Source organism: Pipra filicauda, unplaced genomic scaffold, assembly GCF_003945595.2.
Source record: "Pipra filicauda isolate LSUMZ 115617 unplaced genomic scaffold, ASM394559v2 scaffold1_size10287979_pilon, whole genome shotgun sequence".
Lineage (NCBI taxonomy): Eukaryota > Metazoa > Chordata > Aves > Passeriformes > Pipridae > Pipra > Pipra filicauda.
Window position 1 is genome coordinate 507494 of NW_024104310.1, and position 72089 is coordinate 579582.

Genomic DNA, 72089 nt, shown 5'->3' on the forward strand with positions numbered 1-72089 from the left:
TAAGATTATTTTCCTCCTTATAAACATGGTACATAAGACTGACTACTCTGATTTACTGAAATCACTGAAAATGTCTTCAGTTTCTTCATGTTGCAGATGAAAGCTGGGCAGCAGGAAAAGCCCTCCCCCTGTTTTTATCTGTAGATATCAGGGCTTCCTGGAAGATGCCAGACCGAAATGGTTTGGATGTGAAAAGTGACATTTGGTTATAATCCAGACGTAGCGAGTCATTATCTAAATTGTTCTTTTTTGGGGGTAGAATGAATGCTGGAATCTTAGTAATTTCCTTTCAAAGCCCATTGAAGTGGACTAAGATTTGGACTAAATACTGTTGTGAGCAGATTGGAGACCCAGATAAAAGGAATTAAGAAGAGAGGTTGCTCTGGCTGTTCATCTCTGTAATGTGTGTATTTGAAATTTGGAAGTCTGCTGCTCCAGATTGTCTGCTTGTTTCCCAGGCACAGTCATTCTTAAGTCCCCTTTTAAGTTGCTCCTCTCAGCAGGTTTTCTCCTGCTTGCTAATTGCCAACAGTGAATAATCTACAGAGGTAAATTGATAAGGAAGAAAAGGTTTCCAAATGGAAGTGGCTAAAAGAATTTCAGCTGCAGGGGGGCTGAAAAGAAAGGCCAAAAGCTTTTGGCATGTGGAAAAGATCTTTTCCTGCTAATTCTGTTGACAATGATCTGGCACCTTGAGAACTATTTCTGCAGAGTCTCATAGTGCCAGCTCCATAAATAGACGAGAGATCAATAGTTGAATAATAGTTGAAAATAAACATGGTGACTACAGCTTCTAGATTCATGTTAAAGATTATGCATTTGAATTTTTTTTCCCAGCTCTGAATAACAACCTAGCTTGTGTGGAATTGTACAGTCTCCATTGGTGTGGATCAGCAAGGACATCAGCTTCATTTCTTTTTCCCTCCTGACCATGCTAAATAAAAGATATCTGCAATATAGAGTGATAGATCTGAAAAGTAATTGTACATAGGAAATCATCTGCTAGGAGAATTTCTAACAGTTTCTACAGTTCTTGGCCCACTCATAGGCAATACCAATATATCTATTAACTGAAGTCACGGGCCAAATTGATGCTGCTCTAAATTAAAATAGCATTTGGTTGCACTGGCCTGACAGGATTACTCTGGGCCACAGCATTAAAACAAAGTATACTAAATTTTAAAGAATTTCACAGAGGTAAACTGATGAGACAGGTGTTTTTTAGAGAACAGTCTAGGTCATAACATTTTCTGCATTTCCAATGTGTTGTTACATGTATATGGATCAATATTTCTCTTGGAACAAGAATATTAACCACATTTACTGAGGAGACTTGGAGCAACATCAGTTTAAACCAGGCTCCTTGTTTAAAATTGTAAGATAGGAGTCCTGAAGGAACCCTAGGAAAATACGGAATAAAAGTAGATATGTACTATTCTACTGTAAGCAACACTCATGAATGCATTATCAATTGTTAAGTCAGGTTTCATTGTATTTTTAAAATGAATTCAAGAAAGAACTGAAGGAATGAATTGAAGTTCAAAATGTCTGTTTTTCAGCAGATAATAAGAAATAGTAGGAAGCACACTCTTCTAGTACCTACTAAAGAAGATTTTTGATCATTTTCCAGTTAGCATGTGAACTCACAAGAAATTCTAGGGACAGAACGTTGAATCCAGCTTCAGATGAAAAAAGTTATGTTTATAACATAAGATGTAATTAATTACTGAAACAACTATTGAGGATATATCAGTTGAGGTCTTGAAACTCTTCGAGGCACGTCTCGGCTACACCAGCCGTGGTCGATTCTTTGCAAGGTGAAGGTGAGCTGTTCTAACTTTTTCATTACAATGAGAATGAGGTCTAGATTTACTTATATTTTTTTCTTTTCTGGGTTCCTTTTAATTTTCCACACACATTTTGAACTGTTTGTATTATTCAAAACAAGACACAGATAGTAGGTGTTTATTACAAGTCTTATCAGCACTGTGTGTACGTTCTATGTTAAATTCTCCTTTTTTTTGTATATCCAAAGACTTCATTAGACCTCTAAGAATGGCAAGCTTATGTACTGATATGCTTATAGTTACTGATGTGCTTATAGCTGATGACTCTTAAATCCCCAGGAAACTCAGACTATCTAGAATAAGAAAAGAGAATGCTGGTAATTTCTCCAAGATCTCAGAGTGAGAATGCCACATTTAATTGCAAATGCAATATATGTTCTGTCATTCAAATGTACTAGATTGTTTTAATGCAAAATAAGTTTTGACTCTTGTTGATATAGGTTTCCAAAGTGAAGATGAAGAACAGCCATAGTAAGATGTGAGACACATTCTTTCTATATGCTCAGAAGTGAACTAGAAATAACACCTAAGTAAGGGAGTTTTTTATAGAAAGCAGAATTTGAAGAGAAATGCCAAGAACTGTCAAAACTGATTGAAATATGCAGTCTTGACAGTCCTAAAATTCATAGTCTGACTGCCTGACAGGCAGAATTTGTGCATGATGCCTTGTATTCTTCAACCCCTACCTTTGGCTATCAGAGTAGTATAAAGGGGTGAAGGTAAACAAGAATCTAAGAACCATTTGTTGCCTCTGCTTCCCTCCCTAAGTCTTGCACAACGTGTACTATTAACCACTTTGATGCAGTTGAAATGAAATAGCTCATTCTCTTCATTTAGGGAAAAAAAAGCAGTTTAAAATAGATTTCAAAAATATTAAATTAGACAATTGTCCTACTGGTTCTTGATTATAAGGCTGAATAATGATTGCATTCTCATTTTAACACTTCTCCCAACAAAGTCATACGGAGAAGGGTAAGAATGATATACGGTGAGCTCTGTTCTCCTGTCAGGGTACAGGAGTACTATGTGTTTGCACCGAAAGCTTTGAAGTTACACTATTATAAAAAAATGTATAAAAAAAGAATGAGTTGCAGTAGTCTTTTCATTATAGCCATAGATTAATCACAGTTCTGTAACAGTGGCCACACAACGTCAGAGTAACTGAGGCATATTATATAAGAAGCCTTGCAACACTGCTGAAAATATAAATATTATTATATTACATTATTAGTTTTTTATCTGCTGTATTATTCTCCGTTCACAAAAAGGCAAACTGATCTGTACAATGGTTAACTGACCTATTTAAAGTATCTTCAGACATACATCTAAAACCAGATCTCTGATCATCTTACCCTGATGTCTGCATAGAGACCAATAAAATGACTTTCTTTTCTACAAAAAGAAAAGTAAATAGGCTTTGCACAATGGCATCTTATGTAGCTCTATATAAAGGCTTTGTCAGATGTAACACTGTTGGGATTCTCTCTTATTCGGGACCCATTATAATCCAAATCATTTGGAGAGACTTATATGAAAGTAAGATACATGCCTTGTTCTTGTTGTCCCATAAACTTTGGAGGAAAACTATCTTAAATTAAAATGGAAATTATTCTTATTCTACAGTTTTAGTTTACATGTAACTCTCAGAGAGAGACAGAAAAATAAGCACAGAAATGTATTAGGAAGTATTAATCTGATTTCATTACATTTCAAATGGGTATTTTCAAAGAATATCAGTTATCTATTCAGAACCACTTCTTAAAGTGGAAAAGTACATTCTTATAATAAAAGCAAATTTAGGAGTAAATTTGTAAAAGAGGTTTTTGTACTGATTTGGTGCAAACAGAGGCAAAACACTTCAATATTTCAATAATAATCAGAAATACCTTTCCAGTTTCAAGACCTAAATATGTAATCAATTTTATCCTTAATTATGTTTCACAGCATAACCTTCTGCTGACAGACTACTCAAGGCTTATGTCAATCAGAATAATAGGTTGCACATGTTATTGATGTAGCCATCACTTCGAGGAACTGAGCTTATGGTTTTATTAGACTGTTTTCAACAGTTCCTTTCGTACAAGTTAATTCTGCAGATCTAAACAAGTATAGATCATGTTCTCTCAAGATGTGCAGTCCTTTCACCTTCCTTTTAGCCATCTATGATAATCAATTAAAATCATGGAACATTCAAGCAGATGTATTGTGTTGGATGCATTAAAGACAGAAGAACGTAAGTGAAGAAAGAGCATGTATATGAGACAGGATCACACTGAGTCATTTTAGCTGATGAGTGATCCCTAAAGTTTTCCTGTAGAATTTTTGACTCCAAATCACATGGATTTTTTTCCTCAGTTCAGTTTCAATACATGTCCACTCCTTCACGGTATGAACATCATCAGACTTTCTGTAAAATAACCTTGTTTTAAATTTGACTGAAACTGTCTTAGTTAATGTTTAAAAGTCCTTTCTTTAATATTCAAATACTAATTCAGTGCTCAGTAAATTAGAAATAGTGAGACTTTGCTTTCAGTGTATTTTCTCTCTCCCCTCTGCTTTTAACCTTTCCCAGCTGTGTGCTTCTGAATAGCCATTTCCATTTTTGCATTATGGATTCACGATCCTTACCTCTGGGCTCATGTGCACACATTTCCATCCTACAGCATTTGCTATTTGCCCACAGCATATTTCTGCTATACAGAGGTGGTCATTAATATCTAAGGGTTAGTACTCAGTAAATAAATTTTGCTCCACTGAGGTGGACAGGAGGCTGCTAAATTATGTGAGCTAAAGCTGTTGTTTGTGTTGAAAGCATGTACTGCAGTACTGCACTGCTCAGTAAACTAAGCCCCTGGAAAGTATCAGTAGTCCTTCAAGCTCAGTTATGCAAATGGTCAGATTTATACCTGTATTTAAAGCTAAAAGATACAAACACCTAACTGGCTCCGTTGGGAACCAAGGAGACCAAGAATCCAAAGCAATGACAATTCTCCTTCCCTGATTTTAGCAGTGTCTGACAGAAGTCTCAGCTCACATGTTTTTTCTCATTTGAAATTTCGGGGGGTTTTGACAGGTGAGAAAAAGGTGAATATTTTTCTTTTCATTTCCATGTTTCCTATGATTAATTTTCTTCATTGGCTCTTTTTTTTTTTCCTTAGTAGAGTGGAGTAACAATGGAGTTTCTGCCTCCTAACTTTGTAATACAAACTGGTGAATCATCACAGATCTTTCAGTGTTACCTTTAGGGAAACAAGGAACTACCTTCAAAAATCTCCTGTTATAGGTAAGTAATTTGGTTTCTCTTATCCATAAATCATTCTTTTTTAGAATATAAAATTAAAGAGTTTTCTTACCTACCCTTACCTAGAAAGAAAACAAAACTGAAAGACACTTCTTTTATGTTTGCTGTACTAAACTTTGCATGTCTTTTCAAAGTACAAGCTTTACCTTAGCTTAAAATAAAAATAAGATAAAGAAAATACAAAGCTTTCCTGTGAAGCACTCTGGAACTGAATTTCCTTCTTTGCACTTAGTCTAAAATGTTAATGAAAAGTCAAGTAGATGACATCTGTCTCATCTGTTGAATATAAAGCTCTTGACAATTGGAATCTTCTTGTGTGATAGTCTATAGGTTTAGTTTGAACCATACTTTCTGAAGATCTGAAATTATTTTACTTCTGGAACACAACAGGAATCATATGTAAATGTTTGAATTGCCTTCCAACTTGGTGTTATAGCATTTTGGTGAAGTCAGTCCCACCAAAATTATTGTTTTTACTTTACTTACTGTTACTCCTGTTTTACAGAAGTATAGGTATTATAGGAAAGAGGTTGGCAACAGTCAGAGAATGAGAAACTGTCTTGCTCTTCTACCTTGTTAGCTTCAGCAGAATAACTACAAATGCAGTGGGAATAGATGCATATTGCTCACAGATTTGCTTAATATGCTTCCATCCTGTAACTCGTTCTGTTGTATTTCTGCATAACATTATTCAAATCCACCAAGGTTATTCCATAGGCATCTAATAGTAAAGTTTGCATTCAACCTGCTGCAACATGCCCTATCTCTTATAAACACCTTATAGTTCAAAAGAGTATCTTAAGGTTTGATCCTTGTAAAAGGTTTTGTTTGAGGAATAGTAATTGGTTCAGAAGAATGAAAATGTACTCTGGTTACCAGACCTACTGGGCACATTTCATCTGAAGTTACATTTCTAAAAATTTATTCAATCTCAGTTTCTCAATCAAAATTCACTTGCTTTTCCTTATAGTCAAATACAGGCAGCCTTTCTGATGTTTTAGCTCCTCTATTTAAAAAAGCAAGGTTTTTGAAAATGCCTTTCTATATGGTATTGCAAGCTTTCTAAATAGGTCAATTTTCTTAGCTATTTTGTTGAAAATAAATCAAAACTAGTACTGAATTCAGAGAACAAAAATAGGTCTGTGTACTTGACAACTGAGAGGATAGCAAAGATCTGTGAAATGTATCAGGGGTAGTAATTGCTATTTAAGTTATTTTGCTTCTTACTAGTTAGTGGGGTTGTTTCCTACAACTGTAAAAATATTATGATAACCAGGCAAGGTAAGATTTGTGCTAAGGATGTGCTCTTTTCTTTTTCTCTAGTCATTTGATAGGTGTAATACGTTCTAAAGAACAGGCAGAACATTTTGTTTATACAGTTATGCCTTTTTTAATAACTTGCACTGCTATTTTAGGCCTGTTCAGTACAAAATCAGACTTGTAAAATACAAATTATTTTTTTTAAAGCTCAATAAAGACAAGTTGCAGACTGCAGGATCAATGCCTTGCTATAAAGAAAACTAAGAGGGATGAAAAATTGGAGAGCAAGATGGATGAAAGCAAAAATGAGATTGTCAGGTAGGAACATGCTCTTGGAATATTTTAATTACTAAGTGTATGTTAGTTCATAGAGTATCAACACAGTGTAAAAATAAAGTGGTTGTTCATACTTATTTCTGTCATGCTGCTTTTTATATTGAACAGAATTTTTAATTAGTTTTGTAGGTTTTGTATGATTTGTATTGGATCTACAATGTCCATACAATGCTGATTTCAGGATATCCTGGTCATTATTTTATACTTTTGTCTGTCTTTTGGCAACATTCATGATAAAGTTTCTCAGAACATCTTCTCCAGAAATGCTAGCTTCTAAATTTGAGAGTTTTATGGATCCCAAGCACAGCTGGAACATAAGGAGAACCACAAATCTGAAATTCTGCAAGTCACAGTGCACTTTATCAAGAATAAAATTGATTTTATGTAGCAATCTTTAGGAATTTTCAGCATAAGCTATTTTATTCTGCTTCAGAGATTTGTAAGGAAACTGTACTTTTCCTACATTTTGTTAAGAACACTGTAAGCACAAGTAATACTAAAAGTGAATATGGAGTTGGAGTTAAGAATAAATGAGGTCTGCACAAATTGAGACTGGTGTTTGAAACTGAGGTCTGGGGTCAGATGGAGTGGCAAGTTAGTGCCTTCCTGCTTGCTTCTGTTCTTTGTAGGTAGTCATTAAGCCAAAGATGAACCACACTAGGTATAGAGTGAACAAAATTTATTTGATTTTTACTTCAGTAAAGCATGTGTTTTATTTTTACATAGCATGTTTTGGATTATGTTCTTGATGAATTCTAGAAAAATATACAAAATAAAGAAATGTGCTGCTAAAGAAATAACTGGATATTCATAGTTTTAGAAAATGATACTGCACTAAAAAACATGTTGAAGACAGTAAGAACTGACTGTGTTCTAAGCACATGTAGCTATGTGGGGTGTAGTTACAATTCACTACTTAGAGCTGCATCTTTGACTCACAGCAAGAAGGCAGTGTAGCTATGTGTTTATCCACAGCTTTAAACTACCTTCTCTGGAGTCAAAAAACTTACACTATTGAGAAACCTTGCAGTTTTCCTAAGGCACTTTCTGTGAGGTTTGGATCTTAAGTTCCTAAATACACTATATGTGATCAATACTTTTATTATATTCCTTTGAGAGGTAAATAATTGTATTTTACTGAGTCTCATTGCCTTTCTATGTTACCTTCTGCCCTTCTGCACCTTCTGTGCAGTATTGCTACTGGGTGGATTCTGAATTTTCTGTATCTTTCAGATACTGATAAATCTGGCAAATTCTTCTTCCCTTTTTAAATAACTTGTAATTGCAGTAGTCTATGTCTTCTCCTGTATGTGAACCCAGAGAATTGGGTTGAAACTGCCTTCAGTCTTGCCTGAAAGAAGAACCTCTGAAGCACCCTGCTGCACCCTGCTGCAGAAACCTGAAGAAAAGGTACATGGATGGTGAATTTCCATTACTTTTACTCTGTATCCTGGATTGGTCCTTTGGTACACATGGAAGCATCACACTTTGAACTAGGTGTCACGATGCTGAGCAGTGCTCAGGTTAAATATGAGACTAGAAAACCCAAATGGGATCTGTGGCCAGGTCTCCCCTTGCAGGACTCAGTGAAGGTCTTATTCAGCACAGCTGCAAATACGGGGTTTGCTTGCTTGGTGTCTTCCACTGTTCCTGGCTGTGCCTCAGGCATTGCTGCTCCCAAGGGTGCATCTGAGCCCTGGTGAGTCCTCATTCCTCCAGCTTGGCATTGCCATGGCATAGTGTGACATGTCTGTCTGGGGAGGGGGTGGGAACAGTGTTGGTCTCACTGGGTGGAACTCTGAGCATTTCACCTTTATTTGTCTTGCCTGAAAATTTTAGGTCATTGCAACCCATCCTGTGCTTTCCTGACTAACAGTTCTCCTGATTTCAAATGAACTAGTGATCAAACAAAAGTGGGTCCTAATTACCTAGATCCCATTTTTTATCTCTGATAGAGTTTAATGGGTATGAAGTGTTACTATTGATTTCCATGGGAACAGGAAAGGGCTCGTGTTATCCAATGCATACTGAAATCCTATGACAGCTACTGGAAGGCAAAAAGACACACTAACTCTCCTTTAAATTGCAGGATGAAAATTGTGTATTAGAACAATTATGCCTCAGGGTGAATGTGTAAGTATAATGATACTGAAACTTGGCTTCTTTTCAAAATATACAAGTCTCTGACAGGTCGGTATTGAAAAGCGAGTGATTCACATACACAAAAAATAGAAGCAGAGCAAAAATGTCAAGGTGTGACAGAGGGCAAACCTAAATTACTTCCAATAAGAAAAAAAAATATTCGTTTTAAAAGAATAATTGCTGAGTCTCTTTCCAGGAATATATTTACATCATTAAAATATCATTTATGTATTAGACATAATTATAAGTTAGACAGAATAATTTTTTAAAAGGTGTAAGTATATAAAGAAGCCTCCCACTCTGCACATTTGCCACGCACAGCAACAGCTTATAGAATGGAGAGCTGGAGTTAATGGTCAGTTTTCGTACTTGAAGAAAATCGCCATGGAGTCCCGTGGGGCCGTATTCATCAGTGATCTGAAAAAGAATGAGCAGTGAAGTGACACAGTTTGCTAAGTTATTCAGGATAATGAAGGCAAGGGTAACGACAAAAAAGATGCAGAAGGTGCTCACAGGGACTGAGTGGTAAAATAGCAGACTGAGATTGGTGTTGATATATGTAGCAGGATAAACGTAGGAAGAAAAATAATTGCAATTTAACATACACTTTAGGTAGTGAATTTACTGTTACACTGAAAATCTTATTCTTGAGTGTTTTATGAAATTCAGCTTAATTTTCTTCTGTGCTCAAAACCCCCAAATATTTTTAGAAAAAAGAATAAAGCAGAGAGCATTGTGAGCGATTACACACAGAGCTGCTGTGTCACCTCGGTTGGCACACTGGGGGCAGACCCACTCCACCCTCTCAGAACACCACAGTAAAATGTGATACTCTAGTAAAAGAGTGAAACATGGCAAGATACACAGAGAGGTGACCAGGATAAGAAGGAGTTGGGACAGATTTTGGGCAAGCAATTGGGAAAATTCAACCATGAAAAATGGGGCAAAAGGAGTGGGAATTAAGTATATAAAGAATAAAGTAGCTGCACTCCTATGCGCCTCCAAGGACATCTTATAACTGACCAGACAAAACTACACTGGTTCACAGACCATACCACAGTGCTTGCTTTTTGTTCATATCAGTATGAAAATGGTTCAGAAATGAACAGTATTTTGATTTTCATTGCACTTGGTTTAGGGAAACTCTGAAGTAAGTGTGGTATAAACTAGTCTAGAAGGGTACACTTAGCTTGTTTTGGCAATGAATGCTTTTGAAATGTCTCTTTAGCATTATGCTTAAAAGATTATTCTGGGAAGCATTGAAAAACACTTGGAGGACAACGCAGTCATTGGTCACAGCCAACATGGTTTCACGAGGGCGAAGTCCTGATTTCCTTCTGTGACAGGGTAACCCACCTAGTTGATCCAGAAAAGCCAGCTGATGCAATCTTTTTGGACTTCAGTAAAGCTTTAGATGCTGTCTCTCACAGTATCCTTCTAGACAAAATGTCCAGCATAACCATGTTATGCGGTGGGTGAGCAACTGGCTCATAGGTCGGGCACAAAGAGTTATAGGGAATGGGGTAACATCAGGATGGAGTCCAGCCACTAGTGGTGTTCCACAGGGCTCCATCCCTGGCTCAGTTCTTTTCAACATCTTCATTAACGACCTAGATGCAGGACTCGAAGGAATACTGAGTGAGTTTGACGATGACACTGAATTGGGAGAAGCTGTTGACTCCCTTAAGGGCAGAGAAACCCCACAAGAGAGACCTCAACAAATTAGAGAGATGGGCAATCACCGTGTGAATTTTAACAAGGGGAAGTGCCGGATTCTGCACCTGGGATGGGGCAACCCTGGATGTACAGATGGACTGGGGAATGAGATGGTGGAAAGCAGTGCCGTGGAAGGTGCCCTGGGGGTCCTGGTCGATGGCAAGTTGAACATGAGTCAGCAGTGCCCTGGCAGCCAGGAGGGCCAACCATGTCCTAGGGGACATCAGGTAAAACATCACCAGCCAGTTGATGGAGGGGATTGTCCTGCTCTGCTCTGCACTGTGGCAGCTTCACCTGCAATATTGAGGCAGTTTTGGGCACCACAATATAAGAAAGATGTTTAAATATGAGAAAGAATCCAAAGGAGGGCCACGAGCTGTATGAAGACTGGCTGAGGTCACTTTGTCTGTTCCGCCTGGAGGAGATTGAAAGGAGACTCATTGTGGTCTACAACTCCCTCGTGAAGGGAAGTGGAGAGGCAGGCACTGATCCATTCACTCTCATGATAAGGGACAGGATCCAAAGGAACAACATGATGTTATTTCAGGGAGGTTTATGTTATATGTTAGAGTGGTTAGAGTGCCTGACTCTCAACCTGGGTTCGATTGGGCCCTCGTCAGCCTTGGTAGGCAATCCACCTAAGGAAGGTTCACTCTAAACAAACCTACATCCTGGGGACCTCACTGCCACTGTCCAAGCTTTGCTCGGCCCCGGCAGATGAACCTCAGGACTACAGTCAGCGCACGCTGTGTCTCACCTAGCGGCAGGCTGGAAGGGTTAATGCCCTTTCCCAAAAATATTCGCTCGCGAAGACTGGCCATTAAGGCTCACTGAAAAAATGTTATATGTTAGAAAAAGGTTCTTCCCTCAGAGGGTAGTTGGGCACTGGAACAGTCTCCCCAGGGCAGTGGTCACAGCACCAAGCTTGTCTGAGTTCAAGAACTGTTTGGACAATGCTCTCAGGCACATGGTGTGACTCTTGGGGTGTCCTGTGCAGGGCCGGGAGTTGGACTCAGTGATTCTGATGGGTTCTTTCCTACTCAGCATATTCTATGATACTTAACCATTGTACCTGTCTATAGCAAAGAGGGACTGTTAACATTACTATCATACTCTGTGAATGGATGGTTATGCTTTGTACACCAGTGAGCTGGCCAGAAATCCTATTCTGCTCCAGCAGAAAATCAGATCTGGAGGAGTTCAGTGTTCTCTGATCTTTTCCACATATGAAAGGAGTATTTAAAAGTATAATGTCTTCCATTTCATCAATTTGAGGCGAAAATAATAACATCATTAAATGAATTCCTATGTAGAAAATTGCCGAAGGACTCAGGTCCCAAATGATTTGAATTTCAATATAAAATGAGAAATAGCTGCTTTTCGCCTATCGCAGCAATTTTTCCCTTCAGCTTTTCAATTCTTCCTCTGCATGTTGTATAGCTTCAAATGTACTGATATCCTGAGCATGAAAACAACCTCTTCTGGATATTTTTAATCCAAATTTTCATGAATACTCTTTTGAAGTTAGCTATTGACACACCAGTTTTTTTCCAGCTTTGTGTTCCAGTCAGCCACTCTGAAATGAACAAATGGGGAAATCAGTGTTTATTCAGATTACATTGTTATTATATTATTATTTATTCATATTATGACTATTAGTATTACTTTCATTCAGCTATGTTGCCTGCTTAAACATACATTTATTAGCATGAAATCTTACATTGAATAAGATATTAATCAGCTGAGCAGTAGGGGACAATTTTGTAGATTTAGCTCATAAGTTACACATTTATGAAACTTAAAAAGTAGCAGTATGTAAAAACTACAGATGCTTGAGTCACTATCAATTAACAAACCCAGTTAACCCAGTCTATTTATTTTAAAAAAATCAATTAATCTGAATAAAGCCTGTGACACAGATTCAGCACAGTCACCTTTAATTTGGTGTTGAATTCACAAGCGGACTCTGCAATATCCTGAAATCAGCTTGGGGATGCTAGAGACATTTTCCACCCTCAATTGAAAACTTCAGAACCAGCCACATTAGATGTTCTAGTAAGACTGTTTGAGCTGCAGATCCTCAACAGTTTTGGTTTTCCTTGAAGAAGTTTAAAAAGTCCAAATAGGGAGAAATGAATCTACTTAGTTCTGATAAACCACTGCATTGTGAACCTTTGCTCTATTTATGAGGATTTGCTACTCCTTTAGCTCACATTTAATTCTCCAGCTTTCATTTTTATAATTTGTAGTTTGAAATAGTATGAAATAATTGTATGTTACAATTATTATTATATGTAAATCAGTATGAAATAATTGCGTGTTAGACCAAAAAATCACTTCGAAGCTCTCCCAATCATGGAAAATTTCCCATATGTTTTTTTTTAAAGCTTCTGCATATTCAAACCAGCTGTTTACAACTGAATATGATATTTAGCAACACAGAGTTTATTAAATATTCCAATTAATTCCATACTAGCTGCTAGAAGGATCCTGGATTTATTTTCCTTTTAAGTCTTCCTTCAGAAGCAGACTTCACGCTCTTCTCCTTTACAGATAAGAACAGGCCAGGATATTCAGATCTGGTAGCAAATGTTCAAGACCAAGGACACTCATAAAACACAATACAACAGTCCCCTGTAAGCACATGGTCAGAAGAACCACTACAGCTTGGAGAGGTTCCAAGGATCATGTATTACTTAAAATAAACAGCTGCCCTTATGCAGCTAAACTGACATACCAATAACCTCTGAAGAGTTCCAGAACTTGAACTACAGGAGCATCACACATGAGATGAAATGGTGCTGTGGTGTTCTCCTTTAAATAAGGTACAAATTATTTAGTCACAATAGCAGAAAAAAAACATTTGTACTTTCAAAAGGCCCCCTGTGCTTCCCAGGCTGCCTAAAGGGAAATGAAGGTCACTGCTTATGTAAGGTGTGGGCTCTCAGAGACAATACCAGTAGTTTATTATGAGTGAAAAGCATTCTAATTTGGCCGAGGTCAGGCAGAACAGTTCATTCTTTTCTGGAAAAAAAAAAAGAAGATTTTATTTATTATGCCACCTATCACACAATTTAAATCCTTTCAGCCTTGTGCCAAGTATATTTCTCTGACCGTATTTTCTATTGTAATACTTATTTGCAGAAATTTCTGTAAGAAAAAATGCCCTTGTCTTTTTCACAGAAAGATAATCTTCACTGAAAAAAAGAAAAAAAGCCCTTCCGTGTATTAAAGAATATTTTTTCCCCTTCAGAAATTGTAAGACTAAGGCAAATATTTCCTACTATTTTACATTATTAATAATAATCGATTGGGGGGGGAAATGAAGAACTTTATTTTGTGATTCTGTAGCTCATAGATGATACTTTGTGGAATCCCAAATGCCTATTGACCTCTTCGTTTTTGTCAACAGACTGAGCGTGCATACGTTGTATTGGTTCATGAGCTTACATAAATTGCACTGCATTGTGGAATGACGTGAGAGTGTGCTTTTTTAGGAACTCTAAAATAACAGAAGCAACTGTGGACCTTTAACACTTGAACAAAGAAACTATGCAGTCTTCAGTTTACTTAGTCAGCACTATGCGAATTCTAGTTTCTTGTTTTCTATACAAGTCTTTAATTTAAGAGTTATGGTGGATCTCATGAAACTAAATTATACTAAGATGAGGTTAAAAATAATTTGCTCATCCCTACACACAGATTTGCTACGTCTGAGGACCAAGGACCACCAAATCAGTGTTTTGGATGTGGCAAGTGGTAACAGGAACTGGATGTGAAATCATGTCATTTGCTGGTTGTACACCTGAGGCTGCCATCTGACTTTCCAGACACTGCTTTGAGGTAGGTGCGAAGGCTCCCCTCTATGAGCAACTTCAGACCTTCTCCCCAGAGATTACTGTACATCTCTTGCTTCTCTGCACGGAGGCAGCACCAGCTCTGTGGCAGAGGTTGTGTGGTGGGAGAATGGCCACGGGGGGTCTCGTCGTTCCCTCCTGTGCTTCAATCCAGCTTCCCAGATGACTGAAATCACTAATTTTGGGGGTCTGAGGACAGGTCTTGCTGATGATAACTGTAACCCTTGCAATGCAACATCTTCTTTGGGATCTCAATCAAGACTCTGTAAACTAGGAGTTAGCTCAAAATAAGATCCCTAGCAAATTATCTCTGGGGGAAATCATCTTATTTTCCTTGAGTTTTTCCTGTGCTGGAATGCTTTCCATATTGTAAGTGAAGCTTTGTCATAGATTCCTTTTACAAGACATTTAACAATAACATAAGCTTCAGCTGAGCCCTTTAATGGCAGATATAAGGTGCTATGCATAATCTTCTTAGGAGCTTTGCATGCACTGCCTCATACAAGCAGAATAAAAATAAAAAATAATAATGTAATAAATATATTGACTTACTTGCCAAGAAAATAAAAAGTTACTACAAACAAAAAAAGTTTACTACAGCAAATTAAATATTCTCCTAAAAACCCCATTTAATTAACAAAACAAGATGCAGTAGTTATTATTGGTCAATTAGAGATCTAATAATTACTCCCGATTAGTTGATGAGAACAGGATAAGTAGGCAATTACCATAAAAAGCTAAAGTACAAGTAAAATCAGCTAAAGCATATATTATGTTGAAACAAGTATGTGGTAGCTGAAATACACCATCAAGTCTCTGTTCATCTTTTCAAGTGCATGTCAAATTAAAAAAAAGTCATTGTAGAATGATACTATAGAGCTCTTATTATAATACATAGATAAATATGTCTATAATACATAAATACTATATTCTTAGTACAGAATAATATAGACCCTCTTTCCCCCCACTCTTTACTTTCAGTTGTCTGGAAAAACAAAATAAAAAATGGGCTTCTAGATTGTGTCATATTTTTCTCTGTGAGAAATTCAAGCTGAAATGGGGATATATATTCTAAAAATTTTCAGATTTAACATTTATTGGAGCTGGAGAAACAACTTTTAGAAAAATTAACATATTCAAGTATATCTGTCCTAATTCTGTTCATAAATTATTTCCAAACAGACTGATACTATGAAATTAATTCTTATTCAAAATTGCTCAAAAATAGGTTGTGCAAAGATAGACTAAATGTTCACTAACTCTTTTTATAATACTTAACTAAATCATATTACATTGTTGCTTTACTTTGATTAGATCACTAAAACATTTATAAATCTGTAAAAGGATAATCAAAGGTTTTCTAGTGCTGAGTTCTTCAGGCTATCACTGAGATTCAGGGACTAACAAATTCACCCATTAATGAAAAATAAGTTACCAAATATATGATCAGATGTCATTGACAATAAATTAACCTTTCCCTTTGGACAGGAAAGGGTGCCTCGATTAGATAAAGTAATTTTTATAATATTTCAAATTATTTGAAGGGAAACACTGACTCTGGACTGCATTGCAGCATATTTTCTGTCACTCAGCTGCTGTAAAAAGATTACAAAATAAACTCCATCTGCTCCAAGGGATAGCTTTAAAGCATGTTCAGAAGTGAGTAAGTACTTTATACATCTTCTAAGGCTTGGTTTTCAGGGATCAGATTAGGGGTGAGAGTGGTCACAGCCAGAGTGCTTTCCCAGGCGTTGGGGTCACGGTGCAGCCCACGCACGGCAGGATTTTAGCAGCTGCCTCATTTAGATGAGGAGCACGGACTCTTCCCAGGGACTGAATTCTCCCCTGGAGAAGGGTGCCACATGAATTTCTTTGAAGGCAATACTGGCTTAAATGTCCTTATCTCCAGCCGGTTCTCCCTGGCCTTCCTGCTGCTGTGGCGGTACCACTGTTCCCACTGCTCAGAAGTGAACTGGACAGGGAAACTGAGTCCTTAAAAAATAAAAAAAAGTATTTTTCTTCCTTTTTTCTTTTTTTTGGTCAGGGTGATCACTTGCTACTTTTTAACTATTTTTGTATTCTCTGATATAACATCTAAAAATAATGGATCTGAATATTAATTCCTATTGTTTTATTTAATCATATTTCCATTGTCATACAAATTTAAGGTATACGTGCAAGAATATTTTCAAACCGTAGTCAAGTCTTCTTTTGAAATGAGGTTCAGCTCATTTTTTTATTTAATTATTCTCAGTTTAATTCAAATTTTAAGTATAATTATGGAGATCAAATAATGACTGTGAACCTGTGAAGTGATGGATCCTGAATTCTAATATCAGACACACCTATTGTTTTATTATTTTTCATTCATCATGTGCAACTTATGAAAGGAGCCACTGATTATGCAGCTCTTTCAGTTCTCCAAGATGCTCATCCCTTTTTTTTCTGAAGAAGCTGCAATTTAGACCCAATATTCAATTTATTCAGTCATTACATTCCACCATGGGAATACAGAGCACTGCAGTCAAGTCCTTTATAATGATTATTGTTTTGTTGGTATAGAAGATGATGCGCTACAGATATCATTGTATTTGATACTATCATTATTTATCACCTCATTAAATAATTATATCAAAGGGTTCTGGGGAAGTTAAACTAGTGAAAGGTCACTATTGGTTGGAACTAATTTTGTCTTCTTACCAGGAAATGAAAGGCTCTTGGGTTTTTTTCTGATGATGCTAGGGCAAAAAATCACTCCATGATGCATTCATTGCATGCAAATCAATCACATTGTGTAAGTATGCACAAACTAACTTTGTTATTATTATTATTTTATTTTTTATTTTATTTTTTTAACTGAAGCATCTTTAGTTTCTAAATTTGTAGAGGTCCGAAGCGCAAACTCAAACATCTGACTCTCTTTGACTGTTTTTTTGTAGTATTTGGTTTCCTGTTGTCAATGAATTTTACAATATCAGGCTATTTTCTGTTGGTTTTGTAGCTTTATTTCTTAATCATGTCTAAAGCACAAATTTGATGAAGGTAGAAATGTTTAATGGATGACTATGAATTGAGAGTTTAGGCCTATGTTCTGTTGCATTGCAGGAATTCCTTCAGTGATTGCTTAAGTTACAGGCAGTAGAATCTAGCCCTGGGAATTTGGAAGCTCGAGAGAATAATGTGATCTGAGTGTATGTTCTTTAGCATGGTTTACAAGCTGAAACCTTTTATCTTTGTTCTCTAGATTTTTATCTTACTTTACTGTAGCCAGTTTCCCCCATAAACTGTGGTTTGAACACAAGAACCAGAAGACTGCTGAACTTTCTGATATTTCTATTTCTTTACTGCATCTTTTTAAATCATTTTCAGAAATACTAGTGGTACAGTTTTTGTTAATTCACCTTAGAGATATGGATTATCTTGCCTATAGATCATCCAGTTTTCATTCCAAATAAACAAAAAGTACATGTTCAAACATTTGTTAGAAGGGTGGTTAGTTCAGTAGGCTTAGAGGTAACTTTTCAAAGCAAGGAACACACTTTTAGTGAAGAAGTCAGTGGATACAGTAGTGGATTACACCAGCACTTGCTTAATTCCCCTCTCAACAAAGGCATTTCCAGCACAATAGCTCTGCAGCAAAAGTCTTTCTGGAGGAAGTTTGAGGGCATAGAACTTTCATAATAACTCTTGAAAAGGAAAATCCTTTCTCCATCAAGCTGATAGGTCTACCTGGACAGTCTCAATCTACTTTTGGCAACTAAAATTAATAGGAATAACTTTTGTATTCCTCTGGTCTTCAACTGTTGGATCAGCTGGCATCCAGCATCACCACGATCCAAGGTCACCTTCTCACTCTGCTTTTATTCTGAGAAAACTTGGCTACAATGGGTGAGAGCCTGGACCAATATACACTGATATGAAAAATCAACCCTTAATTCATCAATAGTACCTAATTAAACACTAGTAATTTAAATAGATAGTAATAAGGAACATTTTCCTAATTAATGTACTGGCAAGAAAAGCCTCTCAAGGAATGCCAGGTTTATGTATTTTGAAAGCACATTACACATGTCTTTGTTAATGTGACTCTGGAGAAACTTCACATCAGAAACTACAGAAAAGCAGTCTGCATTTTAAAATCTTTAGCCTAATGGAAGTTGGAGCACTTAGAGAAAACCAGATGGAGAAAACTGCAGGGAAGCCATGAAGAAAAGTACATTAAATTTCTCTGGTTCCAGCAATTTAGAAATATTAGAACACATTTAAAACTTCATAGTCTGAAAATCATATCCAACAATCCCAACATAACTGCTTTTCTAACCCCAAAGTTTTGTTGTTTAACCTTATATTTACTAAAAGACAAAAACCCAAAGAAAACCAACCCCAACATTTATTTATTGCCATGGTTGTAGAAGGGTTAATACATCAGAAGAGAGATATTAAGTCTAATGATCTTCCAAGCATTATAAAAAGTACAGTAATTTTGCATTTTTTGATTAAGTCAATAAGTGTATTACTATGTAAGCAGTTTTCTTGACACAAATTCAATATTTCCTTGTGTAACCTGGATTTTCCATAGTGAAGATGTCCAAGTCATAGAGCATATCTAGTGCGATGTTAGATAGAACAGTATTGATCATCATCATCAATATTATTACTATTACTAGTAGATTAAAAATCCCATATGCTCAATTGATGCCATTATCAGTACCAATTAAGTAACTAACTTAGAAGTAATGTTCTGCTGTGTTTTAGTTTTTTAAACAGTGTCTGATCTTTACCAGTGTTTTCCCCCAAAAAATGTATGGATGTATCTATGTATGTATTCTAGTGGTTGCAGTGGTCTGGTCATTCATATAAAATTGGGAACAGCATTCTTTCCAAATTCAGAATCCTGACACAAAAGTAAATTCTACTTGTGTGCTCTTCCACAAAAAGATGGACTTTTTGACTAATGTTGCTGCTATTCTGTGATTCCCACTGGATTTTTCTTTAGAAATCAGGTTTGTGGAGTGATAGTCATGACAGCTACAGAGTGTTCTTGGATAACTCAGAGTTTTGTAGGAAGACCTGTCAGAAGCCAGACAGGTTGAAGTATTTCACAAGCTGTCCATTTTTAGTAGAGAACTCAGGAAGTAGTAGCGATAAAATTTATGGTTGAGAGAGAGCAACCTGCTGTGTAGTCTCGTGGCATTTTAGATCTAATCACAGAAGAAAGACATTCTTTTCAGCTGTATTTTTAAGAGACGAGAAGCCAATAAAATGAGGAGACAACAACTTCCTTTTGCACCCTAAATTACCATATATTTTTTGAGAGAAATATAAGAGGGAGAAAGTGTGACTTCATTGCGCACTTTCAAATTCTGAGCGCCACTGTAGCTTTTTCAGGTACAACACTGAAAGAAACTGTGCTGAGATAGACACATAGAGTTTTACTGAGTGTTTTTTTTTTTTTTTAGGAGGAACTTTTGGAGATGTCTAATCTGGCACTTGACTCAAAGCAGCTTCAACCCTGATTCCACTCTGGAGTTGAATTCCAGCCTCTCTAGAAAACCCAATGGTTTTCTACCTAATCAGCCACCAGACTGCGTAGGAAAACTGTGTCCCAAGTGCAAGACGCTGCGTTTTCCTTTATTGAGCTTCATGAGGTTTTTCCAGCTTGCCAAGCTCCCTTTGAGAGGCAGCTTTACCCTGCAGCTTTTCAGTCTTTCTCCTGATTTAAATAATTCCATCTTTTACCTTTCATTTAACGTCTTCATAGAATATTTTATGAGAAAGGTATCGTAAGAAGCATTCAGAAAATAGGGAAAATGGAAGACATGAACCTTCCAAGGTGACTGCTCTTTGGTAATTGTACTTCACAGTCAAAATCGAAATGAAAACAGTTTTTTGTACATCTTTTGTGGTCACAGATTGTGCTAAAAATGAGTATATAGTGTCTGAACTTATGGTTCTTAGGCAAAAACTCCATTCAAATATCACTGTGGAAAAGTCAATGTTAAAATGTGCTAGTGAGGTAGAAGGAATGAGGAACAAGGATCTAGAATGGAAACCTGGGGAAAAACATCACAGCTGAGTCACTCAGAAACTTTGCATTTATTAGCTTTTTAGATATTTATTCTCCTAGGGGATTATTAATATTTATCACATTGTGTGTCCATATCAGACCCTAATAAGAAGAACTTTTATGTAATAGAAAATATTTTAAGATGAAGCTTTTTTCTTTAGATACCGGAGTTTAAGAGTGCCTGAATTGCAGCAACTTCAAGAGAGATGATTTTCAGTGGGTGAGTGGCAGTTTTTTCTATGTATCAGACCTTTTGACATTTTCCTTTAGGCTAAGCAAAGCAAAGACAAATTTTTTTAATTAAAAATTTAATTTTCTATTTAGTCCATTACATGTATTTATCAATATATTTCTATTTCTACACAGACCTATGAGAAAGTCTGTTCTTTTTAGTTTTAATTTTTCTCTTTTATATGGGACTACAGGAATATTTACCAGTAATCCAGACAAAAAACAATTAACAAACGGTTAATGAAAAATATTAAGAAAAATAATGAAAAAAGAAAAAATAGCAGTGTTAACAGGCTAATAATAAACTAGTTATATTCAGGATGAAAAAAATGAAAAGTAAAATCCTGCCAATTTGATTACTTGCATATCGCATAACTTTAGATAAAATTCTCTAGTGATAGGTTTGAAAGAAATACATTGAGCACTTAAACCTACAATTTAAGGTGAAAACCACAGCAATCAAAAATAGTCATTAAGCGTAACTTTTATGGAACCCGAAGTACTCTTTTATTCTCTACAGACCTGTATATAAGTGAATTCTGCAAATCTGCACTGATAAGAGAAGGAGATGTACTGAGTTCCATAGCTAAAGTGCTTATGCAAATGCATGTTGCAATATTACATCTGGGAGACATGATATTGCTGCAGTACTTCTAATATATCATACAAATGCATATGGTCATGCAACATATTCAGGACAAATGTGTTACTAAAACATAAAAATGCTTCTAGTTGTAAATGATGCATTAATATGCTCTTGAAGCATAAGAATATATATAGATTCATGAACATTAAAGGAAGGAGGGAGCATTAGATAATTTAGTTTGAACTCTTCAATACCAAAGGTATCCCATTTCATCTAGTCCCAGGTCTTCTACCCAAAGAAACAGAGGCCTCTATATTCATTTGTCTCATAGTTAATCTTCACTTCTTACAACTGTATACATTCACAGGTATATCCTTACAGCCTCCAACAACCCAGTCTGAAGTCATTAGGTTAAAATCACCTCAGCTAGTTGCCCTGTATGAGGCAATCATACTTTTGTTTGGGTGGTACTTGATAGATCTTTCTCCAAGAAATAAGAAAGAAAATTTCAGAATTCACTGTTTTCTTGTCTTTCACATATAATTCTGTAATCAGGTTTTGCCCCATGCTTTTTCTGAAAATACAAAAGAGATTGAGATAATTTTTTTCCTATAAAAATTTTTTCTAGTATTTGTGACTTCTCATTTTCATAATTATTCAGTTTTTCTGTTTTAATGAGGACATGAGACCAGGATAAAACATTTGAGCATCGGTATCTTCAGTGCCACCTAAAAGGATTAATACCATCAACTGCTCCTGTCCATTATTTCTGAGTTTAGAAGACTGTAAGATAGCTTTATTTTAATTAAATGTTTTCCATACCTAAGTTTGTTTACCCAATCTAATCCCCACAAACAGATGTCCGTCCTTGGAAACCTTAGCTTAGTCCCCTGTGCTATAGGTAAAGACTCCAATTCCTTTTCATTAGAGGAAAAGAATTGCATTTTCTTCTTTTAAAACTGATTTTGCTGTAATAAGCCCAGAGTATCAAGGGTGAAGGGATTTTAAGGAAGACACAAATGCTTTCTCTTAATTCTCCAAACGCAGACAGCAGCAAAACAGGAGCTGTGCAGTGGCAAGTAGCTCAGTGAGCTAATGAACACTGCTGAGAGTTCGAGCACACTGCTTAGGCTGCCTGCATCTGTGTGCCTTTGGAATTGGAGCTGGCAGGCTTCTGGCTGCCTCAGAGCACAGACAAACCCAGCACAAGTCAAATAAATATAACTATTGTAATTCAGGTCATTCTAGATGAATGCCAGGCCTGATTATAATTATTTACCACTCAACAAATCTTTGCATCAGCCATAAATTTTATCAGCGGTGATTTTGTGCTTACTTCCAAATCATTGCACAAAACATTAAGAAGCATGTGTCCTATAGCCATCACTCCACTACAAACACTGCCCTGTGCTTAAGGTGTTTGACTCAAGCTACTTAAGAAATATACACCTATAGATGCATACATGTTGCAAGCAGATCTGTGTATATATGGTTGTGAGCATTTTCTAATAGCAAGAGAAGCTACTAGATAACTATATGTAATTTCCTTAATGATAAATTTAAACAAACCACATTCAACAACCATATAGAAATTTTACAAAAAATGTGTCACTATTTTTTATCATTAAAAGGCTGTGATAACAGCCTCCCACACATGGGATTCACAAAGAGATACACTCACAACACAGAGTTAAAATCCCCGTCCTGAAAGTAAGGAAGTCTGCATACCTGGTTATTTACAATTAGCAGTCTGGATTCTGCCACCCATGTGAAGGTCTGAAATGGAAAACATGAGAATATAAAGTCCTAAAGGTTATATATTCTTTAGGATTGCTTTAATTTATAGTCTCAAGCAACGACTGGATCTTTAGAAGACCACCAGAATGCCATGTACTCTGGTCACTCCTCCCCTCTCCCCCCGGACACTCTTTTCACTGAGATAATTAAAATATTGTTTACCACTCAGGTCTTCAATTATGGGGCCAGTATCCCCAGCTGGCCATTTAATCCAGTTTTGGGTTTGTTTTCACCAGTAGTACAGCATAAAAGTACCTTTTATGAGTCTGGATCCTGACTATACTTTTCAGAAAATCAATTAAGTGTTATTTGTTAATTTCATTACAGCTGTTTAACTGATGACTTAGCAGTCTTGTTCTTTATAGTATGTTAAGAATATGCACCAAAATCAAATCCCTGTCTGCATAAACCTCCCCCCACCCCCCACTTTTCTGAAATGCAGAAAGAAGAGTCATATGAAATAATGGCTGTTTTGTTTATTTTTGGCTCTAGACATTTCTGGCTTTGAGTATCTACTTAAGAACTGTATTTTGTCTTTAGATGTACCACCAATGGAGAAGTATGGAGTGGTTTTCTCAGGGTAGCTCTTCCAACTTAAGTTTTCTTGCACAGGTTTAGATTTTCAGTGGCAGTGCTGGGAAGACATGGAAGGATAAGAGTATCATTAGGTCAGTAATTCAGATCACAGCAGAGTGACCCGGTTGTCCTAATTTCAAAGGTTATTTTAATTTTATGTAAATCTTTAACTGCCAGTCACAAAAAAATCTGCATAATATGGCTTGCATTTTAGTTTTACTTGCCATCCAATTTTGTATATGAATCTGAGTTAACTAATTTTTTGTGTCTTCTGGTACACCAATGGTATTTCTGGTATTTCAACTAAAACTTGAAGAACTTAATTAAAACCAAAGAAGCTTTTCTCCCCATCTTTATGAAACACAAACTTGTAGCTTTCAATTCTTGTTTCTTTTTTGTTAACCAAACAATTTTCAAAATGATGTGCAGCTAGAAGAGAAAAAAAGCTGACTGTTTCATATCTAAGAAAAGAATAATCTGAACCCAGGAAAATATTTAAATGATTAGGCTAGACTCTGACCCCAATACTCATATTACTGAAGGGTTACTCACCTTATTAATACTAATCCCATGTTCATGTCACTACCTGCCCCAGAAGGCATTTCTTTATTTTAATATTTATTATATTTCATATTCTGTGCTTTTAATTAAATTTTATCTTTAATAAATCCCCTTTTGCTTTGTTTCACTCCCTTCTGTGATTCACTAGAGAAGCTGCATGATAGGAACTCTAATTTCCTGATTGGTTAAACCTACTCCCAGAACCAATATCTAAAACTGAATGACCATGTTATATATACCATCAGAAAGTCAAAGAGAAAAGAATCAGTATAAAAAAATGCTCCCTTCTCAACACCAGCAGATGATACCCTTTGCTCTCTGTTTGTACTTTCAAGTTACTTTTTACTGCTTGATGTTGGCACTGGCCCTGGCTGATAGAAATATTAGAGCACAGCCTTTGAAAATCACCTGCTGGTTCTTTCCCTGTTTGGTAAAATAAAGACTTTGCATGGAAGGTATGCAAACATGCAAAAAAAAACATATCTTTTTTTGGTTTTAAACAGAAGATGTGAATTTAAGGAGATGTGAATTTAACCTCAGCTAAATAAGAACTGGACATCTACTCTTACCGGATCTTCTAGGCCCTCTGATCAATGCACAGGTAATAAAGGATGCACATTAAGTCTGGAAGTCTCTATAAGATAATGAGGATAATCACCCTTTGTAAAACTCTTTCTACTGTCAGTGACGCTAAATATCCAAAATATTTTGTGGAATGCTAAAAATCTATGCATTTCTGAAGAAAAGGATGACAGTTAATTGATTATTGATGACGTTCTTTCATTTAAACAGTGATATCAAGTAATACCACATCTTTTCAAAGACCTGAGCTTCAAAAACTCTCCAGGTGAGGAGATGCACCTCAGATAGTCAGACTAGTAAATTTACCTTTCTATCTATACAGTAGAATTGTTTCAGTTAGTTTTGAAGTTTTTGATGTTTAGTTGTTCCTGGATTTTAAATGTCCTGAAGCCCATAGCAATTTAAGATAGACTGTGATTATCTCATTTATTTTCATATCACACTCTAAATTTGTTAAAACTTCCTCTCCTTTCACACCTTTTTTCTGACTAGGAACATGGTGATAATGAACTCCTCACAACAGCAGCATCATGTTAATCTTTTATCTGTTGCTGTTGATTCTGGACTTTACCATTTTATAGTTCTTTTTAGTTTAACTCTCACAATGACTTTGTTCATTGTTCTCATTTTATGTTCAGCAAGGCTTGTCAGGAGATGAAAAAAATCTTGAAGCATGAGAAACATCACAGACTGTCAATTAATATTTCATTAATAAAGAAAACAACAACAAAATGAACAAATAAACAAGGAAAATAGGCTAAGTGGAGAGGTGTTAATTGAGGAAGATCTGAAAGGCTTGAAAGATCTAAACATAAAGAATTAAGAAAAGAGTGAGTTTTTCATGTGAATTCATCTGCTTGGAAGTTTGAGGAATTGGTCCTGCATGGCTATGATGTTGGGAAACAACATGAAGAATAGGGTAAGCAAAAGCAGCAGAAGTGGGAAAGAGTAAATGGGACAGTCTGGATTCTGGGTTAGCACTGATGGAACAGGCACTTACTTGGTCAAAACATTTTTATTTTCAGATATCATTGGGAAAAAATATTCCAGTAATTTCTACCATCTGAACACCAAGCCAATGACCTGAAATAAAGAAAAAAATACTCAGCATTCAAGACTCCTGCTTTCCTCTAAGAGTTCACTTTGAGTGAGGTGCAGCACGTCTTGGGTCCTTGGAACCCCTGGTCTCCCATAGTGGTCACTCTAAAAATTTTACATTGTTCTCTTGATCAAGTGATGTTAAATGCCAAAATGGATGAACAAAATTAGAAGATTAATTGAGGGTTTTTTTTCTTTGTTTTGTTTTCTTTGTGTGGTTTTTTTTTTTTTTTTTTTGCAATTACTAGGACAGTTGGGCAAAAAGGAAGGGCAGGAAGGGAGAGACAGAATCCTTCACATGCAAGTCACATGTCAGTTACATCTACGTAAAATCTAGTTACAACAAGCAGTGATAAATATGAAATCCTGTGTAGTAGCTTTGAAGAAACAAACTGATATCTTTGTTGGAGATTACAGGTGAGAAAAAGGTTGAACTAGACCTCTGATCACTGCTTTATTTGCCTTCATTGGGTATTCTAATTAATTAAAATACCTAATTTTACTAAGGAATGTGTTTCACACTGTTGTGTAGGTTTAGCTATGAGTAAATATTAAAACATAACACATAATATGAAGGTAATTCTGATGTGTTATGATTAGGGTTTATGAGTTTAGTTTCAGTCTTCTGTATGATTCCCATTTTGAGCATAATAATCTAGTCTTGTATGTTATTTTTCCTCTTATTTTCACTAAGACATAAAAAGCGTAAAGATCTTGGGATATTAGTATTTTTAAGATTTTTAGAAGAGATTTTCAGAAGATGCCAAAGACTAGCCGACATTGCCACAGAAAGGAAAAAAAAAAGCACGATTATATTTAGATCTGGCCACTTGGGCTGGGTATGGACATTTCAGCTGAATGAAGAAAGTCTTGCAGTGCCAGTGTCATATTTTCTCTCTCTGCATATTTTAATTTCTGACATTCTCAAATTAAACCAAAACTAAATTGCCTGAACTAAAAAAATAAAAACAAAACAACAGCAAAAGCTAGATCTTCTTCATTAACCACAGTGAATGAGGTGTACAGTATTTTTTCCCCAAGACTGATTTATTCTGTGAACCATGCATGCAAGCTATCAAAAGCTGTAAATTAGTGGTCACCTCAGGCATTAGAAATAAGAGTTCCTTTACAGGAGCTCCCATTGAGTCGGTCTTTTTCATCTTTGCTAATTAACACTTTTTTACCATTGCCTTGTAATAAATAATTGAAACTATCATGTAGGACATGGTTCAGAAAAGAGAGAGCAAAGACTTTAAGCTAGATCATTTTCAAAGGAATTTTTCTCTGTCTGGTTTCTTCAGTAAAATCTGGAATAACTAGAAAATAAACTGTTTTCTGGCTTTAAAAAGCCTTTGAAACTCTGTACTACCTGAACAACTCTAATTTATTTGCATAAAAAACATCTTACTAGTGCTGAAACCCAAACACTTAATTCTCTGAAAAATCCAGGTGAGCCATAAAATACTTCCATAAAATACAGGATCATATCAGTGTACCCTGTAGTATGTAAGAATGCTGGAGTATCATCAGATCTTCTGAACTGAGGAAGCAACTTTGATTATGAAAAGGAGAGGATTAACCTTAAAGCCTTTGCATTGTGTGGTTTTGATCCTGACTAAACAAACAGAACCGCAGCCAACCACACAAGAAGGCTTTGCCCATCTTCCTCGGTAGCTTTTAAAGCATTCCAAATTCATACTAATGCTGAGCTGGATTAGCCCTTGAGTAGCACCAAAGGCACTAGTTATTTGCATATTTGGAGCTACCTGAGGTAGTGTGATCCCAAAAGAACATTTTTACAGTACTACCTCTCACCTGCACTTTGGTGTGTTTCAAGCAACTTAATAATTAGACACACACCTGCATAGCCCTCATTTGCAAAGAAAAATTTCTGCCATCCTGTGATTGTCAATATGAAGACTGGTTTGATTAAGCTGTGTTAAGCAAACATTAAGAGTGCCTTTTTCAGGATTGGTTCACAGAGCTCCACTGCAAGGAAATGCTCTATGAATAAATATAATTACGGGAAAGGAAAACCTAAAGGTAATTTGATAACCCTCTGCAGAACTTAGCACGGTGTCTAAAAATGAAATGTTGACATTTCTATGGTTACTTTACATATAAAAGAGGTACCTTTCATAAAAAGCAAAGCACGCACTTAACATTCCTCAAAGGTGGATCTAGTATTCTTCATTAGCTAAGTTTCAATTGCCTTTGTCAAGCTTGTCTTCCCTACAAAGGTCTCTGTCAACTGTGAAATCCACTTAAGGTAATTAGTATTCTGTTAGATTGAACAGTCAGTGAATTAGAACTGTAACAAAAGAGAACATCTCCTTGTTTCTTCATTATCAAACAAGTGGAGCTTCCAGCTCCTGTGGCAGCTGAACCTGACTCTTTTTCATGTCATACAGGCCACACTTAGCACAAGGATTAATAGCTGTGCTTAAAAATTTGATTTTCCATTTTACCAGAAATGATGGTATTTCAAGATGTTTCTATTCTGATTCATAAATCTCACCCTCTCTACAATCAGGAAACAGCTTCCTTCAAATCAGTGTAGCATCTTACTTGAAAATTTTTTACAAATGTTCAGATTTTGTTTAAGAATTTCAACATTTTCTTCAAGCTGTATTTATAATATTTAGACTTCTTTTTTTAGTATTTTATTATGTCACAGAAGAAGGGGCCTTATACAAACGTACAGCTGTTACAGACTTCTGAAACTCTGACATGAAGTAACATCTCAAGAGTTCTAACACATTCTTTTTTTTTCAAAATCTGTCACTGAATGTTTGCTACTTGTTGAAAGGAATATTTTGTATATTCTAATTCAAAGACAGGGGTTTTTGACCAAAAAAAAGGCATGCTGGAATAAATCAGAAAGCTTTTTTAGCATCAAGCCTTCTCAGACTTAGAAACAAAAAGTCATCATCATGGCTAGGCTTTGTGAATGAAGATTTGGGAAGGGCTCTACCTACATTTGCTACAAGTGCTCTGGTGGCTAAAGAGGCCAATATGAGATAGACAAGATCGGTTGCAAAAGGCACAGCAGAAAGACTCCTTGGATGGTATCGGCAAGGCACGATTCTTTCTGCGTTGTCTTTTCTCCTCGAGGGTGATCCTGCGTGTGTTCTCAAAGGCGTCAGCAGCGTTATAGATGGTGTGTCTCCAGACCTCCTGACTGGAGGCCAGAGTAGACCAGTTATGGTGATCAATATGGCCAAGGCTGAGATGTTGTTTCAGAGGGTCCTGTGTTCTCAGCAACATGGCCTCAATGCTCGTAACTGCTCCCTGTTAGAAACAAAAAGTACCAAGTAATTATAAGCAGATACAAAGTCTGGATGAAGATATAAACTGGGAAAAGACTGGGTTATTCATTGTAAGGTCAAGGAAGAGATAAGAAGGAAAATAAGTAGATCAATTGGCTGAAAATCCTGCCGTCTGTGTACTAGTGCCAGAAATAGGGTGAGTAAACGAGAAACAAGGGAATCTCCATAGTTTATGGAAACATATGACTTTGCCAGCATAACAGAATTTGCTAGTGCAAGCCTTCTGCCTGAAAGATGTTAATACTAAAACTCAATATATTATCAATAAAAATGTATATAATGTGAAACGTAAATCTGTTGTCCTGTACTGACATTACTTATCAGCCCTTTGATCTGCAGACTATAAAATGAGAATATGTGAGCCCCAAATCTGTTAGTCCCAAAGATTTGCTCCTTTTTGTTTCTTAGCAGCCAAACAGTATGATTCACTTAGTTTCTACAAGTTTATGCTTAGAAATGCAGGCTCCTAACGTTACCCATGCTAACTAAATTCAAACTAGAATGGGTGTCTGTACTGTCATCACACCTTCAGTACATTGTGTAGACATAGTTTGAGATTAAAGTGTTTTCTGTTTGTCTTGTAGTGACACAGTTTGACACTGAAGGATGAAGTCTCTTCATTACAACACAAATAAGAGACATTTTTGATGCAGAAAATCTGTTTCAGTCACTAGGAAGAGTTTGTCTACATGAAGGCGCTAGTGAGAAACTGGGAAGAGGGTGAATTGAGAAACAGTAGCTGTTGCAGACTCACCCTCTATTTGGAGAGCCTTGGTAGATGCTTACAGCCTCTCTGTGATTTAGCCAAAACCACTTCGAAAATGTTTTTAGTAAGTAATAACAGGTAAACTCAGGCCTAGAATACATTAATGACCTAGGTCACTTCAGAAAATAATGTTTAAGGAGAAAATTTTTCTTTTACCATGAATTAAACTGAAAAAAACATGAAAACATGACAGAATTCTGTACTTTCAAGTACAGAACTCTTAAGGGTGAGTCTGAAATACTGAATTTTTGAGATTTCCTTAACATTTCACATATGACTTAAAAAAAAAAAAAACACCAAGATCGTATTAATATAGCAGAAAATGCTCCTCCAGGCAGAGCTTTCACATTCCCTGTTGTCCTGTGCATGTCCTTTGTATCACTAAGTCATGCTCTTGCAGGGTACTTCTCAGGGAAGGAATTATTTTGGTCCATCTCATTCGTGTGTTCCTGCAGTTACCCTGTGGCACATTTGCTGCTGACAGAATTCTTCAGACAGCTTTCATATCTCTGCTGACATATGAATGTAGCCTGCATCACTATCTTATTTATGTATATGTTTTAGTTTTAAATATACCTATACTTTTTCCTAAGTGCCTGCTATCATTATGAATTGTCCAGGAGGCTTTTCAGAGCTGGGCTAATGCATACAGATGCTGTGGGAGAGAAAGAGAGGGGGAGTCCAGTGTGGCATCTTATTTATGTACTTATTTTCTTTTAAACATACCTATATTTTTCCTGAAGTGCCTGGAACAATATATGCAATAAACAATATTAATCAATAACCATGCTCAAATCATTCAGTTCCCTCTGTTCAGTGCTGTGAAACAAATGTGAGAAACTAAATAGACCTTGTAGCGTGCCCTGTAGTTCAATAAATCCAAGGTCTGTCTGATCACAGAGACAAGGTAATTTTCACAATTGACATCTGCAATACTCTCCCTCTTTTCCCTTTAACTTCAACTGGAGAATTATGAATTTTTTTTCACTTTCAATTTATTTTAACTGTTAAGACATGAAATAAAAGGACAAATAGTTAAAAAGAAGTAAATAGAAAAGACTCAAACTGTTTCAAGACTGATAGAGTACCACAAATAGTTTTTACTGAGCAAAAGAATCTTGGACAAAAAGAAGAAGAAAGAAGGAACTCTTAGTGGTAATACCAACAAAATACTGAGATCCAGAAGAAAACTGAGGGAGAAGAGAGTTATAGAAAAAAGAAAATGTTAAGCACAATAAGTAAGCCCAGCCACAAGTCTGAACTGTTAGTTTTCTTTCTAGATGTGTTTTCAGTTTTTCTATACACTTTGCACGGTTAACTTCTGTATTCAATATTAGTAACTCTTATTCCTGCAAAACTGGGAAATATATGAAAGCAGTTTCTTCTCATCTGGAACTGTGAAGCAAACCCAAATAATTTTGTTTTTCAAAACTATGAAGATGCCAAGAACTAGTTACTGTAAAAATAGATTATGCACAGAATATTCACCTTTGTATGTTGTAAACTTTTCAGTTGCTGAAGTTTCAGGTTATTAAATGGAAAAATGCAAATGTCAAGAGATTCTTGTTCCAGGAAAATAAGGAAATTTACATAGCCATTGTCTGTTTAACATGTAAGTGCACTAATAGAATGGGCCTGATACAATGGAGAAATTAAAATCTAAATAGTAAAAATTCTAAGTGACAGCTAGAAGTGTTTACCAAGTTTAATTTTTATTACTCAGTTTCTTTTTATAGCAACTCTGCAATATTTTTAAAGAGTTTGAAGTTGATATTACATGGACTTATAGCCCTTGAACTTGAAATATAGTTCCTTTGACAGTGGTCTTCAACTGAGAAATGGAAAGTGAAGACAACCTCTTCCCCTTCCTCAAAACAGTTATCAATACCAGCAGTATGTCTGTGAATTTATGTGAGAAAGGCACATATCTTTCTATTGTACTTATGAATTGTTTTTCACTTTAAATATACCTGCTTTTCCCTGTGTATCAACTATAGATATGAATTGTTCAGATGGCTTTTAATAACTTTGTATTTTCTTTAGTTGCTTGTATTGCAATAATGCTCAGGAGGCTCAGTCATGGATGAGGTCTCTTTGGGCTATGAAGGGTGTACAAGCCCAGAATAAATTATTGGTGATCCAAATAATCTGATTTTGTCCACACTTTCTTCTGTCCTTTGATTAGGCTATCTTTAAAAGCTGCTTTTATCATTAAGTTTGGAGTTAGCATAATCTTTTTCTTTGCTGTGGCCCGATGATTTATTCAGTTTATGTAGACTCTGCAGTTTCAAAGTACATGTATTATTATATTCTTGTTTAAACTGAAGACACATTTGTTTGCAGAGGTTTTATTGGTAATTGAGTGATTGTACCAGAGACAATATGTTGCACTGGCAAATCTATCTCCAGTATGTTTGCAAACAGTTTGATATTCTTCTACAAGGTTCGTGTTTTAGAGCACTGCTGTCTAGATGTTCAGGTTGATATCAGTGGAACAAAATGAAAAACGAAGAACCAAAATGCCTGCTTATCCTCAGGGAAGCCATGACAAATTAGCGAGACGATCTCGTGTTATAACAATGCTTTCTGTTGTTATGACAGTTGTCATATTTTAATTCTTTCTGAGCTTTCATTTGGGCACTATCATCAAAATTCTTTGTGCTAGATGATTTGCATTTGAGGTAAACCTCCCCTATTCACCAGTTCTTTGGACTATGTGCCAGCCCGGTCCCCTGTGGATCAGTGCATCCTGAGAACCATTCCATTTTCTGAGAGACTGTCTGTCTTCCCAAGGCACTGTTTTGGCAGCAGCTGATGATGGAGACACTGCAGCCATCCCCACTTGTCCCTGCCTGTGGTGGCCGTGCTGCAGAGAATAAAACTCTACACTACTTAAGTATTAGGCAGGAAAGTCATCTGAGAGCAATTTTAGTGGGCTACAGCTGTTCTCTGCTTCCATCATGGCACAAACCATCTATAAAATAACATTTAGGGCATGGGGTAGGGGGGGATTGTGACTGTCCTTTTGTATCCTATTCCAAGTTGTTAAGTCATGCTTCTGTTAATATTTGTCAACAATCTGACTAGCTTCGGACTGAAAATCCAAAGATAAAATGATACAACTATCACTCCTAATCCCTGAGTCGCTTCTGCTCTCAACTCTTAAAAACACTATAGGTAGGAATGTTGGGCATTTGGCAAGAGTTTCTTTGGATTTCTATTACATTTCTTCTTTTAATTTGGAAAAAAAAATAAAAATAACCCGTCAGTGAAGAGTCCATTACGTTTATTTTTAAAATGTGAAGTGCCCATTAAAAGTGTTCAGACAGTGTAGATGGCATGTCCTGTACAGATACACTGTGGATCTGCATCCTCTAAAATAAATATAAATAAACAAATAAGGCAGCAACCTCCAATCTCAGTCTGAGATCATGCACTGAGCAACTAATCTGTTTTTGCTAGACAGAGGAAGCCTCTGCAGACTGAGAAAAGGTGTCATTAGCTCATTTTCATTCCAGGACCGAAACCAAATAAAGCTAGAGTTGGAAACAAACAAAAATGTATTAAGTTGACAAAAAAGTTTCCAATGGGAAATGAAAGACAACTAGAAACAATGATAATAACATTTTTGTGTGCTTTCATTACATGAACAATTTGGGGATGTGCTGAACAATTCAGAAATATTTCAAATTGCTGGGTATATGCTGTAATTGCTAGTTTACAAATATGTCAGATCCTTTACCATGTGGGCTGCTTTTATCCACTGCAAACAATTCTATATCAGATGTTTTCCATTTAAACTGTTAGAGAAAACACTGCAATCCAGAAATAGCATCAATTTTCATGGCTGCACTGATGAGGGTTATTGAAGCACAATATCATCTTGGCATTTATCAATATGTAATGTTAATTTCCACAGTGATCTCAATTAGTCTCACTCTATACTAACTCAGTATATATGTACTTAGAAAACTATGTATAAAGCTGAGTAACCTGAGACAATAGTTTAAATGGAGACTTGCAAAGATGCTAGAATGAAATAGCAATTAACTTTCTTTTATATTATCTAGTTTAATAGTAAGGTAAACAACTGATTTTGAACGTCTACTGGTGTTTGTTTATACTGTAGTAGTAGGCACTCAATCTGAGGGTTTAGCATAATAAGAAATCTCTTTACCTGCTTATTAAAATTAAAACAGTTTTTATATAACTCTGTTTTTATAACTTTGAGATGGTTACTTAGACACCATAATCTCTCATATATATGATTTTACTGACTTGGGGGAGAGAGAACAAAGAGTAGAGGAGGGAAAGGGAGAGGAAGCGGGGTGTGATCAGAAGGTGTTTGACAATCAGTGTGCACTGAGCAGTTCTCACTGGTTGTTCACTAACTCTGCTTGGAACAAGTTATTCTCATGTATTCCCTACTACATTCTTCCAGATTCTCATCTATATCAAAATCAAATGCTATTCCAAGTTGTTGAGAACTCCGGTGGACTATGAAAAACACTGGCATGCCATGCAGCCATTGGGCAGTGGGTTTGGAATGCATCTACACAAAAGTAATCTCCTGACCCATTTCTACCCAAGAATAAGTTGGTTCAGTTGTGGAACAGCCTCAGAGGTTGAGAAGGACCTTCTTTTGGACAAAACAAAACTGGAAGATGCACACTCCAAGAGGTTGCCTGCTGCACTTCAACCATCAAAAGATGCTCAGTGCCCAGGGTGAGTGTGAAGTAGCCCCTGCAAAGCACATATGGGACCAACAGTGAATTCGTGGCCCCAACTGTTTTGTTTTACTCGTGTGCTTCCAGTGTACTGTAGAATTTGCCCTGGTAGCCATTGCTTTTGGCTAGTGGAATGGTAACAGCACCAAGACTAGGTGAACATGTCGTCTTGGGATTTCTTGCATTGCTACGTAAAAATTAGGAAATTTCCAAATTCCCTTCACCTTGTAGTGGTCCTATAAAAAGAAAGGAACCTGGTAAAATCTGAACAATTTTTAGTCTGTTTACATCCCCAGCATCCCCAAAGAATGTTACAAAATGTGTTGGTGCCCCTCTCTATCATATGATAAAGTAACAGATAATTGTCTATGAATTGTTAATAGAAATGAGCTTAAACAAGACTCTAGAAATTTTAATTTCCTGCAATGCTAAAGTCATATATTGAAGAAAACACTGCACAATGTCTGAGTAAATATTTTCTATAAAACAAGCATAAAGAATCATATTTTAATTGGAAAGTCTAACCCAGTAGGGGTTTTAGAAATGAAGTAGATTATAAAAACAAAGATTTGTTTGGACTGGATTGTTTGCAGAAGATTTAAAAAACAAAGATGTTAAAAAAAATATGAATGTATTAATATTATTTTACTTCTCTCTTGCATTCTCTGTAAATAGTCTGGAAGCAGCATCCTGTTAACACATACATTTGGTGTAATACAATTACTATATTAAAATTTATGCTGTTGATTTAAGGATGTCTGCTCAAACTGCCAAAGCCTCCCACTTGAACCTTCTGTCCCTTTATGCTATTTAATGTGACATGATTATGTTAACCAATTTTGAAATTCATATATGGATATACAATGCATTTGAATGGCTTCTTTCTTATATAGACAATTTGCATGAGATGGCATTGATATAACTTAATTACAAGATGAATGTAAGTAAAATGCTAAACATGGCCATAACTGTCCAGTGCTGGGGAACTGCCAACCACAAAGCCCATACTTCAACAAAGCTTAGCACTCCAATTTATAGCTTAGGCTTGACTCTTGCAGTAATGACATTTTCCTGTTTATCATATCACTTTCAAGTCTTCCCATATGGATCTGAGGGCCCCATCAGACTAAGGGAGTAAATTCAGAAGAGATTCTCTAGAACTGTGTCTACAAAGTAGAGGATCATGACAAAACAGTGAAACTAAACTTGTCATCATGATACATACTGGCCACCTAAATAACGGCTTTTTGTAGGCCAGAAACCTTTATTACTATTACCATTTATTAATATTATTAGTTAATAATATGAATTCAGGAATAGGTAACTAAGCATGCAGGTCAGTATTTACCTTTATGGCACATAAGCAGGTGCCTTTTATTTGGGGAGTGGGACTAGAATAAGCAAGCAAGGGTTCTTGTGAAGGTGCAAACAACAAGTGATGAATTCACCATCACTTATTCTGCACTGACAGTAACAGTCACAACCAAGATCAAAGTCTGAAGTCTGTTCAAACTTTGAAGTATTTCAGACTTAGGTTCTTGTATTTCATTTAATCCAAGACCTGCTTATGAGGGAGAACTGGTGGCATATATATGTGTGAGTACATGTATATATACACCAGCATATAAATCTTAATTAGAAAATGGTAATTAAAATGTCTAAGTAAAGGAAGCCTTTAATTTTGTCCATTATTATGTTCCACTGGACGTGCTTCCCTCTTGCATGTCACACAGTGGAAGGAGTTTATGTATCACTAAGCAATAAGGTTAAATCTATCCTATGTTCTTAATCAGTTACAGTGATCTGTCAAAAAACAAATATTGCTTGATAGGAAGAATATGCCACAGTAGAAAACCACAGGAACACAGCAGTGAACAGCACTGACTACAATTTGAACCTCACCCTAAATAACACTGGTAGGACTCTCTTCAAGAAATATGTAGGATCCTTTTAACCACGGTCAGTCTTAAAATTGCAAATTAGGTATATTTTGAGCAATAATTCCATATTTCTCATTATCAATGTGATAACACTTGTCTGCATAGAAAAAAATTTGAGCTTAAAAATCAATTTATGTTTTAAATGTAGAAAATACACTGACAAGCATTGAGTCAGTGTAACCTTAAATACCGTGGCCAAAACTAGGAATACTGACCAGTACTTGTGTTTACTTTTAACATTCAATAATGTGTTTGTGTGCAATACTGTACTGCTTTTATTAATGGATATATAGTAGATAGATATGAATATAACAATGCACATATCCTTATATATCCAGCACATTTGGAGAAACATACAATTAAAATATAAGTAAATAGATAAACTATATCAGATTCTGACATGCTTTCTTTAAAAATTAAAACTTCCTTTCTTTTTCCTGCATTTATGAGTAAAATGCTATTCTCCTTTAAACCTCTAATTTTGAAAGCTTTCTTTTTGTAAGCTTTTAGAAAAATGCAGAATACATTGGCAAATTATATACAGAGATCCAGAGTCCTCTCTATTATTTCAAACTGTAGATAATGGTTTCTTAAGTACAATATGGTAAATGTGCTGACGTATTCCCATTTTTAAAAATCAAATTGAATATGTAATGCAAATATAATTATTCAGTGTTCAATAATAACTAATGCATTTGAGTGTCTATCTTAATACATGAAAAAAACCTAGGTTTTTCAGTTTGAGTCTAGTTTTCTTTGAAATCTTGGCATCAAAATTATGGCGCTAATTATACTAATTAGAGAGTACAGTGAAACTGTTTATATGTAACTAACTGAAGTCAAGTACAATGAAAATGTGGAGACTAAGAAAAAAGGCTAATAGTTTCCATGCCCTGCTTTGTGAAAATTTCCATTCCAAATTCATCTTGAGCAGATATGATCTATAAGGAAGTCTGTCAATAAAAAATTAGATGTTTTATGACAGCATTATTTTTATCAACTGTGTTAACTGTACAGTGTTACTTTGGTAATGTTTTAAGAAATAGGATATAAAACGAGACAGTTCTCAAGACCAATGAAAGTTCTTTAGCACTGCCATTTTCTAAGTGTGTTCTCTTCCTTATGGACAAAGTTCTTTGTCTAAAAACAGTGGCTGAACTGTGGAAATAAGGGAAAGTTGTAGAATTGGAGCATGTTTTCTTTGAAACTAAAAAATTAAGCTAACGAATGTTGAAAAGAGATGGTGTTCTAAGTAAAGCCCATATCCGTGGCAGGGCTTTTTTTGGAACACAGAACTCGAGGCACACAAGACTGATGCTGTCAGTCTTTGCAGCAGCACCACCACGGCACGTTTAGCACTGTCTTTGCTCTTCCTCTGGGGAGTGCAAGTGATAAGAAGCCACAAGTAGTTTTATTAGTAGAGACAGAGATTATAGAAGCATTGTGGCAACCTTGATTTTTAAGAAGAATTCTGGTGTGCTTTGGTTAGAGTTTTATTTAAAACATTGATCCTTGACAGTTGACGTAATTCTAGCAAACTACTAGTTTTGTTGTGGATTTGCAGTACTAATTGGATGTTGTGATGCTTCATAAACTGCCCTGTCCTTACCTGGTTTGATTTGCTCTGGGTTCTTACATTGCACTAAGATTCTGTAGCCCTGACATTTTCTGCAATGCCATTCTCAACATCCAGAGTTGAGTACTATTGTCTCATTTGTCTCAGTTCTTCAGCACAAGCAAAAGGCAGCAAGTAATGCTAAAGCTCAGGTCTGTATCCTGAAGTGCAGCTCAATATAATCAGAGAGATTGGTAGGCAGCATTTTCCCCCTAATGCTGAGGCAAGGAAAAGCCTGGGGCTGAGAAAGAACTAAGAGGGACACAAAATGGGGATGGAAAAGGAAGAGAAGAGATTCACTATCTGAAACAGAATATATAGAAAAAGATTGGACTGCATAGAGAGAGGATTCACAGATATGGAAAATATGCGGATGAAGATTAAACTTTAGGGGGGAAAAAAAGAGCAGAATTTGGAAGAAATAGGCAAAAAAAAAAGAAGAACAGATATCTCAAAGTGCAGAAAGTCTTTTAGGTAATGCTCTAAACCTCATCAGATCACCAAGAAAAAAGTCTTATATGCCCCCAAGAAAATGAAATACTGCAGAAGAGTATTTATCTTTCTCCTAGAGTGCAGGTTGTCTTCTGCAAGGCAGAATAGCAGAAAAGAAAAACAGAGGAATGCCAGTTCTAAGGTACTCACCAAGTATATGTCATCTACCCCATCTATTCATGAGGAAGGGAAAAAAGAAGAGGCCCTGTTCAGCATTCAGATTTGTAAATGTTTAAGCATTTCTTCAATTTTCACTGGTCCTATATTTAAACATGCATTTTAATTGATCCCAGAAATAATTTAATTTATATATAGTTTTTACAAGCCTGGGGCCTACCTGTCCTAGGCCTATTTGAAGATTTATCTATAGAAACCTTTTACGAAGAAAGGAGGGAGGATTTCATTTACAAAGGCCTAAATCCAAAAGCCTATTCTGAAGTTTGGCTTAATTATTGATGTGCAGTTACACAGGGATTTCCCACGCAACCTCCCAGCAGCATCAGATTACCTTGAAGTTACAGTAACCACTGTAATCTGAACAGGTCCCTTGTAAAGAGCAGAAATATAGGAAAAAAACCCTTTAATGCATTGCACACTGCCAGTCTGGGGCCCCACTAAAACTGTTCTTAAATGATGCAGGTAATGCTCTCTGCTACTTCTGATCCTTTCTCACTGATTTTGTCAAGGAAGAGAATCTCACATGTTTAACTAGCGTAGAAAGAATGGGATTTGCTTGGTAAAGTAAAATTATGTACAACTGGATAGTTTCAGGCTGAGGCTGTGATATATGGGGAAAGTCTTAAAAATATTTGGGTTTGCATTTCCTTTAAAGGCCTGGCAGGATTTCCAAAAGCATGAGAGGAAGAGTCCTCCACAATATGCCTGACACAGATATTGGCTGCCTTTCTGAGGCTTTAAACACCTCAGTATCTACAAAATTTAGCCTACACTTCTTTTGTCTTTTTGGTGGGGTCATTCTTACACCCATATGGCAAGACACCTACAATTTAAAGGTGATATTTCACGTGATAGTCCCTGGAAAGACTGTGAATATATATGGAAGATGAATTCTCCTGTTCTTTCTAGAACACTCTTAATAGGACACTGTGGGAAAGGTTTCTTTATCATTACCCTTAAAATAAGCATAAACACGGGCATTCAAAACCAACGCTTACCCATCATAAAACTTATATTTACCAACTTTCATCCAGAAAAAACAAAAGTTTGTTTTATGTATTGTGTTTTGTATACAGAGATCAGTTAAGTCACCTCTGGAGCAAAATTCAGCAGCTGTTTAATAGTGGCAGCAATGCTGCAGAACCGTTTTAGGACATAAAGAGTAGAAGAATAACTTATCTAATTGAAACTGTGAGAGGAATTTAAGTAGGCAGAATCAAATTACTCAAGCTGGAATTTGGCCATTCAAATATTGAAGCCTTTAAAGGATGGTAATAACTATTCACAGCTTTACGAATATATCTTCAAATCACAATTTTAATAAGAATAAAGAAGGGGAAAATACATTTAGCAGCTTATGCTAGGGAAATATTGTATTAACTGTAGGGACAAAAATGAAGGTAAATATTTAAATACATCTGTTATCATGGGATAAGACTTTGATGTATCAATCCCATCTTCACCAAAGCCTCCTACTGTAAAACTCCCACATTGAAGTATGTTTCTGTTTTGCTTTTGCTATGATAAATAGCTATCACAAAAAAAGGAAATTTGGCATAAAACATGGATAATAAAAGATGTGATTTAAGAAAATAACTTTAGGCAGTGGTTTGCATTACAAAAAGGTAGAAAAGATAGAGCAGAGCAGTGATTTGTTTTGCATAAACACTTTAAAAATATTTTCTTTATGATAAATGGCTTGTATACTTGCTATTCCATTGTGTAAGTGATTGCTAGCTGGTGTGGTTATTCCTTAAGATCAAGAAAACTGGCAGAGTTAAAAAGGGGGCCTCTAATTATATCAGAAGATAATTGCAGTGTCTATTAGATAGAACTAATTTACACCGATAAGTTCTAGACAACCTAGCCTTCTTCAAAGTTTCACTCTGAAGGCATATCTAGCCAAATTTATGTACACTACCACGTTACCAACAGTAATCAGAATTTCAGCAAGCCTCTTGATTTATTCTGTTTCATTAAAAAGAAAAAAATCCAAGTAATTAAAATGCGAATTGCAGTCTGTCCCAGGTTGGATGGTTAGCTGAAGAGCTGCACAAGAATCTGCAAGCTGACACAAAGGTCTCCATGAGTAGTGGTGGTGCTTAGAGCTTCCTCTGCTAGTGGGAGTGATACCCTTGTTACCAAACTTGTCCTTGATAGTGCCAAGCAATGTAAATCTGTGAAATCCTCCTAGAAATACAAGGTTATGCAAACTAGTGTGAATATCTTCCACATGGTGCAGTGCAGAGCATTCCTGTGCAACAGCTACTGGTTTGTCTTGAGAGCATCAGTGTTCTATTAGTGCAGTACTTTGTCTCAGCTTATTATGGCTGTGCTGATGAGTTTTATTGCCATTGCTTTGGTCACAATGGGTTTAGAGATTGCTGCCTGGTGCTCCAAAACACACTGTAGACAGACATCAAATTTATCTTAGGCTTAGCTACAATTAAAAAACAATAACAACAAAAAACCACAAAAGGACGCCTACAGTGCAGAGGGACAGTTAAGCATTTCTGTTTGAGATTCAAAACAGCCAGCACACTGAGCAAGGTTGGCTGCAGGATACAAAACTAATACGCTTTGTACACATTAGCTGAGCAGTTAAGGACCAGAATGCTGTTCCCTCCTCATGACAAAGATTTCAAATCTCATTTTTCCAGAGTCTGCCCAAGGCAAGTCTACCTGTTCCTGTTGACTCTGGGGCTACTTACTGTGCAAGGTTTGTGGAGACCAGAGAAAAGGGCACACCTGTATTTGACATTGCAGTCATGTGGTGAGTATGGCTTTCTCCCTTGGGCCAATCTGCCCTTTACATCCTTCTGCCAGGTGAGAGTTGCATGTATTTCTCTATATAATCATTCTTACACTGTTTTTCAGTCTGAAATGAAAATAAGTGAGAGAGGAGACACTCAGGGTGGTAAGAAAATAAGGAAGGCTCAATGTCAGTAGCTTTTTCAGTCTCATTCCCCAGTTATCATCATACTGCAATTATGTACCTTTCTAAATGCATCTGTGTCACTCCCACATTCCCCAATAAGTTTGGATAATTTCTGCACGGTTCATTGCAACCAGATTTGTGGAAGGTGGAGGTCTCAGAAATAATTACACGGATTCGAGTTTTGTACCCACAAACAGCCTACAGAGGGAAACTGTACACAGTTCTGCATGAATGCAGTATTGGACACCAAAGAATCCTCTCTGAGGTGTCTCCTATAAGCACCTTTGGGTCAGGAAAGTCTTTAATGAAGATTTCATTTTCCATCACACTAGACCAGACAACCAAAAAACCACCCCAAAACACGGTAAACTTAGTGACCTTTGTTCTATTGGTCACAAAACTTTCTTAATATTTTTCTTAATATGGCTTAATCACCTATAATTGTTGTAACAAGCGTCCCAAAAGGTAATAATGATATTCTATGACAAATTTTATACACTATGATACGTGTCCTTTAGGCTTTATAAAGGCTCCTTGTGATGGCTTTGACAAGCTTCCCCAAGGCAACTGAGGCTCCTTTACATAGTTCATTAGTTGAAAAGGGAAATGGGCTTTCAGGTGCTTAAAAAAGATTAATATTTTTTCAGTTCACTGTTCATAGGAAAAAGTGAATATAGAATAATTCAGGGCCAAATTTGGCTTTAATCAGAAAAATGTATTTTGGGGAAAAATAGAAATATTTATACCTGATTGCATAGATTGATAGATGACCTTTCATGAAACAAGAATGTAGCTCAAACAACTGCTGTTCTTAATTTTAAAACAGAAGTAGTTTGTCCTCCTTGTGCCAGATCTTAACTTCACACTTTCTTCTCCAAGATCACTGTTTGCAACGTTTATATCAGAGAATATTTATAATAAGCTAAGAGCATTTATAATAGGATAACCTAGGACAGGATAATGAGTGTTTCTCAGTCACTCAGGGAGAAAGAAGTAGAAAGACCTGACTCTTGTCATGAGCTATACTGCCTCATCTACAGCTCAGCCATTAGCAAAGGCCTGTGCTTTAACATATTAGCATAACCTTTCCTTGTACTGCAGGTCAGAGAAAACTCCCATTTAAAATCTCCCTCATTTGTCAAGACAATTTCTCTTTTGACATCATCCAGGAGGTAGTGGCTCTTATTGCCATATCTCTACTATTTTTGCTGGAAACAGATTATGGGAGCAGGATCCGTGGTCTGCCACGTAATTACTCGCTTTCTGCCTTACTACCTACCTTGATTTTTTGAGTGTGTCGTTTAAAATGAACCACCAGCTTTTCCATCAGTGGCAATCATTACAACATATCAGACAACACTAATAAAACAGGTAATGTTTTTGTACTCCTTCCTATCTCTCTTGCAAGCTTACATATTTATATATATATATGAATATATATAATCTCCTTAATTAGGGTTTTTTGTTAGTGTTTTAGGGCCTCAGAGGTAATCTGACAGCAATATTGATTAATATCAGCTGTTGCTGATAATCAGTGTTCAGAAAATTCATACAGATTTATTCTAAGCAAGTTTTACTGTATCTAGTACCAAGTATGAAACTCTGAAATGAACTAGTAGAAACCATAATGGTAAAAATACATCCCATGGAACATGTATAGATGTAGTTTATGGACATATTCTGTAGATATTAGCAGATCATATGTTCATATTCACTATCAGGAAAAAAATAGAAATGTATGCACTAAATAACTGGCAATACTTTAACATCTGGGTTTTTTACATTTATGCCATAATTAAAATGGTTTCAATAAATTTTGACTTTTGGTTATCAGATAAATTGTACGCTGATCCTCTTCCTTTCCTTCAGTCATTCTTCTGTTACATTTTGTTAAAGAACTATAACATTGTGTGAAAAAACCCCAAAATTTAGAGAACTTACAAGTTATATTGTAAAGCTAAGAAGCATCTCCAACTTATACACCTTATTTTTTTAACTACATTTAGAACATGAATGAGCTGCATTTTTGATCATATGTATGTTTAGCTATTTCTGATAAAATCAGCACATACAGGAATAACAAATCTGTGAGGAAAAATCTGTAAAGCTGGTTCACACAAAGGATTGTTATCTCTGTCTCTACCAAATAGCTAAGTCAAGTCTAGTTAAAAAAATGAATACATGCAACTTATAACACAGACAAATACAGCCATAGGCTTTGGCAGTCAGTGGGACTATCATGCATTACAGACAATATAATACTACAGAAATTTATTTATTGAGATCCCTGCCTTTCAGTTATGTGTATTTGCATTTCGACCAAGTTTTCTATCAAAACAAAGCTTTCAGTAGCTTGCTACAGATCGGTGCCTAAAATAAAAAACGTCCTGATGTTCATTTTTTCACAATGGCAACTTCACATGACTTAGTTTTAAGAACTAATACAGCTAAAAATTCTTCTTAATTCAGTATTTGAAAATGTCTACATACAGTTTGTTTCAGTCCCAAATGTAATAGTCTTTTAAGCACATCTGTACTACCATCTACTGGAAAGGTGAGTAACTATGTATCAGCAATCACTGCTTCTATCTGCTTCTGAAGCCAGAGTAAAAATAATAAAAAAAAGAATCTTACGTTTCTGCCACAAAAATTGCATCTTTGTGTGCACTTTAAGTCATACTGACACTAGAAATCTCTCATTGCTAATCTTTTTCAGAGATCAGGTTGAGCTAAGGCTGGATAGTTTCCATCAGGATATATTTCAGCCAAAAGTGAGACATTTTTATCATTTTTTTTGATAAGGTATTGCACATCAGTAGTTCTCTTTCAGCTTCCGAGATAAACAGAGGGAGGAGAGCGAGAGTGTCTGTGTGTCTGTGTGTGTACAATTACAGTTCTCAGGCAAATAAGGGAGCCAGAAAATCCAGCAGAGGCAGGTACTGTGTATGTTATTCTATATCCTTCTGCACTCCACACACCAGCTCTGTTTTCTTACAATTCTGTTGTGCCTTTCTAGGATATCTTGAAACAGCTGTGCTAGGACTGCTGAATTGTATTCTTTAGCAGGGTGAAGAAACATCTTCTGAAGGGAGATCAGATTACTCTTTTTTTTTTTACACACCTAACAGCCTGCATTCTTTGCTAAGCAGCTGTGCACACACACACCCACACCCACACCCACACCCCACAAATGCAAACACGATGGGAGTTTTGCAAATAATACATCTGGATACCATCAAGGGAACAGGAAAGCTATCTCTAGCTGCCTAACATGTTATCAACCTCCTCGACAATTTCATCATTTCTGCAACTGGCCACACATACACACATCGTTACCTGCTTCTAGGCAATTAAATAATGTTTCATGCTGATTACAGACTTCTCCATTTTTGTTCTTAAAACCATGCCCGGGCAGATGCAGGGAGAGATGTGCAGGAGTGTAAGATGAGTGTACATAAATGAAAAGCAGAGGATGGCAGCAGTGTTATTAGTTTCTGGATATGAGGAAATGGCTGTTCTCTGTACATCTATTTAAAACTGTATTTAGAATACTGCATAGGAATTACTTTAAAGAAGGTCATTGTGTTGTTCTTAGGCACATCAAGGACAGATGAAATAATAATAATTTGTTCAAATAACGTGTAGATGAGGAACTATTAATAATGCATACTGTTATTAATAGACATTATTTCAGCACATTTAAAGGAATGAGCATGGCTGCAAAGAAAACTTTAAAAAACACATTTGAAATATATTTAAAAAATACAATTTAAAAAATACATTAAACCAAGCCTGTAACAACTGGGATACAGTTTACTTTCTTCCTTTTGGCTTCTGCCATTGAGGGAAAGAAGGAACCCTGCCTCTCATTAGAGAGCTATACAAGACCCATTGTGTGTCTAGTAGCTCATTTTGAGTCTCTAAAAGCAGGATAATTTATTTTCAATAACCCAGGATGCACACTGAATGCCTTCTGCAAAGGTACCTTAACGGCATCAGAGCACATAGTGAATAATCTCCCTCAGTCAAAAAAAAAAAAGAAAGGACATCTGAAGGGGAAAATGAAATAAAGTAAGCAAACAGACTCCTATAACTTTCACACACTTACACAGTTTGAGTAATTCTTGCTGGATTTTCACCTGTTCTGGAGCACCCTACCACACAGGGAAAGCACACCACTTTGCAGTGATTATCATACTTTACTGTTTCATAGCCTTTTTCAGCTTTAAACCTGATGTTTTCATGTTTTTGTTCAGACTTCACTGGTATGAGTTCCTTCTGTCCCTAACCTGAGATTTAAGAACCTTCTCTGATGCCAAAGAAAACTCAGATGGCCATTCAGTCTCTTTACTCCTTTTTCTCAGCTGTGACTTCTACTCCACCTTGTCTTGAACATGTCCTTCATGCTTTCCTTTCCCCTAAATGGATTTTACCACTCTCACTCCAGTGGCTGCTTTCTGATACAGCTGTATGTTCTCTCCTCATTGAGTATATTTAAAATTAACTTCTCTGTTAATTTTTAATTATGTAAGCTATTTTTTTCAAACCATCTTACTTGATTGGCTTTCTTTGTTCCCATGTTATTCATTCATCTTAGGAAATGTTGTAACATAATCTTTACTTGCACTTGTTAAAATTCAGCTGCCTTTAACTTTCACTAGTTTTTATCATAAATATCCTATATTCCCTAAGGTTGCAGATACCAGATTTACTGGCAACAGAATTCACAGATGTAATACTGTTCCAACTGATAAATATCTCTAATATTGTCATTTTTCTTTGACTGTATTATCTGTGCAGGATATGACTTAAAAGTGTGAATTTTCTTTCCCGATGCGATCTATAAAAATGATATCTCTTTCAAATACTCAAGACTCAACTCTGCCCTAAGGCCTACACAATTCTAGCTGTTAATCATGTTGAGGGAAGTGATGGGCTGGAACAGTAATTGCCTTCCTTATTTCTCTTTTCTAATTAAACTCTCCATTACCCTCTCTCTAAGTGAAAAAAAAAATCCCAACAACATATAATTAATAGTTATATCAGTTCTTTCCTTTATTTACTTCAACATTGGAGCTATATTTCTTACCTGTCCATCTACTGCACCTTTTAAGACCATAAGCCTGCTGGAGACCAAGGTCTGCTTTGCCTTTCCTGGTTTGTACAGCACAGCCATTCTCTAAACCTGAGGGAGGATGTGGAATACTCATGTCAGATAAAGGCAACATCTTTTCACTAGATCTCTGCTGTCAATTAGGCTGAGAACTACTCTACTTTTTCCCTTAATTTAATGTTATGATAGAGGAAGAGGGACGGTTAGAGAAGGGGAAGAACCTATCATTTTTATATCAGTCTGAAACGCATGTCTAGTCATACTTGGGCTGGTTGTATCTGTTTAATCTGAATCATTTGACAAGACAAATTGTTTGGCTGATGTGCACAGGGGTTTGTAGAGGAATAAACTGAACTGCTGTCTGAGGATGGGATTAATTTCTCTGAGAAATTCCAATATATATGTAAATATCAACATTCTCGTTTCCACCATGTAAATAGAAACATGTGCATAGAAACATGCAGTTTTCCAAACTTCTGACAGCAATCTGGGGCTATCCTTCAACCTGTTCACAGATTTTTGACACTAACTTCCAGACCTATATACATATTTATCAGATGTAGTTTTAACCTAATATGGGAAGGTGTTAATGTAGCAATGCAAGAATCAGTAAAACCCTATCATGTTTAGAACATTTCTTCCTTCAGGCATATATAAAGTACACCACCACAACAACCAGCATGTTCCACCCACAAAAAAACACCTCAAACAACAACCCTCCCCAACTTAAAGTCTGATAAATTCTAAAATGTGATTATACTCTCTAGTTGAGCAGGGGACTCAGCAGGAGAAACAGTAGCAAAACAACACCTGACACCCACTCCTGGGCTGCTACTGAATTCATGAATACTGCAGAAACATTTTAGCTTGATAAATAGGAGAGTGAAAAAAATCAAATAAAAGCACTGAATAGGAGAAACAGTTCTGTAAGCCATTCACAGTGGGGAGAAGAAAAATACAGTGAAAGTGAAGAGAGGTCCTTTTAGACTAGAGAATGTTTGAGATTAGAATGACATGATTTTGCTCTCTCATAATTAATATTCTTTTTTTTAAATAGAACACTTATACAGTTATTTTTTTTTGAGCCAGGCTCAAACACGGGGAAAGCTGTTCTTTAAATTACCTATTTCTGAATGTTAAATCAGTCCTGTTAGTTGTTCTTTATGTGTCAGGTGTGAGCGAATGGATCCGGGAGTGAAGAGTGCCACCATCAGGGCAACTGCCAAAGGGATGCAGTTTTTTATGATGATTAGTTACTCCTTCCTTTCCCAACTTCAAGGTTTACTTGAGAAAACATTCTCCAAAATTCTTTTATCTAATTTTACCTGAGCAGTCAGACAAAGCTGATTGAGTAAGTTAATTACAGGAGATTGAGATTTCTCTGAAATCATGTGGGTTTTTGAGGTTTCACATTTTTCTGCTTATGGCCTGTGTTGTTTTTTGGCTCTTCCACACAATGGCAACTAAATCCTAGTTCTTTTCTTTTTTCTTTTCCTTTTCTTTTCTTTTCTTTTCTTTTCTTTTCTTTTCTTTTCTTTTCTTTTCTTTTCTTTTCTTTTCTTTTCTTTTCTTTTCTTTTCTTTTCTTTTCTTTTCCTTTCCTTTCCTTTCCTTTCTTTTCTTTTCCTTTCTTTTCTTTTCCTTTCTTTTCTTTTCCTTTCTTTTCTTTTCTTTTCTTTTCTTTTCTTTTCTTTTCTTTTCTTTTCTTTTCTTTTCTTTTCTTTTCTTTTCTTTTCTTTTCTTTTTTCTTTTTTTCTTTTTTCTTTTTTTCTTTTTTCTTTTCTTTTTTCTTTTCTTTTCTTTTTTTTATCTCCTCTCCAAACCTCTCCTCTCCTTTCTGCATAGAACTCATATTTTATTTATATTTTCATTTATTTTGTTCTGCAAATGGATCAGTCTCTCTTCCCTCTCAAGTTATTGGTAGATGAGCATTGCTTTCAAAGAAAGACAGATTAAACTGGATCAGTTGGTCAATCTTTGTAGCTGATTTCATTTTGTGGGAAAAACAATCTTTTGTCCCTAACGTGAGTGCACCTAAACAAAAATATCCTCTATGGTTCTTTCTTTGGTGGCTCAAAGAGACAAATAAAAAAAAAGTAAAAAATCATGAAAATTCTGACAAACAAAAGCTCATATACCATGCTTGTGTAGATTTCACCTTAATGATGATCATGACACTAATCCAAATTCTTGACCAACTGGGAGTCAAAAACCACAAAGCAGATGCAAGACCAAGGCTCTGATTTACTTGTAGGGACCCAAACCTAAATTTCTCATGAGGTTGTCCAGGCAGAACTCAGCCACTGCAAGATGCTGTTCTGGAAAGAAGGTGTTTCATTTGTTTGGGTTTAATATCTTTACACTGCATAGAAAGAATTAAACACAGCTTGGAGAATAGATTAAAAATCCTGAGATAAGTGGCCTGACCATCAAACTTAATGTTTTGCAGTCACCCAGAAGTCATCCTTGCTGTTTTGGACTTTAGCTCAAGAACCCTTTAAGTGTCAAACCACTCTGCTTAATGCTGGGGGAGCCTTGGAACCCAGAGCTGTGGCAAAAATCAAGATATCTAAGAATGACTTTCCAGGTTGGTATTTCAGCATGATTCTTAGTAGTGAAAGCTATTGATCTGAGGTTTGTTTTGGTACAGAAGCAAGTAATGAGCAAATATATAACTACATAAAAGAGACTTCTGTAAGGTTTATAAATGATATTCTGATGTCCTTAGTTTATTTAACAAGTTGTTGACATGAAAAATTTTATTCTAAAATTTACTTTGTATTTATTTGTCTGTTTCTTTGTTTGAGAAGAAAAAAAATGTTTAGATCACATTATATTCATTTTTACATTTGATATTTGATGTCAAATCAATTGATATTGATATTTGCTGTTGATCCATTCTACAAATCCCCTTGTTATTTACGCAGTCCTACCTCATATTCTATGAACTTAAACATGAGATTTAACATATGTCTTGTGCTTAACCCTAACCCTTTGCATAGAAACAAATTTCACCGGCAGTCAAAGTAAAAATGTAACTAATGCAAATATCTAGTCTTAGTCAGCACACAGAAATAAAAAAGAAAGGTATAAAATCCCCTAAGAAATTATAATACTAACAATAATATTGAAAATCATCCTAGAAAATAATGATCTGGGTCCAGAGGTAAAAGAAAATGTCTGTGACACTACGGACTTTAAATAGCTCATTTTACTCAAATGTTAATGTTTTTCTTAAACATATGAAACTGTAGTTATCGTGAAGATACAGGTATAAACTAAATATATGAGTAAGTAGGCACTTTGAAGAGTTCCAAACTCTGACTTGTTTTTGATATTCAAAACATGCCATCTTCACCTTTAAAACGCTAACATTCCTTAGAAATGTGTGATTCTGCAATGAGCTACAAATATTTGCTGTTGAGATATGAGTTATAAAATAACCATCATGAACAGGGCAGCCAATAAACACATTCCCAGATTTCTTTCAGGCATTAATGTTCAGTCAAAAGCAAACCCTTTAATACACGGTTATGTACTCAAGTTGGGATGCTATTTATGATTTATTTTTTTCTGCCAAGTATGCATTTTTCCTTCTTTCTGACATATTTCATATTTTCTGTATCTGTGACTAGAGATATTCTCTACTGGGTTATTACTCATTTGTTTATACCTCAGGAAATGACTATCCTAAAAAATCATTAACAGGTAGCCGACCTATTCAATATCTGCAAGCACAGGTAAAACAGTGCACTGTGGAACTGCAGAAGGGAACTTACTGTGGGCTGATACTAAGATGTGCATTGGCTGAAAAGAGATGCAAATTTTACCATTGCATTCATTTTAACCTCTCTCAGAAAGCTGCAGAGACCAACATTTACAATAATGGGGAAATATCTTTAGCAAATCTCTGCCAGCTTTATGATATGCATGTTTTGCCACTGGGATGCAAATGATACACTTACCACTTTCAGGTTGCAATTTTTACATTAAGCTCTTCCTCCTCTCCCCTCCCCTTCCCTCCCATTCCTTTGGTGTCGTCTTCCTTCGTCTACAATTATAAGCTGAGGGTAGGTATCACAATTCTCCAGGATACTCCCCAGGAAAACATGAAGAAGACTGAAAGGAGGTGGGGGTTTCCAGATGGCATGTTTTTCTTTTCTAGTCCAGTGAGTAGTGCAGAATGCAGGTCAGCTGTGAGAAAACAAGATTGGTAGAGCTCTCCTGGGTCACCATGGTCAGGCACTGTCAAAATGGGAACCACATCTAATGAGTAAATTTGGTGCAGGTTATTGGCAAATTTACTGGTGTCAGTAGCGCACTAAACAGGAACAATGGTTGCTCGTTTGAGAGCTGTCACTACTCTCCACAGGGAGGCTCCTGCACTGCACTTGCCCTTGCCCGTGGCTTTGGGCTGGGTTATTTCTCACTTCTGCTGCACTCTCTGATCTCCTCAACCACTCAGTGCTTTGAAGGACCAGAACCCGACTTCATCCCTTCCTCAAAATTTTGTATTTAGTTTTTGATTTCCAAGCTGGTTTTGCACAGGTTAGGTGTATTTTGAATCAAACATAATTTTAAGTTTGAGCACTCCCAAAGCCAGTCTAGGGAAGAACTCAGATCCTGGCAAAAATATGAACTCTATCAGGAGGACCCAACTCATTTCTTGATTTTTTTTTTCCCCAGGAGATGGGTGGTGTTAAAATCTAATACTTGTTCCTCCCAGTTTTCATACTGTGTATGTCAGCAGTGGGGGGATTATATATGTACTGTTATGTGAACACCTTCCAATGTGCAAGATTCTTCCTTTGTCCAAAAAGAACAAAAAAAAGGAAAAAACACCCCTACCATCCATGTCACAGAGATGAACCAAATTATTACCAAAAATTACTGATGTAAAAATCTCATTCAAATTCTTTGTTTTGATCCTTCTGAGGTGTGTGGCAATTTTCCTGTCAGATGATGAGGCAAGAGTTTTAACTTTCAATCTGTCCCAAGCACAAACACTCCTAAATGATTTGCCAGTACCTGTTCAAGCTTTATACATATTTGATGCTATTTACTTATTAATGATTGTGAACATGGTTACTAGATAATCTTATACTTCTACCACACAAGGTATAATACAATTACATTGCTTCTTCTACTATACTTATTGACCTACTTTAAGAATTTGTAGAATTAATGGAGTAAGATACATTCTTTTTATTAACAGAATTTTAAAGACTTTCATTTTTGTAGGAAGAAAATGTAAATTATTGAAGAAACAAACAAACATTCATATTTATATATATGAGAACAAATCAATCAAATACCATGATTCCAAGTAAGAATTTAAAAAAATCATTTTATTTCTAAAGACTTTCATGAAGGAAGGAAAAGAGCCAAATATCGAAGTACATTAAAAATACGTTTGAATTTAAAGTATTTTTTCTCTGTGAATAGCCGACAAAATGGTAACCAAAGTTTTTTCCTGTGGTATTTCAAATAATGAATATTATAAGGGGGAAAAAAAGTATATAAGGAGAACAGACACAACCTAAAAGTACTCTTCTTTCCATGATATAATTAAAAAAATATTCAAGTAACTAACCCTGGAAAGAAGAACAGTTGTATGTGATGCCAGCAACCATGCCAAGCAAGCCAATCCTACTTTAAATCCTGTGAAAAATTCAATCACAACAGAATCAGCATGCCTTCCTTCTTGTAATTTGTCATGAATAGTTCCAGGTTGCTCTGGTATTTCTTGCAGAAGGCCATCTGACAGCTGTAGGTGTTATGTCTCATGCCTATAAAACAGGAGATTATGGTGGAAAACTTAATAAAATGACAGCAGAGAAATGAAGCAAGTTGAAAGGCTCTAACTGGCTCAGCCTCTCAATCAGACAGTGGAAAATTAGAGGGAAAGAAAGTCCCGCCAATTTAAAGATGTTATGAAGTGTTTCTCAAGATATTCGAAATAAGGATTCTAACATCTGTAATGAAGGTGAACATTTATAAAATGCATACTGGTATGTAAAAAAAAGAAAAAACTGAGCAATATGTCACAACCATTTTCTGGCATTTTGGATCCTGGAGTACCAGGATCCCACAAGTTATATTCTTCCATTGATCCCCAGTAGCAGCTCTACTGTATATGTTTTAAAATACACATCCACTTGTAGTAACAGGACAATCTTGAGGCCTTTATCCATTCCCCTGTCTTTTCCAGGTGGTGCTAAGTTCTGTAAAATTTGTTTCCACTTAGCCTGACAGAGAAATCCTGGTTTTTCTTCCTCATACACGTGCAGATTGGCTCCACAGTAAACAAATATGATGGTCAGATATCCAACCTACCCTGTACACCCTATGAATACAAAGCAAACCTGATGATTTTTTGTATGTTAAGCTTACTTTTTCATTCACAGTTTAATTATATAACAGATTGTTTTAGGTCCAACATGTTCTTGGTACAGCTGACCTTCTGCAAATGTTTTGCACAGAACAGTTTATGTGCGTGTGAAATCCACACACCTGCATTGCAGGTCTGCTCAGAATGGACGTAGAAGGTACAATATATCATCATATATCTAAATCCATCAGAAACATAACTTTTTTTTCAGAAAGGCAGATCTTCAGTGGTCCCATGGACTCCTTCTTTCATAGTATACCTTGAGTTTTGTGTGAAGGTACAGTCAGCATGAACTAAAGTCAATATTTCTCTTGTATCTTTTTGAGAGGTATTGTTGCAATTTTTAGCTTCCCTTAATAGCCAACCACAATCTGGAGCAAGTCTTAATTACTAAGAAAAACTCCAATTAGGATCTGAAGAGTAAGAGCTGAAGGGGTGGGGGGTGGGGGTGGGATGGTGAGCTGGTGGGATATGTGTGTATGTTTGTGCATCTTCAGACAGTGGTGGTGGTGCAAAGGTTCCTGTAGAAAGCAGGAGCCAGATCTCATCAGGTAGTTACAACTATAATTATATTTAAAATGGAGTCCCATGGAGTGCTCCTGTTACTAAAGCTTCCTCTAGAGTCACTTCTTTGTTGAGTAACTGCAGTCACCAGTGTTGAAATGTGGTGCTCAGACTGGGAATTTCAAAAAAGCCTAAAGGAATTAGAGGCCTTTGAACTAAGTTATCTCCCTTAGGCTCTACTGAAAACCTCAGGCTTAATCTTTTGTTTTGCGTCTTTCTTTAATCATGTCTATAATTTTTCCCCCTCACTTGCAGGCATCAAAGGGATTCCTTCACTCTACTCCAGAAAATTGACCAAATTTAGTCACTGGTAAAATAAAAATTCTGCTTAAATTCCTCACTTGGGAGCCCCTATTCATCCAGAACACCATATACATGTAAGTGACAGCTATCATCTACTCTCATTTGCATCAGGGAAATACTGATATTACAGGCAAACGTTGAATGTGAAAGCTTATCAGGTACTTAGCTTGGCATCCTTTTTTGTGCTCTGCCAGAGCTGATGTGTGCTGTTTATGTCTAACAACTACATTATTATGGTTATTGAGCAAAACAGCTGCAGAAATGAATGTTCATTTATTTTCAGTTGGTTTTCTACAGATCAGGTGATGCTAAATTACAGTGTCTGTAGTTTTGATCATAGTGCAAAATGTAGCATAATTTTAAATCTATAATTTTAATTTTTTTTACTTGAATTTTGCTTCTATGGAGAAACAGTCTAAAGATGAAAACTGATACAGAGTACCATACTGTTCTCTTACAAATTAAAGTGTCACTTCTGCTGGTAAGTTAAATTACACTTTCAAGAACAAGACTAAAGATGTTAGACTAAGTATCTGGTTTTACAGGCATTTGCTGCAGAAATCAGGAGACTGGACGAGGGATTCACAGATAATAATGTGAAAAATTTTTGTCAAAGTGTTTTATGGAGACACAAAAAGAGGGCTCCTGTAGATCCCTCCACTTTGCAGTCTCTATCAGAACCAGTTTGTTTTGTCTCTTGGTGGCTTCAGGAAGTTCATCTGGAAGTTTTCTTTATAGCGTGATCAAAAGGAGTAATCATGCACCACTCTCCCCAGTGCGTGCTTAGAGGCACCAGCAGACACTGTGGGACCAGCAAACTCTGCTCTCCTAATTTAACTGACCTTGCTGAACCCTAAGGCTTTCCTCTACGGACACCCAATCCAGCACTGCCATATTGGTGCCACATTTAGCCTCTAGGTACCTGCCCCATGTGATTTAATAATGTGTGTTTCCTGAGTGGAGGAATTAAGTGAGCCTAGTTTCCTGTGGCTTTTTTCTTGTTTGTTTTACAGGTAGATTCCTTGGAGCTAGAGAAAGAATAATGAGCAGTGCTGGTCTAGAAGTGGGATCTCCAAAGGAGATCCTGCAAGCGTGGATTCTCTAGTCACCAGTGATGGGCAAAAGCTCACTCTGCAAGGTGGGACCACTAAAAAAATCCTTTTTTCTTTGCTTGCCACTTTTTTTTAATGACAACTGGAGGACTGAGAGGTCTGCTGAACCTCTGACTGAGAGCTTTGTTTAATTGACCCAATAGATACAAAGTTATTAATGGACAATGGGAAAATGAACAAACTGGCCCATACAAATGCATATCTAGAGCAGAATGCTGCAAGATTAATTTCAAAAAGAAAACACTGTAGAAAAAAATGGGCAATTTGAATGGAAATTTTGTTTGCGGATGGGGAAAAGAATTTCTAATTGACTCTTCCTGCCCCTCCATCTATCACCCCCTCATCATCTTCTGCAACTACTTTGCCATTTGTGAAGGTCAGGCTAAATCTCAACATATGCTTTTAATTCGAGGACTCGAAGCAGCATTTCCCAAACTAGGAAATCTGGAAGCAAGCCTGGAAGTGCAAGAAGGAGTAGAGTCGTGAATGGAAAAGTTTGGCAACTGTGGTATAAAGCTTACTCATTCCACCCAACCAGACTTTCAGCAAGATGTGTTTGGTTTATAACTGAATTAAGTGGCTCCTTGCATTGATGGACTTAAGAAAAAGGCAGCTGGTAGAGCTATGATGTCTCTATGCTCTTCAGGTTGCAACCATCATAATAAGATTCAAATACTTTAAGCAATGTATAGTTCTTTCCTGTGCAACAGATCTTTTGACATAAACCTCTGTGGAAATTCTGCTATAAGAAGAAACATAACCTTGCTCCCTTCCCCCTCCTCTCTTGTGAGTACTGGCTTTTTTGCAAAATGGCCTCATCTATAAAGGCAAAGGCAAGGCTGTCAGTGTGTCATCTTACGAAAGGATGGAGTCCTACTGCTGGTGATGTTGAAATTATCTCATAATTATTGGCTGAAATCCTGCCCTTTCAGGCAATGGCAAAAACTCCCTGGCAGGCTGTGTGGGAGACAGGGGTTTCCCTCCTGTCATAGACTGTGGTGGGTGAATTTCTCAGTGTGAGTATGTTTGTCATTAGTGTTGCTGCAGTTGTATTGTGTGTGGTTCTAAGAAATTCCCTATCCCCATTCTTTAGTGTAATGAGTAAAATCAACTCACTGGTTGTAACTCAGTCTTCTCATCAGTGGTTGTATGATTTCTGTGGGCATCAAAGCAGAAAATCTTGACAGGGATTTGTGTGAGGAAAAGGAAGGTCAGAAAAAGCGTATTGATTCATGGACTAATCCAGGGAGTGCTTCATGTGTAAACTTTTCTTTTTTTTAAATTGCCTTTTTTTTTTTTTTTAATTATCTTTGCTCCCATTTACTTCCATTGGGAACTGTCCCCAGAGAAAATAAAAAAGGAAACAAAATATGCTTGCTGTATTTAAGCAGAGTAGGAATAAATAACTGATGTGCTCAAGTGATTTGGAGACCTTTATCGTAACTCTGCCTACCGTTGTGATATTTAAGTCTTGAATGGTTCCATTTTCAGTCACGTATCCAATTTGCAACATTTTTGTACCACTGCTGTGTACAATATCCTGTGGATAATTGTTATAATTGCCTCACATTTGCAAATGCTCTTTGGGGATTTGGACCCAGGTCTTGCTCCTGCTCTATTACAGAGGAAGTAGAAGGAGCAACTCCTCTAGTTCACAATAGCTTTGGTAAGGAGTGGTTAACCTGAACACTCAATTATGTGCAGAAAATCTGCACATCCTGCCCAATTAAGATTTCTTTTTCCCGTGGAGAAGGTTCTAAATTTTTAAATAGTTTGATTGGAATTCTAAAAACAGCAAGAGAGAAGATTAATCTTGTTAATAATTAGAAAGCTGAATGCTAACATTTTTCCCCCATAGGAGATGCCTCAATGTTATTACTTTCACAGCTAACAGCAGATACAGTCTGTGTGTAAAGAACCTGATATACATGTAAATTGACCAACAGTTTGTTTAAAGTGAAGAGTTTAATTGTGTCTGCCACTTCATTTGCACTACAAAAAGGAAGGATGTAGGGGCAAGATAAATCAATTGGTCCCATGACTAACATGGTCAGCCTATTGCTTTGCTTTCCTTTTGGTATAGGGAAATACAGCTTCTAAGCCACATCCTCTTGGAAGTCAATACAGCACCTATGACAACTCAGGATGCATTAGATGCTGTTCAAACATGACTTTTGCACTCTCTACTTTCTGGATAAGTCTGTCTATCACTGCTTAGTGCAGGCAAAGTAACACAGAGCATGAGGCAAAAATTCCTTTTGATATTTTCCTCCTGTAAGGTGGTTCCTAAATAAGCTTCATTCATTAGGATCACTTTTTCTCTTCCTCAGGATCTTTGGCATAGGACTTTCAGAGACCTTCTACATAGCTATTGTCATCTAAAGATCTGTTTAAAAGTGTAATTTTTATATATGTAATAATGGCGATCATGTAACTTGCTAACCTTGTCAGGGCAGTAAAACAGCAGACTACAGGATGGCTGCAAGACTAGTTGTCAGATGATGACTTCTTGGTCATTTTAGTCAGAGTAGAAGTTTGAACCAAGGTCTTCCTCTTCACTTGTGATCATGTTCATCACTAATAAGAATTTAACCCTCTTTTTCTTTCTCTCCCTCTCCACTTTCAGTATTTAACTAATTATGCAAGAAGAGAACACTGCCAACACAAATGTCTGGCAGAGATAGTACACCAGTCCACTTCTTCTGCCACCACATGCAATGAATGAGACAGGAATTGAGGGTTCATTACTAAAGTGAAGATATAAAAAAATAATGTATCGTAATGCAGAAATGAGATTACAATAATAGTACACTAATAATTTGTTATTTCTTTTTATTTCTGTGCTTTATAGTATTTAAATATACATCACCAAAAATATGTGTTTGGATGTGTATATTAATTTTTTTAATTTCCTTCATTTCTTAAAAAGTTCATTCAAAGGCAGATGTAGAAAAATAGCTTTTCTCTTAACTAAAAAAGACTTTTAAAAAATAAAAAACATTCACCAGGTTTCTCCCTCATTTAAAAGCTGTCATGGTTTACTATTCAAGTCCAATAGCATACACTAGGTGAATATATTTATATCTCCCCTGAAAGTACTAATATATGAAGCAAAAGATTTGGAACTGAGATCAATAATTTTATTCTGCTCTTTATGACCAATTTATACTAAAATAACCACAAATTTTAAAATTAAAATTCATAAAACTAGAATTTTTAAATACATTTTTGACAAATTATTGACTTTTCTCCTATATTATGAATTAAGAAATTAATCCCAACAGATTTTTTTGCTGTTTTCCCAGTAATTTGACTTTACAAAAAAGAGAAAAGATCGTTTATTTTCAAAACATCTCAGCTACTTAATAAACTTTAAAACAATTTAAAATTGTGTAATATTCCAGCCATCATCAGTATAATTTCCTTGCAGCATTAATAGAGCTTACACTTTGAAATATTAATATTGCAGAAAAATATTTTTGATGAGCAGTAAGATATAGTAGAAGGAAAACCCAAAGAAACCTAAGGTATTACTCCTCCATCTTGAGGGAATTTTTTTTTAATGTAAATTTTGGTCTGTGATAATGTACAAGTAAATTCACTGGTAAAACTAAAGGAGAGAGTTTAAGAGCTATTAAAGCCTTTCATGTGTCTTTCTGGTCTATGTATCTCTTCCAGAATGGAGAGATAATACACTATATTTCAGAGAAACTTGCATCATATGGTCCAGAGATTTCCTATTTTTTCCAGCTTTCCTCAGAGATCAGGTAGGGCTTCTGTAGTTACTAATGAATGTGAGCTCAGACTTATATTTTTTTCTTGCATACAAAAGTTTTTAGTTAATTTTTCTTTTTTTGAGTAAAAGCAGAACAATGACTGAATTGGTATTGTAAATTAATTTTAATTTCAACATAAAAAGATAGGAGCAAAAAACCTCTATAGCCTGATGATATTTCTGTTCACTGAGTATCAAGATCTTTTTTAATGAAAAAAAATTCCATGAGTGCTTCTTGAGAAAAAGAATATTTATAAAAAGTAACTGTTATATTGTATAAATATATCCAAGAGGTGCTCTGTGATGCGGAAAACTGAGAAGAATTATGTGACCAATCAGTCATTGTGGTCATGATAGGATAGTGAGCTTTATATCAACATTTATTTTTTAAACTTATATAGCAGTTTTAAACATCTAGCAGTTGCCATACAGTATTTTAAAAATATAAGAAAAATTATAATTATGACACCATCATCAAACATAATTGTACATGATCATCTTTATCATAGCCCTGCAAGTTAATGCCTCCTATTAACAGTTAATCACATATCTTAAATGATTCCATGATGCATTTTTATTAACTCTTTAATGTGCGTTGGTGAAGAATGTAAATAGTGGACAAGGAATGAACTTAAGCAAAACCATTTTTGTTGTTAATTTCAACATAGAAAGCTGAAAAGCTGAAAGTGGTCAGGGCATTTGGACAGAGATTTGCCTAGATTGGGTGCTGCATTTTACAGAAAGGAGTGCTTCAAAGCTATCACAACAACAAGGTGCGAAATTCAGAACTAATGTGGAAATAGCTTAAGGGTAACAATTCATAAGTAACCTCATGAAAGAACATTAAGTTATTTCTCACACAGAAATATCTAGCTACACTAGGTGATTTATTATTCTGTGTGTCTTTTTTCAGCCTTCATAGCCAAGGTTCAAAGACTGAAAGGGGAACAAGACAATTTGCTTTGGTACAATAGAAGTAGTATTTCACAACTGACTTAAAATTTTGTCTTTAATCGGAACACCTCAGTCTGTGTGTGTATACATATATATAAATACTTTATAACAGACAACTGGACATTTTTGAACTAATTTTTTTTGGAGTAAAATATCAAAAATTTTCAGTCCTTTTTAAAGTGGATTAGACATTGCTGTTAACCCAAATAGATGTGCTGAAAGAGGACAGAGATGTGCAGGCCTTGGGTAGCAGGGAGGGATGGGGTTGAGGCCAGGGCTGCTGCAACAGCCTCACTGACAGCAGCTGTGATCTGGAGATATCAATGGAACATCTCATCATCAGCCTGAGGAGGAAGAAGAGCAGATCATGTCACCACAGGAGGATGACTGGGAAGTTGATAGTTTAATTGCAGAGACCCTGTAGGGACAAGAATCCCAGGCCCATGTTGCACAGAAGGAAGGACAACCAGCCAGTGGCTGTGCTCAAGTGTAGGGAGAACAGGGATTCCAGCCACAGTGGCAGCAGGAAGATGGTGGGTTTTGGCACAAAAGAAAATGTTTCTCCTTGCTACTGTTTGGTTGAAATAGTGGGGTCTGGGAGCTGGGGAGGAGGAACAGGCACTTCTGGGGAAGTATCCAGACAAATTGTACCTGAGTCCAGGTGATGTAGCCAGTGACTCAGACAGGAAGGGTTAGGGATGATGAAAGTCACCTGCCAACTGGATTTGCTGTCTTGAGACACTTGCTGCTCCCCTGGGATCCAAATCTGGAATACTGTGTGAACTTTCCCAAGGTGCATCTGGGACTCAGGCTGTTACTGATTGCTCCTTGTCCATGTGGGTGTCATGATACTGCCAAAGGAGACCTTGAGTAGATCAAGGATCACTACATGGTTAGAATGATGGGTAAAGAGAAACTGTTGGTGTTTTCTTCAAAGCTACTGGTCAAGGAGAAGCAGCCACAGAGGAGCTGTGAATCCTGTGGATCAACACCTGGCTGTGTGGCTGGTGTTGCTGGTGGGGATCTGTCTTCTGCAGGAATGGGATTTTTTTACTGGCTAGAAAAGAGTAAATGTTACAGGTATTTTCAAAACAGAGAAGATGAAAGATCCAGGGAGCAGCAGCCCAGTCAGCATCACATCACTCCTAGGAGGACTATGGAAAGTGTTCCCCTGAAAGTAATTTCCAGACACAAGAAGGAAAAGAAGGAGACTGAGAGAAATCAGTCACCTATTTACAAGGACAAATCATACCCAACCAACCTGATCATCTTCTATGATGAAATGACGGGTTCAGTGTCTGAGATCACTCCTCAAGAACTGATGTAGAGGCAGTTAGTGTTTAATATCTTCACCAACAGATTGGATGATGGAATGGGATGCTCCTTCTTCAGATTCACAGAACTACCACTCAGAGGGACAAGATGGAGTAGACAGCTGAAGAAGTCCTAAGAAGCTGAATGAAAACAAATGCAAAGTTCATGGGGACTGACTGACTGGGGAGCAGCTCTGCAGGGAGTCCTGAGGGACTGTGATTGAACACAAGAAAGTGGGATGGGGTTGCAGAAATGAAGACTATGCATGGGACACACAAATAAACCATAAGCAGGCCAAGAGAATAGATTATCACCCTCTATTCAGCTTTCATGAAGCTTTATGTGGAGTATCGTGCCCTGTTTTGTCACCTTTTTCAGCTATTAGAACTACAATGACAAATTAGAGAAAGGCCAGCAGTGGTCCAATGAGATGGGAAGATGCCTGAAGCACGGGGAACAGGAGGAAAGTCTGAAGGTCCCAGGTTTGTTTTACCTGGAGAAGAAAAAACTAGGGAATGTAACTTCTTCTTGTAATAAGTTTATGTTTATAGAGAAGATTTACAGACTTTTCTCTGTGATGCACAGTGAAAGGATAAGAACAACATTCATAATTTGAAAAATTAAAATTCTGGCTGTATATAAGGAAAAAAATGTAGTGAGAGTGGTTAAACACCAGAACAGGTTGCCCAGAAAGATTGTGAAAGATACAGCTTCGGAAATATTCAAAATTTGACTGGAAAAAGCACTGAGCAACTTGATTTGACTTTGAGGCTGCACCTGCTTTTGCATAAGGTTGCACTAAACAATCTCCAAAGGTCCCTTCCTAAAAAACCTTATTTTATTTTTCTATATTTAGTTTATAGTTATGCACTCCTGGAATTGGAGAATATTTTATATCCTTCTCCAGTCTAGGAATGAAACTTATGGCCACAAATAATTAGTACCCTTCTTAGGATGAAATAACTTTCTGTGTCTGAGTCTCTCTCAGACTTGTTGACTAGCAGATAATATTATGTGTATGAAAGAATCCTCTTATGCATGAAAGCTTCCAATAATGCAAATGTTTATGATCCTGATACAAAGAAGCCATATGTAAGCAGAGGATTCGTGAGACTGAGGCTTCTGTTCCCTATTTCAATCATGTCTGATTTATGAAATGTAAACAGTGGATCCAAACCCGTCCTAGTTGTCAGTGGTCCTTGTGAGGCAGTAAATATCATGAATTTCAAACTGTTTAAAAATCTTTCAAAACTGCTCAGCATGCAACTGCTTTTATAGTTACACGAGCTTTTAAAATGCACATTTCCTGAAAGGCAAGCAAGCGGGAATAATTACTATTCATTTTTTTCCTCTCAGCTTAGAGAGTTAAATTGTACTCAACAGTTATTTCTCCCTAGTGCATGATACAGCAGAAATCCTTCCAGAGCAAATGCACTGCAATCACAGAGTTGGCTTCAACAGCATAAGCACTAAAAGAAGTAATTCAGATTAATGAATGGATGATGTAGATACACTCTGTCAGCACTGTTTGACAGGGATCTCCTAAAGCTCTGGAAATGAAGATTTCCTCTGGAAAGTTTGTTTGCTCAGCCTGTGGTAGGTACTGAGGATCTGTAGTTTTAAGGGCCCTATTTCTCCCCACTCTACTGATTTCAGAAAGCTTGTCTTTTCTTTTTGAACATGAAAAGGCTGGACTTTGTAAATAACAAAACTCAGGTGTCAAAAGACTTCGTCACTGTCAGCAAGAAGCTTGTGATGTTTTCTAAAGGATCAACCCACACATTCATCTGTCTTTAATAAAAGCAGATCTGCCCGGCTGTATCAGCTGATGTGCTGTGCTTGCCTTGGAATAAGAGTCATTTGTTGCTTTTTTTCAGTGGGAGGGTTTTCAAGATTTATGGGTGTGCTGAGAAAACAGTGGAGGAATCTGCCCGGAGGGCTGATGGGTCTCCACGGAGTGAAAGATGTACTCAATGAAGTGCATTTATACATACTGTCCTTGGCTTGCAGTGCAGGTTTCCAAGGGTAAGCCTCACCCAACCTCTTGAGAAACAACTTATTTAGTAGTTTTCTTCTCCATGTGATTTGTTAATTTATGGGAACAGAAATGCTGAGGCTTGTTGCAGAAACACAAGTAATCCTATTAATGAAAGTTACTCTGAAATGGGAGGTTTGTGGGAAACAAGATCTTGAAGCTGTGAAACACAAACATTCATATACTGTAAAATACTAAAACTTCTTGAGAAACTAAAAAAAGAAAATTACACTTTGTAAAAGTTCAGACTAAATAGGTGTAATGAAAAAAATCTTTATAAAAGATGCCACCAATAATTTGATACAGTAAAAAAGAGAAAAATCTAACTGGGCCTCAAAGAAAAGTTTGGCATAATATAGTAAATAGCGATGAGCTATTAGTAATTAGTTGTTTGACCACAAACACTATATACTCATTCCTAAAACTAAACTATGAAGTATGTGTGTGCTCGTCTAAGAGAGAGTTTGATATTACTTTTTCAGTCCCATCATACCTTAATCTTGCCCTCTGTCCTCAATCCTCTAGTCACAAGTAGAGTCATTTAATACCTATATGACATACATTCAAATCTCTTCTGTCACGCAAAGTAGCAGAGATTTAACCTCTGGGATCCCAACATTCTGTGCTAGCTTAGAAAGTAGTCTAGTTTCCTTTTTTTCCTCTTAAATATCCTGTGTTTGCATAAAATGTTAAGGCTTTCACTAAAGGAAGAAAGAGTGAGAACTATTAACATCATGAATATGACTAAAAGATCTCATATTTTTCCCACATAAGCATTTTGTACCTGGCATCCATTACTTAAGTGCTCCAGACACTAGATATGTGAATATAAAAAGAAAACATCACATCCTCATGGAATCACAGAATTCATTACTCTTCATGAAGGCACCTTTCTACTCATAGAGTTTTTATAAAGGCTGCAGGTCAGATAACAACAGCTAAAATCATTCCTAAGTACAAAGTTGTCTACACTATCATTAGCTGCATTAAACTGTAGATTTATTAGGGCTGAACCATCAATTTCAAGTGAAATTTTTAGAGGCTATCTAGCCAAACTAGGAATTCTGATGTTCACAGGACTGAAGTTAGTAGAAATTGCAGCTAGGGGGTTAGGAAGCTTGGGTTTCTGGAAGCATTGCTAGCAGATTTAGGACCAGATAATCAAAATGAACCAGGAATCACACTTATGCACACAGCTGAAACAGGGTTTAATCTAGTTCTGGCTATGTTACAATAGCACATAATGCCTATACTATGTACACAGAATATATGCTAGTGGGCACATTTAGTTCTTTATCTGTTAGCAGTGAAAACAAATTGGATCATGACATTAATTACAATCACTCTCCCAACTAAATTAATCTTCCTTAACCTTATTTTCTTCTACTGTTCTTTCTAAATGCATAGGTGGCTTCCTACCTGCAATTGTCATCATACCTATTTGCCAGCAATACAGCTCATATAACATTTCATTTTGTAGTTTTATTTTATTGCCTTGCTAATTGTTCTGTAAGTAGCCAACACACAGAATAAACTCATAAGCTATAAACTACCTCAGTATCTATTAGCAAGGGTACTGTGCCTGTTTTGATATAACACAGTCTTTTAAAATAGGTGAGTTATTTACCTTATCGACTTAAACAACATTTCCACTACAACTACTACTAAAGAAGTAGAGAAAGAAAAAAAAAAAACACCTTTATGGGAAAAGATTTTAGTTAAGCGTTTGTTATCTGAAACTGATATTTATTGCTGATGGATGGGAAAATAAGTCTTTCAGTCTAAGCTGTACGTAGGATATCTCCAGATGTCAGTAGCACAGTGAGCCACCAGTATCATGTCCATAAAGGATCAGGGAGTCTACTTCAGAGTTCAGGAAATTTGTGAACTGAAATCTGATTACACCAGCTCTGTTAGCAAACCCTCTTTTTAACTCGAATTAAGCATAAATTCAGCTGTGCATATTCCTGTGGAAAAAAACTTTGCATTTTGCTCAGTGACAATGCAATGAGAAAGCACAGCTCAGATGTGCCTGAGAAATATAGCCAAACCTGTACAAGAGCCAGGAACAGCTGTAGGTCCTTCATGTAACCACACATAATGCTGTCTATGCCTACACACCCAGTAGAGGATGGTTACAAAATCTCTTGAGAAAGCTAAAGGGTGGGTTTTTGCAGACATCTCCAAACTGGATTGGCATCTGTCATGGAAAATATTGATCTTCAAGAAGCATCCCATGGGGATCATGATATGCAGGGAAACAACTTGGTGTTCGAGGATAGCTTGTTTTGTAAGTACCTGCAGTACTTTGATTGCTGACTATTGTGTGCTAAGTCTGTCATACCACTCTTTTATTTTGAAGATTCTTATCCAGAATGTTCTCATTCTTTGTTCACCTAATTTTGAAGTGTGCATTAGCACTGGTCTCTGATCGAGTATGGGTGGTGCCCATAGGTTAGCTGCCTCCAGGAGGTCAGCCCAGAGAACATACTCAGTTTAGGATTAGCATTTTTCTGAAGCCAATGGCCAATAGAATGCCAGCCAGAAATACAGATTTTTGTGCTTCTTTCTAGACTGTACGAAGATGGTCAGAGACAGTCATTTAGGCATAGAAGAGCAGAGGGAAAAATAAATAAGGGCAACTACCAGCTTCAAGTTCAACAAGAGGAAGTTTTCTGGGTTTATCAAAGTCAATCATCATCTAGTGCTCCTCTTTCAAAGTGTCTTGTTGCACATTCTGATTGTTTTTCTCTCATCTGTTTAGAAAAAATGCACCAAGTCCCTACTGAAGTGTAATTTCCTTGGAGGCCTGACACAAGGTAACATTAGAAACAAGATCTTTCAGACTAGAAAGTCAAAGAGTACTCTAGGAGTGCTTTTAGTTGTCTTCATTGTGACCCTATTGCCCCTAATAAAATATCTGCCAAAAATATCAGTTCTGTAGAAAAGGCAGGCAAAGATAGAATTATTATTCTAATGCTTTCAGGTGCTTCAGATCACCTAGTTTGGATTCTTCTATAGCACCGACTGATGAACAACTCCCACATGCCCCATAAAGGGGTGTAAACTTTGAAAACCTAATGAGAACACTGCATAGGAAGGCAACCAGTCTCAATATGAATGAACTGAGTTCCCTTACTTCCCTCATGTTCACTTCTGATCCCTTATAGCACCACTTAATGGACTTAAAGAAAGGGGGGATGAAGGAAGAGTGACCAGGTCTGTTGAGAGTTTAAAAGCCATTTAAATGAATGATTAATTTCCTAATGTACAAGGCATTTCTCTTGCTCTAAGGGTAACAGGGTGCAGGAAAAATTCTGCAAAATCCCTTTATGAATACGACTTCAGAGTATAAGAAATCTGATCATTTCAGAAAATGAGACGCAACACCCTGTTACAGAGGTGTAAAATTCTAAGACCATCCAATTTAAGAGGAAGATATTTGAAAATTCTCATAATCTCTGATCTTTGAAGTAGCCACCGAATAGGCTGCAGGGAGACAGCATATTTTTCAGAGACCCACAGAGAATTGAAGGGTTGAGATCACGCTTTTCATGGCCACACCTCCTCCCCAACACCCTTGTACTTTAGTATACCAGTGCAAGCACTGCATAAACAGGTTCATTAACAGACTACTGTTCTTCCGCATATAGGAGATGGTGTCTACATGAAACTCTCTCTATTTTTCAGTCTCAAGAGGTACAGAAAGAAATACTTTGAATAATTTTTCTCTGAAAGGAAATCTCCTTACAGAACATTTCACACGTTTCACATTTGCACATGATTTCTTTTTCCTTTACCATTTTTTTTAGCAAATATGTTCCTTGTCTTCTTGGTGAATGTTTAAGGAAGAAGTAAGATCCAACTAGTCTGACATTTAAAACCAAATGTCTCAAGGTAAGCATAAGAACAGCTGTCAGTAGGAATTAGCAGGAGCCAGCAGCACTTGAGAAGAGGTTGATATTTGACAGTGTTCATGAATACATTTCACACTGAAGATGTTACCTTTTCAAACTTTAGGTTTCCCTTTTCTTTTTAAGCTATGTCTGGCCTTACTCACCCTTTTAATGTTATGAAGTGGTATAATATTTTATACATGACAAGCAGGAGGGAAGAACCCTATTATCATTCTCCCGTGTACGTGTTGTAACATGAATTAATGTAAGGAGTCAAATATTCATCCATTTCATGAGGACAGTTGAAACATTTGCTGCCAAAATTCCTTGCCTGTCATTTATTACTGACATTGAGAACATTTTTTATGCACTCGCGAAAGAGCTTTCCAAAAAACGTTGAAGTTTATCAATTGCTTGCAAATTTGCAACTGAATAAGTTGAATTTTCAATACCTTGCGGGGCTTACATTTCTCTGTGTTTTTGGAAGGAACCTTCTGTACATTTAAATTGCCTTACATGGCAATTTAGATTTGCTCATAATGTGCTACATGCTCAGTGACGTTTTACTGGTGCTATTATTACTGTCAGCAGTTAGGTCAGTACATACTTATGTCTCCTGCAGAGCAATTCAGCTCAGGAGGGGGAAATCCTTTGAAATTCGTCAAGGTTTCCAAATTCCTTTTGTAAGAAGAGTAAATATTATGTGGATCACTAATGCAACCCACTGTTAAAGTACAGGTAAAACTTGTCAGACCACAGTATAATTACCATATTCATGTGTGTAATATGAATATGGTAATATTCATATTCATGTAGTGCATTGCAGAATGCAATGCACTACACTATTTTGACAAACTTTCTCTGACTGAAAGAGAAACTGAGGATCTTCATTTTCTCAAGGTTGCTTAGTAGCCTACAGAATTGAGCTCATTCCAGAGTAGTTGTTGGAAGATATGTGGAATAATGCTAATATAGACTCTACAGCATGTTTATTGTTTCACTAATTTATTTTGAAATAGTATTAGGCAAATAAATATTTTAGAAAATCTGAATAAAAAATGTATTAACCTGTAATGTTATGAAATCTCTTTATTTCTAGAAAGTTTTTCAGATATTTTTAACAGAAAAAAAAACCATGCAAAACATCAGTGAAATATGGAGTGGTCAATATGTGTTTATGTCAGAGAGTAAATCAAAACTGAATGTTGTCCTTGAAGAAGATGGACTTCAGGACTGAAATTAGGAATTTTCTAAGATAAAACATTTCCATCTGCAAAGGGAAAACTTATCAGAACTGAAGATTTCCAAAGGAACATGTCAAATTTGACAAAACTGTCAAATAGAAGTTCTTGTCGAAGTCAGAGAGAGAGAGAGGGGAGGAGAGAGACACACAGAGAGAGAGAGAGAGCTATGTTGTGAATCAGTATAACAAAGACCATTCCCTAGCCTTGAAACATAAGTGCATGACTTATTACCATCTAATTAAATGTACTTCAATGAAAACATCAAAATGCCTCCAAACTACCTGTTGGACACCAAACTATGCCTGGACACTCTTTGAGAGAGTAAGAATTATAGAAAAAACCTACATAATGAGTGTCCTATTCATTGAAGACTAAGGATGATCATGGAATTCTTGCTGTTAATAGATTACAAAGAATTAGCTATGTTCACAATATATTCTATATTTTATTCACAAACACAATGTAAATGTTGTTTACTGAGTATGTACCTGACTGTAGAAATATGCTTTGTAGTTCTTACCAGTGTGGATGAAAAATAAAATGCAAAACTATAAATCTCCAAGTTTTTCTTTCTCTTTCTTTTCCCAATTTTTCCCTATTTCCTAAGCCCTACACTGGTTTACAGCTTTCCTGATATGAAAGAGCTAGGCAATTACCATAAAACCAGAACTATGTGCATTTTATCGGATGTGATGTAGATTTCTTACACTTCTCCCAAAATATCTCAGAGCCAGCACCTGTCTGTGGCTTTTTCACACAGACCTCAAGGGAGCAAAGATACACAGACACATGTATGTGCAACCCCAGGTACTTCCAAATATATCCATCCCTGTTAGTATATTGCTCTTTACGACTATTTGTTCCTTGCCTTCTTTACTCTGGTGCAGTTTCTGACATAAAAATATCGATTGAAATTGGTTCTTTCTCACTTTTATAGTTTCTCACTGTTCAGCTTTTTTCCTCTCACTGACAGCTGCAGGCAGTTACTCATACAGTTCTAGTGCTCCAAAGTGTTTTTCGAGAATTTCGGTTGGAAAAGATGGGATAGGTCAGTCTCAGGGGGAGCAAAGGAGTGCTACGTTAGTGACAGTACCAAAGTGTTGAGTACATTTTGGTATTGTTTTAAATAAATTTTAATTCTCATGTGTTATTTAACAGATATTCACATTCTGATCCAGCAGCAGTAAAGCAAGAATCTCCCTTAGTAAAACCCAATGTCTGCCAACTGGTTCAGTTCATTTCAGCCATTGAACATGTACACCTGTCTTGGCGTGACTAATGCACATCCTCAAAGTTCGTTTGAGGCTGAAGTGCTTGGCTGAAATGAAATCTGGATTATTCTGCTGAATAAGCCTGTTATGGCAGGTCAATCAACAGCAAATATGTTTTACACAGATTTAAAATAAAAAAAAAATCACCATTTTGCATTTAATTTATTCAATATTTACAGGCACATTTAATGGGGTACTGGGCTAAGCTGAGAAATAAGGAAAGTTTATAATTTCTTTGAACTTGAAAATGCCTACTTTAATTAAGGCTACGTATCATAATAATTTTATATTTTCCCGGGATGTTCTGTATTTCTTAGTCTCTGTGACTGTAATATCATGATATGCAAAAATTAAGTTGTTCTTATTTTCTTCTCTGACTCAGCTCTGGTCAGTATTTGCCTGCTTCCTACCAACACTTTGCTGCCCCTTCAGCTGTGACGTGATAAATGTTTGGGGAGGGGAGGATACTGTAGATAGGATTACTAAAACCTCTGAGTTAAACTTTAGGAACAGTAAGAGTACTGATAAAGAATGTTATAAGTTGGCCTTGCACAGAAGCTGCCACCTCTTGAAACTATAATTTTCCTCAAATAAATAAGAACGAAGTACATGTTGTACAGATATTTAATAAACTTCAAGGCTTATTAAGGATAACTAGTACTTTTAAGTACATTTAGGGCATAAAAGCAACCAAATTTTTTGAATAGCAAATTCTGTGAAAAATATGGAAAATGGGAGAAGGGAAAGAGTCTCCAAGAATCAAAAGGGAAGATGTCTGAAATATCTTCGTCCTTTCTTTTTCTGACAGCTTGTCTTTTTTAAGGTCATATCCTCCCATAAAATTGAAAATATACACAAATATTCTTGCAAAAAGCATTTTCTAAATAAACTATGCTATTTTTTCCCACTGTGAGTGTTCTTCAAGGTGAAACTGATATGCTTATACGTTTCCAATAGGAAAAAGAAATTAACTGTAAACATGCAATTTACTGACTTCTACAGTAATTTCTGATAAGAATATACATCAATGCATATTTGAGATCACTGTAGCTTCAAATATTTAAGTAACCCTCTGGGAAAGGTCACAGTTTTCCAAAATACAGATCCAGAACTCCTTCTCATGTTCACAGCAACAGCAAATACTCCTCAATAGACGCTCTGGCTTCCCCTCCTCCCTCCCATCCCTTCAGCGATTTACAAGCAGCTAAAGAGCCCCATGGCTGTTAGAGCAGTATTTATGCTCTTTCAGTTTGCCAGAGTTATATGGCTGGCAATGAGAAGGTCAGCTTGTGGCGCAGTGTCTCCAGCTTGCCGAGCATCCATCGCCTGTGCAGCGCCGTGGCCCCATCCTGGGCACGGCTGGTTGCTATGGAAGCAGCACAGCACAGCAGTCTGATGCACTGGGAGATGCTGGGGGGACTATTCATCATTTGACAGAGATGTAGCAGTCCTCTCATGTAAACTCATACCATGTATGATTTCATTGGGACTGAGTGGTCATATATCCTTTGCCTTCTGGAAACCACAAGCGTTATGACTTTTGCTTCCTATGAGGGTGTGCAAGAAGAGATTTTGTACATCTGGATCCAACTCCCTCTGATTTTCAATGTTCCACACACTTGTGAGGCTTTTTGTATGTAGTCTTCATGCTTTGCCATGTTTTCCAGTTGAAGGTAAGAGAAGGAAAAAGTGGGTGAAATGGATCACCCTCTGCTGAACCTTCCTGTCAGTCCCCCAAATCACCCCCTACTCAACTGACTCTCAACCCAGGAGTGAGTCCTGTCCCTGGCCAGCCCTGGGAGGCTGCTTCAGCTCAGATGCTGCAGTCTTTCAGAGTAGGCAAGATCATGCACACGGTGGTACATCACCACGGTGACCAGGCACTTCTCAGTCCGTTGCAGAGGTCGTATCTTGAAGGAGACCAAATTTGCTGTATCCTAATCCTTTAGTAAGTATTCTAAACTCAGTTCTCCAGAAGAAGCTTAGGCTTGTTAGAAAGCATTCCTTAAAAATCTACACATGTAAAAGTCAGAAATTATTTTCTTAACATATAGGACTTAGTTCATAGGTTAAATGTCCAGGTAGAAATGTCTATATGTGAGGTGGGTGTATGAGCAATATTAATTGAAGATCTTGTGAATATCCTCTTGCCAAAAGTGTAAAGATTTAAATAAGGC

General features: G+C 36.5%; 1 long non-coding RNA gene across 1 annotated transcript; it reads left to right on the forward strand.

Annotated features, from left to right (window-relative positions):
- The first annotated feature begins 5009 nt into the window (after nucleotides 1–5009).
- LOC120323156 lies at nucleotides 5010–41770 on the forward strand. Its single transcript, XR_005563346.1, has 7 exons — nucleotides 5010–5130; nucleotides 6616–6726; nucleotides 14305–14445; nucleotides 19919–20746; nucleotides 24781–24878; nucleotides 34494–34777; nucleotides 41664–41770. It is a non-coding gene; the product is annotated as an uncharacterized LOC120323156 (long non-coding RNA).
- Nucleotides 41771–72089: the final 30319 nt, after the last annotated feature.